At 45.4% G+C, this 72,089-nt stretch overlaps 1 protein-coding gene and 2 pseudogenes across 1 annotated transcript; 1 reads left to right on the plus strand and 2 right to left on the minus strand.

Moving 5' to 3' along the window:
• Positions 5,512–13,942, plus strand: Gm8221 (predicted gene 8221; annotated as a pseudogene).
• On the minus strand, positions 20,495–29,830 carry Apol11b (apolipoprotein L 11b). The gene is made up of 4 exons (NM_001143686.1): positions 29,746–29,830; positions 27,091–27,171; positions 24,479–24,602; positions 20,495–22,261 (listed from the first exon to the last, which is right to left on the minus strand). Exons 2-4 carry the CDS (start codon positions 27,125–27,127, stop codon positions 21,409–21,411), a joined length of 1,014 nt encoding a protein of 337 aa, NP_001137158.1. The 5' UTR covers positions 27,128–27,171; positions 29,746–29,830; the 3' UTR covers positions 20,495–21,408.
• Apol10c-ps (apolipoprotein L 10C, pseudogene) lies at positions 42,592–43,380 on the minus strand (annotated as a pseudogene).

The following is a 72,089-nucleotide window of genomic DNA, read 5'->3' on the forward strand; positions in this document are numbered from 1 at the left end:
TAAATCTCTCAGGCAACCTGGTCCGGGTAAATTGCCTGCTGTAACCTCCCTCTTGCCCTGTCCCTGTGAAAACACAGATGGTTTTTTTTCACCTCTGCCCATGGGAGGCTGAAGAACGTAGCTTTCAGGAGCCAGGCAGAGCACACCTGCTCCTCTGGAAGAATCAGACTTATGAGACCAGAGGTCCCAGGTTTCTTCACAGGCAGGAGAGGGGTGTTCTAGAGTGACTGGCAGGGCACCACACTTTCGGAGGGTATGGTTAAGTTCAGCTGCATGGCATCATCTGAGAAGGTGAAGGTGGCTTTCACTTTATTCAAAAGGTCTTGACTCACAACCAGTTCTCTACTTTCAACCCCCTTTAGCTACCTGCAGTCAATGTAATCTCTTTATGCCTTTATGTTTTTCTAAATTTACAACTATTTTTTACTCTCTGGGTCCAACTGGGTGACAATGGGATCTTGCAGAAGCTATTTTCAATCTTTCTAAAAAGGACCCAGCAAAATTCTTTAAACTCTCCTTGATCAGTCAGTGTCGGACAAAAGGGAAAATCCATTCTGTCCAGGCTGCATGGCCCAGGGAGGTTTTTCTATATTTTTGGAGAGTAGGAAGTTTTGAGTTTTCCAATTATGCAGATCACTTGTTGGGAAGGTCACACCAATTCTGAAAGAGGAAGAAGCAGAACTTCCTCTTTTGACCAAGGGAATTTTTCCCATTCCCAGGGGCTGCTTAGAGAAGGTGGTGGGGTGTGGGAGCAGAGGCAGTGTGTGGCTTGGGAAGTATTTCTCCTCCCTGTGTGCATGCTGCTCAGATGGCAGACCCCACCCCACACCCATGCATAAGAGTCACAACCCCTCCCAACCTCTTCCCAGGGACTGGGTCTGACTGAGCCCATGAGTGGGAGGCAAACAACAAAGCAAGCAAGCGCTCTGGAAGTGGGAAAGGCAAAGGTTCTGAGAATTTCTCTGGAGGACCTGGATGACCAAAAACATTCAAGTGCCTGACAAGGGGACACATGTCATGAGGTTGGGAGTGAGATGGGTCTCACACCAGAGAAAGCCATTTGTCAATACAGGGAAGCAAAACTGATAGAAACACAGAGAGAGAGATACACAGAGAGGCACACAGTAAAGACAAGGAAAGCTGACCACCACAGATTCATACACCTGAACAGAAAAGAGAAGTCTGGTGACCTCTCACCCAGATCCTGGACACTGGATCATTTACCATATCCAGCTTGTATGTCCTTAACAGAAGGTGCCTTGACCAGGCTTACCTCCAGAGGTGACAGACCAGATGACTTTCTAATTTGTTTCCTTGTAGTGTGGAGGTATCAGAGCCCCCTGAAGAATTAGGCAGGAGTTGATTAAAGGAACTGGAAGGTCTCAGGTTGCACCCCCTGGGAGTTCCTAGGATAATACACTCTTTTCTTCTCTGGGGACTTGTAGAAATGTTGTGGAATAGTCAGCAGATGAAACTACTTACACATGGTTTCCATTGCTGTAAAGAGACACCATGACCAAGACAACACGTATAAAGGACATTTACTCAGAGCTGGCTTCCTGGTTCTGAGGTTCAGATCATTACCATCATGGCGAGAAGCATGGCAGCATGCAGGCAGGCATTGCACTGGAAGAGCTAAGAGTTCTACATCTTGTTCTTAAGGCAAACAAGAGAAGACTGCCTTCTGGGCAGCTAGAGAAAGGTCTCAACACCCACCCCCACACTGGCATACATACTCCAACAAGGTCACCCTCCTAATAGTGCCACTCCCTGGGCCAAGCATATACAAACCATCACATTCTACTCTCTGGCCCAATAGGCTTCTTCAAACACATGAGTCTATGGGGCCCATTCCTAACCATCTCACAATAAAAAATATATTTAGTCTTACTTTGAAAGTCCCCGTAGTAATCGTCCAAAGCTCAAAGCTTCTTCTGAGATTCATCCAATCACCTAACTGTCAAAGCAGATCCATACCTCCAACATCACAGGAAATACATCACCATGTCAAACAGCATAGTGAGGAAAGCCTGGGCCAAATCAAGACAGAGAGCCAGCCGGGCAAACTCTGAGCTCTGAATCTCCATGCCCTGTGTCAAAGTTCTCTTTAGGTCTCCAGATGCTCTCACCCCTGTGGACTGCTGTGGGCAGAGCTGGCATTCAACAACAGATTTCTTTCCCCTGGGCTGATTCCACTCCCGCTTAGTAGCTTTCTTTGGCAGATTTCCCACAGCTCTGACATCTCTAAAAACTCAGGGTATGCAAGGTAACTCAAACATTACAACTTTTTGTTCCAATGTGTGAGATCCACACATGATCTTCTGGGCTCCTCCAAAGGGCTGGGCATCACTTCTCCAGCTCTGCCCTCTGTAGCACTCTAAGCTCTGGTTGATCCACTCCACTGCTGCTGCTGTTCTTGGTGATGATCCCACAGTACTGGCATCTTCAGTACACAGGGGTCTTCTGCTGCAACTAAGTTTCACCAAAAGCCTCTCCTAGGTTCTCTTCGTGCTGCCAGCCTTCCACTTCTTTGCATGACCTCTTCAGCCCTAGACCATCAACTGCGACTGAGGCTATACCTTCACCAATGGCCCCCCTGGCCTCTCACCATGCCAAGCCTCAGCTGCTCTTCATGACCCCTTCATGCCTTCAAAACCAGTACCACCTGGGTGATTCTTATACAATACCAAGTCCAGCTGCAGCCTGAGATCCAACCTTGGCTATCTCTGAAACACAGCTTCTTTGTGCTCTCAGAAAACACTACCCAGAAGATTTCACCTCAATGATGCTGGTCTGTTCTTAACCACCACTAATTTCTTAGCTCCAGCTAACCAGCATCAATAGTCCCAGTAGTCCCTTCTATTCTTGGCTCTAAAGCCAGAGCCACATGCTGAAGTTGCTGTTCTGCTACTTGCTGGAGCTGAAACACAAACTCTCCCACCCACCCCCCTTGTTCTATTACGACTTTCTGTTTTCCAGCTTTATCACAACCTAAGCCCGACTGTTCTGGAACTTGCTCTGTAGACTGACCTTGAACTCAAAAATCTGCTTACCTCTGTCTCCTGGGATTAAAGGCGTGTACCACCATGCTGAGAGCTAAGCTTTTCATGGACACTATTCCTCAAGATCCAGATCAAAATGTGTCCTCTGTTTCTGGAGTATAGTTCACTCCAGATTAAAAGTCCAATTGAATATTATAACTAAGCAAAAACAACATCTAACATGATATAACTATTCATTGTTCAATGGCAAAGACATAAACAATAAGCTTACCCGGGTGGGATCTTGCCCTGAAGTCACCACTGCCTTAGTCTGTTTATCTCCTCAAACACAGGACTTAGCTCCATTGCACTTCCTGGTTTGCTTTTATTACATACACCATACATGTTGCATTTTTTCCTTTCTAAGCTTGCTACACTCAATCAGAATGCACTGCATTAGCATAAACCAGAGGACGCAGTCTTTGTTGTTCTTTTCTGAGACTTCCTTTGTCAATGCAATTAGCCAAAATCTCTTTACCTTCGACTTAGTCAGATTCTTAAGATAAGGGCAAAAAGCAGCAACATACCACAAGGACAAGCTTCAGAGTTCAAATTGTCCTCAGCACCTATGGCTTCCATATTCCTACTGGGATGGCCCATTAAGTCCCACTTAAAGCATTCCATGGCATTCCACATCCAAAGACCCCAAATCCACATTCTTTCAAAAAAAAAAAAAAAACAAAGTCAGGCCCAGCACAGCAACACTCTACCTCTCGTTCTGAAAGACCCCCAAAGGGAGACCCTCACTCAAGTCTTGGGATAGTAGCAGACCCCCAAGAACTCAGGAGAGACCAAGCTTGATGCAAACCACACAAGGCTTTATTCGGGGAAAGCCAGAGCTCTGGGGAAAACTGGTGTCCCATGCAGGGATAGAGGAGTCGACCCCAAGGGGCAAGGGGTACCAGTTTTATAGGCCCTGGGAGGGGGAGGAGAAGGAGGGAGTAGGGGATTTCTGGATCTAAACAATATCTGTTCTCAAAACATGGGTATGAGAGGGGTACAAGGAAAGAGTTTGGTGCAGGTGCAGCAACTCCTAATTGGCCCTGGCTGTGGTTGCTGGGGAGATTTTCTGACTCTTCCCCAGCAACCAATATCACAAACACCTGGCAGTGGGCTGCAGCAGTGGACACACACCTGGGTTCAAGGAATGGTTAGAACATTAGCAGACACATGGGTTCTAGAAGCGGCTGGAGCATTGTGCACCTCTATTTTTCTAAATCACTGAAGCTAGTTCTGCTAACAGTGAAATCTATTTTGCCAATTTCAGGGCTTTGGTGACCTTTTACATCCTTTCAGGATCTTTCAGTACCAACTTCTTTCTTATTTAGGGTTTCCACTGCTGTAAAGAGACCCCATAACCAAGGCAACTCTTATAAAGGACAGCATTTAATTGGAACTGGTTTCCTGGTCTTGAGGCTCAGTCCATTATCATCATGGCAGGACCCATGGCAGCATCCAGGCAGCCATGGTGCTGGAGAAGAACAGAGTTCTACATCTTGTTCTGAAGGCAAAAAGGAGAAGACTGTTTTCCAGGGAGCCAGGAGAAGGGTCTCCAAGCCCACGCCCACAATGACACACTTCCTCTAGTAAGGTCACACCTCCTAAGAGTGTCACTTCATGGCCTAAGCATATTCAAACCACCACACATGGATTAGACACAATAGAAAATATTTATTGTGCCAGCCAGCAACTACAACAGTGTTCAGAATCCCAGCGTAGCCTTGTACTTTTCTCAGGCTGAACTATTAACCCCCCAAACCATATTCTGGGTTGACATAATTCAATTAACAAGAACAGTTAGCCAGAAACGGATCTATAGAAGACAAAGGGCAGGTTACATTTAGATAATTTCTCAGAACTACAGACTTTGAAGGATTAGTCTTTGTTTTTGTTTTTGTATGTGGTGCTGTGTATATACTGAGGTTTATGGCCTAATGGTACTTCCAACATGGAGTCAGCAGTGCTAAGATCTGAGGGCCTACCAAGGTCTAGAAGCCTATTATACTGAGAGACTGTGATACTTAGTGGTTCGAGGTTCAGAGCGGGGATTCCTGAATGGAAAACCCAAGAAAGCAGATGTTCAGATGCTGTTATGCCATCCCAGGCAGCATCAACTGCACTCAGGATATGGGGTGGTGCTGAGGCTGCAGGCAAAGAAGGAAGGACTGAACAGAACCCAGGAGATATAGGAAGTGATCTATGGAGGGTCCCCTAGTCTGTAGAGGCAGGTCTTTTCCCTCCAGACTACAGAGGCCCCCATTTGAAATGGGCACAGCCAAGGAGAACCTAGAACATCTGGTCAAAGGTCACTCTTTTGAGTAGGTCAGCAGGGAGCATGGGATGAAGATGTAGTAGCATCCAGCAAGCCACAAGTTTCCTGTGTTGTTTTGGTGGTGAGTTCCTTGGAAATGGGGCTTTCTCTTTCCTTTTCTGCTTTGGGTATATAAGCAGGAGAAGGCGTGCCTTGTTATGCCTATTCTTATGCCTTGTATGCACAGATGGTCACTAGATCCACACTGCTGAGCACTGCCTGTTGAAGATTCCTGGTAAGTTGGGGAATGCCTAAGCTCTCCCACCTGCATACCCCCTTAGGCACTCTGAAGGAAGGTTATGGACCAGCTTTGTTGATAAATTCTGCAAGGCTGGCATCTGCCTCAGGACACCGGCACAGAAGCAATAAAGCTGGCCTCGCAGCCAGGCTGGGGTGAGGCTCTTCCACCCTTTCCATCGGCCCTAAGCACAAGACAGCATGAGAGATTCCTCAGAGGAAACTATAAAGTCTATGGGGGCTCAACCAGGATGGCTGAGACTTGGCCAGGTAACCTCCGGGAAATGGCTACTGTTACTCTCTCTATTGAGAGATGGAGAAAACAAGGAGAATGGAGAACAAGGACTAAGCCTCTCTGTTCTTGGAGCCTGGACACCCAAAGCTGGCCCTGGGGTGCTGTGACAGAAGCAGAATGGGCACAAGGGCTGTTTCTGAGACACAAGGACCCCAAGGTTTTCTCACCCAACCTGACTCTGAACCCCTACTCTGAGTCAGACCTTGTGAGGGAACTGAGGCTCCGAAGAGAGTGACTTGACTAGGATATTGGGATAGAAACTGACAGGTGGTGACAGCCACCTACCCTCTGGGCTTCACCTGCCCTCTGCTCAACTGTAGAGGATAAGCAGGAAGAACAGGGCCTTCCTGTGTGAACTAGGACACACACCCATAAGCCTGTGTTCTATAGTCAGACATCGCTGCAGGAAGCCGAGTGCCCCCTCTGCAACCCCTGTATCACTCTTTCAGACTTTTGAAGTGCTCTCTGCTGTCACTAGACTCCGTTAGCTTGATTTCTGCAGCCTGATTGCAAAGTCAATTCCTTCTTCCCCTTGGCATTAACACTTAGCTGGCCCCCTGCTCCTGTTTTCCCTGTTTCCTCTGGCTCTGCCTGCTGGATACGTGGAGTTAGCTGTGGTTCCACCTGGACACATAAAACACTGCCTGGTGTAAGAAAGGGAACCTCTGGAAAGGAGCTGCCAGGGCATCAGGCTCTAGCAGGAGCTCTGGGAGAAGAGACAGTCATGTGACCAAGGCGGTGTGGGGATGCTTGGGAATCCAAGCTAGAATAACAATCAAGGGGACAGAGGATCATTGCAGACAATGTGACAGAGCCTAACAGAGAAGCTTCACTCTAAGGCCCGGAGAGGAGGTCACTGAGAATACAGTTAAAGTAAAATTGTAAGATAGATCGATGCTATACATAGAAATTAGAGTACATTAAGCTGGGGACAGAGGGGAGAGTGTTAGAGAGAATAAGGACAAAATTCCCCCATCTTCATATACCATTTTCCCCCAGAGGCTGGGAGTCCTGGCCAGAGCTCAAAGCCAGTGTCATAGTAGTCATGTGATTCTCAATGGCAGAGATAAGGAAAAACCTTTGTTCATGAGTTTCTCTTGCATCCATTGCCACAGTGATAGGAGGTAGGGACCAGAGAGGCATGGGGACAGATGGAGATGGAGTGGCGGGGAGACAATAAGTGGTCTGAGATCTAACTGGGTCAAGCTGATTGCCCTCCAAAACTCTAGAAGCTTCTGTAGCCCTCAATCCCAAAGGCATTACGACTCCCACAGTAGGCCAGCAATTGACAGCATCTGGAATTTAATTCTTTAATTTATCGTGTTTCCTAGCCCTATGCTACAAGAGAAACACAACAGAGTCTGGAGGCCCCGTAAGAGCACAGGTCAGGAACAGGCTAGTTAGAGGCCATCTTAGTTTCCTAGCCTTGGTAATGGACTGCCACAGGGATCACAGGTAGCGTCCCCAGGAGAGTGGAACATTCAGGTAGAGAGAGAATGGGGAAGGCAGCAGGTGATGTAGGTATTCGGACTATGATGGGACCTTTCTAGGCCCATCCATGCTTGATTTAGGAACCTAAACTGCCAAGATCCCAGCAGCCAATCAACAGTCACCTGAGATAGTAACCTGGAGTTGATTGGCTGGTCCCAGAGGAAGCTAAATCAGGGACATTGACAGGCTTGTGAAGGCAGCAGTGGCAGACAGAAATCAGGGAAGGAGGAGGGTGAGAGACCCACGAGACATAGGGGGACCAAGAGAGGATGACTGCGGAGTCTCTCAACAAACTGCTAGAGGTACAGTCTGCAACAGGCTTCAGGGGTTGGTGTGGAAAGGTTGAGAGAGATTGGCTTTGGTTCCCAAAGAGGGGCTTGGATGGTTAAGGGGACAAGCAGTCAGTAGTGGCAGTGTGGCATGGCAGCTGGGGTACCCGAGGCAAGAGGGACCACAGCTAACAGACAGCTTGGAAGAGAGGCTCAGGGAAAGGAGTGCGGGAACTGATGGACCAATCAGGAAAGTGTAGAAGAGGGAGGTTGTCAGGTGTCTTTGACCCAAGTGAGGGTTTACCCTTGTCTCTGTGTGTCTCAGTGTGAGACAGTTTCCACCTGCAGCTGGCTAGCTGAATATTTTTCTCCATCTCCCTTTCTGTGTGAACAATCTGTTCTTTCTCCACAGCTGTGTTCTCAGCTGAAGCCTTCTCCAGTGTCCCCAACAGGATTGCAAACCTCCACCTTGCTGTTGAGAGAGCAGAAAGGCTCGGGGTCACAAGACTGTCATTAAATAGCAGTGACAGAGCCCAGTGAAACAGAAGAAGGGTCAAGTTCTTTTGGTCACTGGAAGCCACTGTTGAAAGAAATGTGTGTCCCACATCCCTGATCACCTAGCTGTCCCCATTCTGTCTCACAGGTACCTTTTCCTCCTGTAGCCTGGTCACCTGGTGAGCTGGAAGGTACACCTATTAAGTCCTCTGCCTGACACCTAGACCTGGCAGCTGTCATAAGCACCCCAGGTAAGTGGTCTTGTGCCCCACTCCTGCACATGACCTACGACTGTAAGGGTGCTAACAGGATGGGTCAGGAGCTCACACACACCCTCACTTAATTTCAATATTATGTGTGCTCTGTCTCCAAATAGAGTCACCAGGGTTAGGGCTTTTAACAATTAGTTTAAGAGTATATTCAGCCCCTGCCACTAATGACACCATTAGACTATTCCATGTGGTAGGTGCTCAGACACACACTCGGACTCACTCCAACTCTTGTGCACAGCCCTCTAACCATATGTGTTTCCTTCCCATCTAGAGAGAAAGCGCTTCATTCCCACTGTGGCTCAGCACCTCCTGGACAGGAAGAGCCTAGAGGTCCTGCAGCTCCTGCTGACTGAAGAGGAAACCTGGAAACAGTTTGTGGCAGAAGTTGATTTGTCCAGGTCATCTTCCTAGGGGACACTAGCACTACCAGAGCCCGTGCATGGTTGGCTTTTCACAGGCAGGGATACTCTCTCCAGGCAGACCAAGTAGTTAGGGTTAAGGTGTCCCTTCTCAGCAACCATTTCCTCCTTACTCCCAATCAGAGAACAGCCTCTGGTTGAAGAGAGCGGGCAGCAGCCACAGGGGACAAGATTGCTCCTGACATTGCTGCTCCTGTGTAGATGGATTGAATTATTTCTATCCCTGGCTAGCTTCCAAATGAATGAGACACAGACTATGATTGATTGATTGATTGATTGATTGTCAGGGGATTACCTCTAATCTCTATCTCTAATGGATAAACTGGCCCAACTGTGTTCCCCCAAATACTTGCTGTTTGGTTCTTTCTGGATTACTTCCACTCCAACAGTCTGTTCTGGGAGGCCCTGGTATTCCACGTCTAATGGAGATCTCCTGATCTCTGTCTTCTCCCTCCCCCTTTCTTCTCTCTCCCTCTCACTATCCTTCTCCTTGACTGTCTGCCCAGTAACTCCAACCTTCTATTCTCCCCAGGAATTGGCTGTCACCAGTTTTTTGTTGTGTTTTGTTTTATTTTTGTTTTTAATTATAAGTTTTACATTTGGGAGCAAAGTTTACATAACAAATGCTGGTGTGGGGGAATTCCCTTGTTTAGGAGCAGCTAGATCTCCAGCTACAGAATTTAGCATTTCAATACATAGCAGCAGAAGATGAACCCTCACCTCCATCATTCCTGTGTAAGAAAAATAAGATGATGTCTGTGGGGGGCTCAGCATAAAGCCAGTAGGCAGTAGGCGTCCAGTACACAGTAGGTGTTCAATGAAAGGTAGTTTTTAAAAAAACAAAAACAAAAAAAACTTTATTTAATGTGTGTGTGTGTGTCCGTGTGTGTGTGTGTGTGTGTGTGTGTGTGTGTGTGTGTGTGTGTGTTATGTATGGTTTGTCCATGTCAGTGAGTTTATTTTATAAGCAGTCTTCCTGTATCAGTCACTCTCTCCTATTACAGGGAAGAGGAAGCTGCCTTTCGAGAGTCTCTTGCAGAGATCTTTGCAGATCCTGATGGAGAAGATGAAGATGAGCTCCAAAATGACCTGCAGGACAAGAACGAGAGGTACTCAGCCAAAGACCCAATGAAGCCCTTTTCTCTCTAGATAGGAAGGGGAAAGGACAGGGTTAGAGGACCATGCATAAGTTTGAATGGATCAGGGACAAGCTGGTTAAGTGTGTGCCTGAGCACCTGCCACAGGACCTATTATAATGATGTCATTCATGTTAGGGACTGAGTTGTGTCCCTAAACACATTGGTAAAAGTCCTAACCCTGGTGACTGTGTTTGGAAATGGAATTTTAAGGACCCACAGTATTGAATGAAATTAAGTGAGGGTGTGTGAGCTCCCTAACCTGCAGTACAGTCAAATCCATAGTACATCAAGGCCCAAGAAGACTCGAGACCCCTACAGCTGTGAGCCACTAAATGTAGGGTCTGGGACCTGAACTCACTTGTTCTGCAAGAGAACCATGCATCTGAATAAAGAAACTCTCTCTCCAGCCCATTACAATAACAAGTGCCTTTACTTACCTGGAACTCATCACTGTGACCAGATTGGCTGACCAGAGAGCATGAGGACCCTCCTAACCTTGCATCCCCAAGCAGGGATGACAGGCCTAGGCCCAGAATCTGGCTTTCCAATGTGGCCTCTGGAAGACTGAACTCGGGTCCTCCTGATGTGTGACAAACACTGCAGCAACTTAGCCACATCCTCAGGTCCCTTCTAAGGCTTTAAGCAGAATCTTCTGTTGTCCTCAGGACACAGAGCCTCATGGGAAAGGTCACATGGAGTGTCACACACCAAGAAAGCGCCCATGGGAAAGAACACTTAATCTGATTGACGTTACCACAGGCAGGAAGGCACTGTTCAGGACAGCTGCTCTAAGACAAAAGACACAACAAGTCTGTCAGTTCCTTCAGCTGGAGACTCACAGCAGATGAGCTGAGTGACAGGCAGTAGAGAGCAGAGAGTAGGGGCATTGTGAAGCTGACCTCATGGGATTCCTCCTGAGGAAAGCCCAGGCCAAACCCACCAATGGCTGGACATGGGAACCTGATGGAGGTTAAGCATGAAAGGTCTCGCATGTTCTCCCAACCTGACTTAGGATTCTGCCAAGTCTCTGCAGGGCAAGCACAAGGTGCACAGGAAGAGCATAGAAAACCAAGGTCCATCCATACTGGGAACAGTTTACAAGACTTAAGGTTTTCTCAAGGAACAGAAATCTTGTCAAGCTGACTTCAGTGTCTAGAAGTTTGCTGAGCCTTCATCAAATACACCGTTCCCATGAGTGACTGGGGTCTCCCTCCCTCCTGGAAATTTGTGCCTTTGGTGTCTCCTTCCTCTGGGGTCAGAGGTGACAGTAAAATCCCCACCACACCTCACCTTTCTCAGGCTGAGAATTCCTTAGTGGAAGGGCTTAGCAACCTGTGTGTTTTGAATTCTCAACTCCCTGTTACTTAATCTTTTACAGAGGCACAGTGAGATGCCTTAGGGAAGGAGCCATGTGAATGGGGATGCCCCACATGTGAATGGGGATTCCCCACATGAGAATGGGGATTCCCTACATGTGAATGGGGATTCCCCACATGTGAATGTGGAATCCACTCATGTTTCTTTACCTTCACTCACAGCTGGAAGGGATATCTATGCGCTGTGTTTTGAGTGGACAGATCTTAGCTGTGAGTTATCCCAACAGCTCAGGAGTACACACCACTGCAGTGCAAAAAAGACCTCCAGCTTCAAAGAATGTCCTATATCAGGTTTCTCTCTTAGAGATGTGCAACTTGCAGAGTCTCACAGCACAAGGCTCCAGGCAAACAGGGGCACTCCTGGCCAGCAGGACATGGTATCCTCCAGCCCACCCTTCTATTGCTAGACATTTAATAAGGGAGCCTTCCCCTCAAGGTCAATGTCTCATTACCAAAACACTTCTCCCTAGGAACTCTAAACAAAGAAAGGTGAGGTTAGAGAAAAGAATTAACCCTTTAATTTAGGGAACATTAGTGTTCCATGAAGAGTTCACTCTGGTAAGGACAGCAATTTTTTTTACCTCACCTCACCTCTCATTGTTTAGCAATAGAAGGCTGTGCTGGAGAACGAAAGAGTCTAAACTGTCTGAGTTGCAGTTCTAGGGATCCAATTCCTTCCTCTGTCCTCAACCTGCACCATCTGGGCACATGGAACACAGACCCATGCAGGAGAAGCACTCATACATATAAAATAAAATAAAAACATTAAAGGGCACGTATAAATAGTTTTGAATTCATTGTGTCCTGAAGAACTAAAGATGGTGTGATTTATCAAGTGTGCTCATCCCAGAAAGAAAGCTTACACAGCTGTAATGTTCTCCTCTGCTTCACAGTGAATGCTCTGTGGTTCCTACAGGACAGATCTTACTTTATAAGCTGTCTTCCTTGCTCAGCTGTCCCTCCTCTTACAGGAAAGAGGAAGATGCCTTGAGTGAAGCCCTGACTGAGACCATAGCTGATACTGATGCAGAAGATGAAGAGGAGATCCAAAATGACCCGTGGCACAAGGAAAGGTTCTTGGATGCTTATCCTCGGGTGAAACTGGAGCTTGAGGGGAGCATCAGGAAGCTCCACGCCCTGGCAGACAAGGTTGACAAGGTGCACAGGGACTGCACCATCTCACGGGTGATGGTCAGCTCCAGCAGTGCTGTGTCTGGAGTCCTGACCATCCTTGGTCTGTCTCTGGCACCTGTGACAGCAGGAGTCAGTCTGGCATTGTCAGCCACTGGCTTGGGGCTGGGGGCAGCAGCCACTGTGACTAGTGTTTCCACAAGCATTGTGGAAAAGGTAAGTGTGGTGTCTGCTGAAGCTAAAGCCAGCAAGCTGGTGCCAACCAACAAAGACACAATGAAGGGCATAATAGAAGTTTTGGATCAGAGTGGCCCCAGACTTATTTCTGTATCTACAAATACCATCCAGAGCATACAAGGCATCCAGAAATGCATTAATGCCATTCAGCTGGCCAAAGCCAACCCTCGCCTAGCAAATGATGCCAAGCGTCTCATGACCACAGGAAAGACATCAACCCAAACCACTAAACAGGTAAAGGAAGCCTTTGGAGGTACCACTCTGGCAATGACCAAAGGAGTCCGAATCATGGGTGCAGCCACCACAGGTTTCTTCCTCCTGCTGGATGTGATCAGCCTTTTGGAAGACTCGAAGCATTTGCATGAAGGTGCTAAGTCACAGACTGCTGCAGAGCTTCAGCAGCAAGCTTGGAACCTGGAGCAGAAGTTACGGGAGCTCAAAGAGGTTCACGACAGCCTGACTAAGTGACCTCTTCCTCTTCCGTGCAGCTCAGATGACTGGGGAGGGAGTATGCTGGACAGAGCCATGAACACATGGGAGCCTCTGACTGTACCCCTTCACAGCAGTGCCTGCTAAAGGGAGAGGACACATTAAGATACAGGAAGCCAGAACAGAGATGGGACAATCTCATGACCTCTTACCAGACTCCAGCTCTTAGATCCATCAACTTCCCAATTAAGAGCCAAGCTCCCAAGCTGGGGAGCACATCCAAGTCCTGACTAAGCCACATGGCTGCTCCTAAGCTTTGCCCACTCTACTGCTCCCAGCTGAGGCTCACCAGGTCAACTGAGCTGTCAATCTTTCCATGGCTTTGTTATTGGTGGCACAGAGACCTTCTCCTCTTTTCTTCTTCTGCCTCATTGTGTGTTTATCCAAATATTTCTCAATCTTACAGTCAGACTTTGGTTGTGAAAATCATTTCCTGTTCTGGTTTTGGGTAGTCACATGGGTGCCATTGGTAAAATGCTCAAGACTAGAAAGAAAGGACACTGGTAATACTGCCTGTCCAGTCGTCACAAGCTCTTCTCCCTACATGCCACTGTTGACGCTAACAGAAGGAGAGGTGACAGGATATGAATGGTGAACCCTTCTCTCTGCTACCAGTCTCCTGGGAAAATCAAAAGCTTTAATGCCTATTGCAAGCTAAAATCTGCTGTAATTGGATGAGATCTGCCAAGATGAATAGGATGGGCTACACTTGCTCCACAATTTTTGAAGAATAAATTTGTAAAAACTGACCTAGACATGTTTTGTGTGCTCTTTGTAAATGATTGTATATTTTCTGGGTTATTAACTTTAGATAATTGATAATTCCCTCCCAACTTTTAAGATTTCCTCTTTTAAAGAGTGTTTTCTTTATTGTGGTTTGAGAGGAATGCCTGAGATTTCCACATGGGCCTCTTGCTCCTGCTTGTTTCGCTTCTCTTCTGACAGCTGAGGCTCCTCTGAGGCTGCAGTGCATTGTGTAGTGTCCCCTGCACCACAGCAACTCAGGTGGCCTTCTTCCCATGTTCTAACCAATGGAAAGTAAGAGATGACCTGTGCAGTTTCTAGGTCTTGCCCACTAGAGGACACTCTTGTGTTCCACAGTCTGTCTGTCCTCCCTTTGGGCTAGATTGTGTGGCTAAGGGCAAGCTCGATATGGAGTCAGCCTCTCCTGTGGTGTAGAGCAGGGACAAGATGGCCTCCTGGATGGACTGGGTAGAGAGTCACCTACCCCATGGTCTGTCTAGTGGAACTCATCTAAACCTATAAGAGTGCAGTAAGATTGCTTCAGGGACACCCGTCCCTAAGCAGCACAGGGGTCAAGGAAGATGGCCTGGACACAGTTAGCAACAGTGGGGGTATTTTGTTGGAGGGGAAGCAGGTGAGAGCAGGTGTGTGGAACTGAACACTGAGGAGTTTGTGTTTCTGTGGCTGAGACAAAGTTAATGTGGGTCAAAGAGAAGCCAGCAGCAAGAGTCTGAAGGGAGGGGCAGAGAAGGCTAGAGGATGGGGAAGGCCCTGGAAACACACAGGCTGCACTCTGCAGGAGACAGCAATGAGATGTCTGGGGAAACTGAGGCACTGCTAATGGGTAAAAGCCAGAGAGAGGGTTTTAAATATGGAGAAGACACAGTGGCTCCTCCCTCTCCTTCCCCATGGGTGCTGTGGGCTGCGACCATGGCCCTTCCTCTCCTGCAGCAACAGGACCAACTCACCCTTTGTCTATTACCAAGTGACTTCAGGATAGTGACAGAGCTGGTGATGCTGTTGAGGGTGGCACTGCTGGTGACAGGAGAGTGAGTGGAGCCCTTGCCAAGGGTCAGGCCATCTAAAGGACGAACAGAATTCAAGTGGATCCCTGTGGGGTACAGGGACAGTAGTGTGAAGGTAAGAAAGAATTTTTGGTTATATATGTATTGCTTTTAGTGTGCACCTAGTGGTCAAACTGCTCTCTACACGGTGGAAGCTTAACTTGTAATTCTTCCCTCGGGGCGCTAGGATCATATAGAAACAAAATGAACTACAATTTTCCTCTAACGTCTCAGGATAAAATCTAACTTCAGCATCTGGGTTCCTGTCTGCTTCAGGTGAACCCCTACCGCCCCCTCACCTCTCCGTCCTCCAGTGGAAAGGGTAGCAAGAGGGAGCACACATTGCAGAAGCTGCTGGAACCTTGTAAGCCCTGCTTCTGTAAGCACACCTAGCTCAGTGGACCTTTGCCCTGTTCCGCCCTCTGCAGGCGGCTGCGTAGGGAACAAATTCAGCATGGCTGTCAGCTTGGAAGAACAGTTCAAGTTGGGGCTGCACTTTGCAAAGCACTAAACAGGTCCAGGCCAGAGAGCATGAGATGATCCTGGGCCCTCCAGCTCTCCGTGTACGGCCTGATCCTTTGCTGGCCAGGTTTTACACAACAGCACATTGCAGGGGAGTGGGTGCAGACTGACTTTATCAGAAGCCAAACATATTGAGGTCAGCAGCGTCGACCAATTTGGGGTCAAGAGCCACATTTTTGGCTTGGAAGGACTGCTGAAAGGATGAAGAGGCAGAAATTGGCAGCTACTGTCTCACTGGTCTTAAGGATGTCAGGTGTGTGTCTAATACTGACAGCACAGGGTCCTGTCGTAAGGTTCCATGTGCCACTGAAATGGCAGGGAGCCTGGGCAGAAAGAGCAGGAAGGGACATCTAATGGCCATTCTTGATGGCTGCATCTCAAGATTTCTGCAGTCAAGCCAAGCTGGATCCCCACAGTGACACACTGAGCCTGTGTTGTGTCAGCTGACTGGCTCCCTGAGTACCAGATATATGACTTCCCTTCACTGTGAACCTGCACCCAGGATTTCAGGGAACTGAGTCCTCCATGGCCTCCTGTGCATTCACACTGTCTCCCTCAGTCAGGCACTCCCTTTGGTCTCTGACATCTTCAGACCACACTGGTACATGGTTGCAACCCATGCCTGTCTGGCCTGACAGGGCACAGGGGCATTCCTCAGCCATCATGCAAGGCCAGGACTGGCTAGGCTCAGGGGACTCTATAAATGTTTATGTAAGGGCCAGCTGCAGAGGGACAATGAGAGACAGACCCTTCTCCAGTCTGCTGTGGGACTCCCCTTGACTCATGCAAGAGCTTCCGGTCTGCAAACTGATCCCTATCCCTCTGTCCTCCCAAGGAGCCGGCAGTGCTCAGTGAGTTCTTGAGTGTCTGACACCCTGCTGGAGGCTCCTCACTGTGTCCCTGTCCATCAGTCCATGTTCCTGGGTGGCCTGCAATAGACTCTCAGTTGTCCTGAAGTCCAGAGCCATGGTCACCTTTTAGCCTCCTCTCATCTGAATAAAATGTTTCACTTCTTGTCCAATTGTCACCTGTTTCCTACACTACATTCTTTCTGAGATGTCCCCTGGGCGCCAGGTGCATCAGACACCAACTGCTGTGTAGTATGAATATTTTAGTAAATCTAGTGCGGGGTTCCTCCCCACTTTTGACCATTTATGTTCCCAGATGAAAGACACACACAAACTCTTTATTTTCATATGTCTTATGTAGCACAATAGCTGGGTAATTGACTACCCTCCTTGCTGTTAGAATGCACCTCCTACCCATAACTCCGAGTTTCTACTTACTAATTTCTATTTTCCATCTTGGCTGCTCTTAACTGCAACTAGGCCACGTCTGCTTAGCCCAAGCCTAGGGCACTCTCCTTGCTTCTCTATCCTGTACACACTTCTAAGTCATGGCACCTACTTCCTGCTCCTTCCTCATGGTCCCAAACCCTGGGAACCTAAAACTATTCTCTTCTCCCCAGCTATTGACTGCTGGCATCTTTTTCTGCCAATCAGCATTAACTGGGGGCGGGGTCCCTCAGTGTCTTATTGTAGACTCTCTCATGCAAACAGTTTTGAGGGACCCAAATTCATATTAAAATGCAAGCAGCATTAGGCCAAATCTACTATGGTGCTGAAGTTTCTCTTGTGCCTGGACCACTGAACTCCCTCCCTTCATGATAACTGTGCATTGAGGGTCTTTGGGTGGTAAACACCAGAAGTGGGGGTCTGACTGATTTGGACAAGAAGAACATCTATTGAAGCGAATCAGAACATTCAGAGGATGGAAAGGAACAACATCCACTCTGGTCCCAGACGTGAGGACTCAGATCCAACTTGAGGAACATATGGACGCTGCCCCAGGGATCTACCATCAGATGGCTTAGGTCCAATCACCTTGTCTACTCATCCCCCATCACAAAGTCTCAGGAGACACAACAGGGTAACTGAGGTGAGTGTGACTCTCCCTCTTGTCAGACATCATCAGCCTAGATTAGTCCGTGAGGGCAAAAGGAGGAAGATGATGGATGGGGCAGGGGGACAGAGTGGGAGAATGGAAAGCTCTGTGAGTACTTTCAGTAATGACAATACACAGGGACCAGCTTCAGGGAGGCATATGAACTTTACTTGGGGTGCTTATATCATTTTGGGGACAGGGATCAGACTATCCAGGATGGGAAAAGGTCATTGGCTGAAGGCTTCTGTTACTCAAATGCTTCATTACCTTGGGGAGGCATTTCAGGAATCCCAGGAGCAGGGTTCTTATCAGGAGAAAGGAAGTTGAACCTGTACTTCTAACCAAGCCTTCTTGGCCTTCTGCAGGTAGAGATGGGAGTTTTAAACTCCCCAGACAGGGTCAGAGAAAGGGAAGCCCTGCTACTGAAGGGAGCTCTCCATGTAGTGCCGGGCTCAGAAGTTTATCCAGTCAGTGGTAGACTTTGACCTTAATTAGCAGGGCAGTAGGTAAGTGGGTCGTGAACCATCTTGTCAGAGGATACAGAGAGCAGTGGGGAGCCCCCTGAAGGGAATCTCAGGTCAGGCAGAATGTGAATGTGCAATTACTCTACACAGTCACGTGCTTAGCTGTAGCAATTCATGACCTTCTCCTCAAACAGACTAAAAACTTCAGAACCTCCCATGGATTCTGAAAGCCCAAGACAAGATCAATGCCCACAGCATGTCCCAAGATGATGAAACAGCCACAAACTCTCCTCTCTGCCCGAATCTCAAGGTCATGTTAGAAAGCAGGGCTCCTAGTTTAGTATGATGTTCACTTCCATGTGTGTGTGTGTGTGTGTATGTGTGTGTGTGTGTGTGTGAAGCAGAGTACAGCAGAGGCCACAACCTGCAAATTGTTGCCTGGTTTTAATGTCAACATTGCAGTTGGTGTTCCTATCAGGCTGTGGGCAGTGGCATTTGAATGTTGAACAGCTTGCATCAAAGGCAGCAATCATTGGGGACCCAGCCACACCCACCTCCCTATGTCTATTGCAATGGACTAAATGGAACCTAGATGAAAATACTGAGCTATTTGATGTATAATGGCTTGACAGTGACCAGCCAACCTTCTCTCTGATGAATGAGGAATGCATGGTGTCCTTGTCTATTCTACAGAACTGCCTGGTGGGGTGACTCTCTTGAACCCTCCTCAGACTCCTGAATCTCAACCCCCTGCTATTTTGGAACAGTCTTCCTGAGGCTGGATCCCTAATCTATTTAAAGCACACTGGCTCTATCCTCAGTACTCAGCAGGGAGTCTACAAGGTGAGCCACACATAGGCTCTGTGTCAATCACTGGAATCACAGGGATGCTGTGTTCCCTCTGCAAAGGCATCTGGAATTCCTGACCCTCATATGCGTCAGGCTGAGGTGAGTTATCTGCATCTTGTCACAAATATGATAACCGGGAGTCACGTTCCATCCACTATACACTCTTCCTCTGTGGTCCTCGATGATGTCGGCACTTTTTCTTTAGAGCCTGGATCTGAGCAAAGGCATATAGTGTTATGCTTGGATTCAGGCTGTAGGCTAGACTGCAGTGGCTGAGGCAGTGGCTGCCTCTTCTACTCTCAGATGGCCACCCAGAGCTGTGGGCGTGGGGTAAACTCACTTCCCTGTGATTTGCAGCCTGTAATATTTGTCTCTTGAGTGACTTCAAAAGCCCTCTATCACATGGTTAGCTGGAAGATCCCTGTCCCTACTCTATGATGTTCCTAGAGGAAGATGGATGGACCCATGCTTTAGGGCCCCTTCTGCAGTGTCCAGCATGTTTGCGCATTGAGTATACTCTCCATGGTATGGACTGGATGGATGAAATAACCGGGTTGGCAAAATGCCGTGGCTGCTGATTCTCCTGAATTCCACTACCTGGCGTTGGTGTTCAGCCTCTGCTTCCTAAAGCACTACCCAGTTGCTTCCCATTGCATTAAGTCACTTTCTCATTGGCCGCAATTGTCTCTGGACCAAACGGCTTTTCAGCATCCCACCTCTAACGTGGTACTTCCCAGAGTGACATTTCTTGCCATATCACTGGCCAATGGAGTCATTCTTAGAAGATCTTCAGGATGTCCAGGTGGGGTGGGCTCTGTTTGTGTCCCTGGAGGTTGAGATCCTTAGTTCTCTCTTTCAGGTGACTCTGAAGCAAGGTCCTGCATCCCTGCCCTGCTTTATTTCAGGAGTGTATTAATGTTCCAATCCCATCTATGCTTTGTGCTGAGGGCCCCCTTCAAGTTTGCCTCTCAGCTTTGGTGGATATTTTAATGGTCTGTCTCTTCCTGTGGATTTTCTCGCTATCAGCCACAGGCCCACCGTGACAGGACCATGTAAATGTCTGCTGAGCCACAGGCCCACCATGATGGATTCCTTTGATCAGAGTGAGCAATGGGCTGGAACACTAATAGACCCATGAACAGTCAGGATGGCAGGGACTAGGACACCCCCATGTCTCTATCTCTAAATCTAGGGACAGAAGCCGAGCCCATCCCACTTGTACATTAAGAAGATCTGCTAGAAAACTGCTCAGCATGTTCTCTGACAACACAGGAAAGTCAGGCAAATGGTTGCCACCTCAGTGCTCAGGACTCTGCCAATACCAGAGGTCCAGAGGCTGTGAAGTGATTGCTTTTACTCCATTTTTCAAGACCAGTCAGTTGACATTTACTGAACACAAGCTAGAGAACATAAGAACACAAGAGGCCATTGGTCTCAGACACCACCTTGGCCAGCAAGTCTCCACAGACTGAGAAATACCTTAGAGCCATATGCCCAATCTCCTGTCACAAACGGGTTGAATTCATCTCCATTCCATACAGTGTTTGACACCTTATGTAATCTGCCTTGACTCTCACTCTGGCTCTCTCCCATTTTCTGCTCCGCAAGCTTCTTGACTTCTCATTGCTTGTCCTGTACAGCCCTCCCTGGCCACACCCACCATGTTACACTCCCATTCCCCACACTCTAGGACACTCTGATCCACACTTTTTATTTATTTATTTTTAATTCTCATAGGCATATTACTAGCTAAAAGCCAATCTGAAAGGCAGCTTACTATATGATTTCAAATGTATGGCACACTAAACACTTATCAACACACACAGATGTTGTTTAGCACAAGCAATGAACTCTATACTATAGTCAATAAAACATCACTACCATGGAACCAGCATCAGTTAAGAAGACCATCACACGTTTCTGGTCTACCTAGAAATTCCAGGCCAGCAAATGATAAAGCCAATAAAAAAGAACTTATAAAAAGTACTTTATGCTTTCCTAATTTGAAGCTGCTCCTGTACCCCCACTACCCCCCCCAAAAAAATCTATGAAAAAAGTACAGCAAAGCAAACCCACTAAAGCAATATCATTTCTCAGACAGCTAAGCATTAGCAAGTCCAGCACAAGACCTCGAGGAGACCCCACAGATGTTCAGATGCAGCAGGGTGTTGTTAGAGTGATGGGTGCTGACTTGTCTGCAGTCTCCACTCTGCCGGAAGTCGGATCCCCTTTAGACTCCAGGTTCCTCTTCTCCTGGGATCTCCGGCCTTCTACATTGACCTCACTCTGCTGAGCCAGAGAAATTCAGACTTCCAACAATCTTTTCCATGGACTTGACCTCAGGCTGTTTCCCTTTTTATAACATGTTGTTGCATGGGTGTGTGACGCTGTACAATCCTGGGCTACCATCTCCAGTCCCGGTGTCCCTCGGGTATGCTCCAGTCACCATTTCTTTAGGCTGCTCTGCCCTTAACCCAGGTTTCATGGAAGACACTTTACCTTCTCCCTTCCTACCAACCTTTGTGTGATCTTCAAGAAAATAAATATTTCTGACATTAATGTTAAAAAAAAAAGTTTCCCCACCCCTATAAGCATCATGTCCTCTGAACCCTAAGCTGCTTAGGGGAGGGCGTCACTGAGGCAGGTCTGACTGCAGAGCATTGTACTTCTGCTCAAATTTCTGAAGGTTCTCCTCCAGCTTGCGAGCCAGGTCCCGCAGTGCTCCACCTGACTCTGTTTCTCCCCCATCATGCAGATCCGTTGCTTGGTCACAAGGTCATACACATCCCATCCAAGGAACACACTTGTAAACACTCCTGCTCTAATCCTGGCCCCTCTGGTCATCTGGGAGACACCCTGCCCAGAGCTTCTTCCAGTGGATGTGAGGTTCCTGGCCTGTGCTCCCCTGCGAGAGATGGACCTGGCTCTCCTGATGGTTTGGATCTGACCCTTGAGGGTTTTAAAGGCTTTGACTAAATCTGCAACTGTATTATAAAACTTGCATGTGATCTTGGGCATGATACTTAAGATCTCTTCAAGAACATTCATGCTGGCTCCAATCAGGTTTCTGGCTTCAGATTCATATGACAGTGTCATTGAATCTTCCACAACGGTGGTCGTAAAACTACTCACAGATGATGTTGCTCCCAGAGCCACAGAGGATGCTGAGAGTGCCAGACTGGCCCCTGCTGTAACGGTTGACAGAACCAAACCAAGGAGGGCCAGGACTCCGGAGGCAGCACTAGCAGAAGTGGACACCACATTAGAGATGGTGCAGTCCTTGTGCACCTGGTCAAATTTGTCAGCCAGGTCTCGGAGCTTCCTAATGTGGTCCTCAAGTTTCTTCTTCAACTGAGGAAACTCTCGCAGAAACCGCTCTTTCTGCTGTTCCCTTTGAGGTCTGTCATTTTCATCTGTGGGATCCTGTGCTAAACGTTCCTTCAGAGCATCACGAAGTGCTTCTCCCTCCTCGCTGTGACAGAAGTCAGGTGCATATGGAAAACAGCATTTTTTTAAAAGATAAAAGCTTATTCAGTCTTTAACTTTATACTACACACCCATTAGGATATAATTTTACAGAGATCCAAAGTTTTCCATTCTACTATGAACATTTGGTACATCCTAGATGTCCACGATCCTTAGTCCTTAAGCATCAGTGTGTAATGTATAGTCAAGACACCACAGACAAAGGCACTTAATAAAATGACACCACTCAAGGTCAGTGCCATCACTACCTGTGGGAACACCATGAAAGCACATGGATGTGTGATCAGAGCAAATCCTCTTTACCCTAAGAATTATGTGGGCTGTGATGAATGCACCTTTCCCAAGAGTCTCCCCTCTCCCTTTAGATGCTGGGAAATCATCTGCATTCCCTGCAGCATCCAGCCTGTAGGAATGCCTGAGCTTGCCTGGGGGAGCCCTGCAGCAGGATATACAGACTGAGCATGCTAGAGTGGATCCCTCCATCTGAAAGGCTCCACATCCCTGTATGGCCTCAGGAGACAGTACACAGTGACAGCACACTTGCTTTAAAGCTTTTCACAGACCAACTGCCCCTGTTGCACACAGGGTCAGCATTAGTGTTAGATTTGGGTCCCAACTGCAAGTTACTCAATATTCTTAATTACTTCAACCAGGAAAATGAAGGGGCCGAGATACACTCTTCCCAAGAATTGCCTATAAAGGTGCTCAAACTTAGAGCTGTGGGTGTGATGAGGAATTTGGTGTCATTTCTGACCTCCAGGAGAACTGGAAGCCTAAGTCATGTTGGACCTTAGGAAGATTCCCATAAGGCCCATGTTCCTGGATTGATCTGTTCTTGATGTCCCTTTAAGAAATAGGCTTTCATTTGCTGTCACTACAAGTTGGCCCTAAGTCACCAACCCCTTGTGTGTGCAGAGTGGCTCCATCTCTCTCCCCTGGGACAACAGTCCTGAGAAGTGTCCTCCTGGCTGTTGGAAGCTGTTTCAGGATGAATATTTTTCTTAGGGTGGGCTTTCTGGTGTGCAGAAATCATTTGAATGATCACACACTCAATGCAGGATATTTCATCCTGAGGACAAGAACTCTGAAGCCGGAACCTCTCTCAGATCTGGCTGGTGCCTGTCTCCATTGGCTCACTTTTACCACCTGTGCTGTGTGATGACGATCAAAACTCCTAAGAACTCTGCAGTCTTTACAGACAGTGTATGGAGGACATACTCATGAAAAGCCCTACACACACATGAGGCGTCAGAACAGAGCAGGGGAAATGCCCCTTCTCCCTGTATTGTTTCTTCCGCTGGGTCCCTGATCCTTCTCTCTATGCCTTGAACTCTCCCTCTCCTTCCAGCCCAGCTGGTCTAGCCTTCCACCTACACCTCCATTCCAGGGTCACTCACAGTCTCTCCTGACCCCTAGCTGTGACCCTGGTCCTGGTCTCTCTGGGCTTTGGGAAGGATGCTGGCACTTGGTTTTCCATCCCTGTTATGTTGCTTATCCCAGACTGTCACACATCCTATTTGACTGAACTCTCATTCCTTTGAAACAACTCAGGACTCTGGATATGAGAACAGTCAGGGTCCAACCCAGCTCTGAGCCTCTCCACCGTCGGCTCCCTACCTCCTCAGCCCACAGAAGGATCCTGATGTTGTTACAGCTCCTCAGATGGGAAGAAAGGACTGAGACAAAACTTGGAAGATGGCTAGTTCAGTGTATATTTTTCTCACATGTCTCAAAATATATCCTTGATTCCTCAGTCCTACAGGAGACCTTTGGACCTTGTCTCCTCTCATTTTCAAAATTTCCTTGCAAAGCTGACGTTCAGGAGCCCCCATTGTGTGCTGGCCCAATGCTGAGCACCCCACTATGTACTGGCCTCATGCTAAGAACCCCACATGCATGATCTTATCTTCTCACTCTACTGGTTCATGGTGGTGGGAATCAGGAAGTGGTAACAAACTTTTACAAGTCTCATAAAGAGTAGATGGCAGAAATCGCCCTGGCATATTGAGCAACATCTTCAAACCACCAAAAGTGATTTCCAGCAGGAATAACATGTTGTAAACACTCCTCTTGGATAGCTGAGAATGAGGGTCCACAATGCCAACCCTTGGGACTGCCTAGAGTGGGTATGCCTGACTAGGAAATAACCCTCATTCTCCTGGCCTGGGGGGCAGGGCAGCACTGAGTGCACCCTGCAGGTCACCTTGACAACTCTACTGCTTCCACAAATCCATTCCAGGCTCCATCTTCAGTTATAAGGCTCCTCAGATCTGTTATTAAATCTTCCGTGGCGTTATCAATGACTTTTTCAAAAGTACGACATTCCACTATTTATCAGAAAAATAATGAGGTCAGATGACAGTACGGGGTCCCATGAAACTCTATTGTCTGGCCATCTCTCCACTCACCTTCATTAGACCTGCTGATCTGGAAGCATACAGGTTAGAGTCCTTCCCTGCACCCATTTCCCTGCTCACAGAGTCCTCTGAGGGATGCCCAGCTTTCTGGACTTCTGTGATATCTCCCTTCCCCTAGCTACATTGTCCCACCATTTCTCTGTCTGCCTCTCCCTTCCTCCCAGTGCCAACTTCTGGGAGACTTGCACTGACCCCTGAGTTCCATTGTCCAACCCAAGGCCACCCAGCAGAATCCGCTGCACCAAGAACCGTGAGGTTACATCCAGCTTTCAATAACTGCTACAGCAGAAAATTCCAGGGACAACCAGGTGGCTTAAAGCCAGAGCAAGAACACAATCAACAAAGCCAGGGCCATATGACACCTTCAGAGCACAGCTGTCCTACTACAGCAAGCTCTGGAGACCCTAGCACAAGCAAAAAGAGAAAAATGATCTCAAATCCAGTTTTATAAAGATGATAGAGACCTTTATAAGAGGAAATGATAAATCTCTTAAAGTAATATAGGAAAATACAACCAAACACGTACAGGTCTTTAAAGAGGAAACAAACAAACCTCCTAACGAAATACAGGAATATGCACTTAGAAGGTAAAGGAAATAAATAAAACTGTTCAAGACCTGAAAATCGAAACAGAAGGAATATAGAAAACACAAACAGAAGGAATCCTAAAGATGGAAAGTCCAAGGAGATGACAGGAGCAACAGACACAGGGATCAGCATTTGAATGCAAGAGATGGAGGGAGAACCTCAGGCATAGAAGATATGATAAAAGAAATTGATACATTGGTTTAAAATAAAAACTAAATCTAAAAGATCCCTCACACAAAATATTCCAGGAAATCCAGGGTTGCAGGTTCCATTATGACCCCCAAATGCATAAGTAAAGGGTCTTAGGCTCAGCAAGCATATTTGGAAACAGGAACTTTACAGAGAAGTTAAGTAGAGAAGACCAAACGATGCCATAAATATAAGGCACTACTCAGTGGGACTGGGGTCCTCATGGCAATGAGATTCCAGATGTCTGTCTTCTGTCATCTATCTGCCATTTCATTGTCTGTCACATATACACACCTGTCTCTGTGTGTCTGCCTCCCCTTGCTTCCATTGTTTACTGCGACCCTGCTCCACACATGCAGAGCGGACATCATGGGCAGAGGAGTGACCCTGCTCCCTCCACACACCAGGAAGTGGTGCTCACTGGCATCAACTTTCTCTATGTTCATCACAGACATCGGTGTCCATTGCTGAGAAATAACAGGCAACTTGATGATGTCCAGAGGTCTGCTACATCAACCCTTTGGGATCTGCTGACTGTATTCAACTGCATTTCTAGTTCAAAGTTTCAAAGTCTTCCACATTCCACACATAGATGTGTATTCCACCACTCCTTTCCCTATTCTCTTTTTATATAAAAGCAGCTGTAGTGGTTTGAATATGCTTGGCCCAAGGAGTGGTGGTATTAGGGGGTGTGGCTTTGCTGGAGGAAGTCTGTCAATGAGGCTGTGGACTTTGAGACCCTCCTTCTAGCTTCCTGGAAGGCAGTCTGCTCCTAGGCTTCCTTTGGATGAAGATGTAGAACTCTCAGCTCCTCCTGTGCCGTGCATGTCTAGACACTGCCATGCTACAGCCTTGATGATAATGGACTGAACCTTGAACCTCTAAGTCAGCCCCAATTAAATGTCCTTATAAGAGTTGCCTTGGACATGGTGCCTCTTCACAGCAGTAAAACCCTAAAACAGCAGCAAATGTCTACCGTGTGTGTGTGTGTGTGTGTGTGTGTGTGTGTGTGTGTGTGTGTGCAGATAGAGAAAAATGTCAGGTTTTCACAGAGCTCTACAAGGATAAATGTCCATAGTGGTAGGGAAGAGAGAGAAGCAGGTAATGGAAACTGAGGGATCACACCTCAGCGGCAATGAAGAAGTATAGAAGGTACTGGAAGGGGCAAGACTGTCAACTCTTTCTTTATTTAGCTTTATTTTATGATTGAGACGAGGTCTCATTATGTAGCCCTGGTTGGCCTGGAAATCACTATGTAGACCAGGATCACCTTAAACTCTCAACAGTACACCTACTGCAGCCTAGCAAGTGCTACCAAGTTTGCACACCATACACAGCAGGGCCATATACTCTAAAATCCCACACCAGGGACGTCCTCCAGGGAGCCTCAATGTCCTGTGAGTTCTATGATGTCCCCAAATAGCAACACCAACTGGAGTCCAAGTGTTCAAGTGCATGAGCCCCTGTGGGCATCTTACACTCAAGGTACACACAATGACCACCCATGGGTGGGTCACTAAGATGAAAAGGACCTGGTTAGGACAAGGAAAAGTTGCAGCATCTCCTCTTCCCTTGGAGCCCTGGTAAAATGGAAACACACAGAGAAATAGAAATCGAATACCTTTCCTAATGTCCTCTGAGATCTCATTCCAATCCATTGGATTTTGACAAGGTTTTTCTTACTGCTCTCCAGGTGTGCAGGCTGGAGCGGGGAAAACAAAACAAGCAAATAAACAAAGCCATAATGCATTGCCATGGATCCATGCAGAGAAGTGAGCTGTAAAGTAAAGGTGACAGTCAGATGTTCCTCCAGGGGTCCCTGCACTTCTACTTAGAGGTGGCAGTCATCTAGCTCTCCCCTCTCCCGTCATCCTGGCCAAGTCAGAGCCCTCCTGTCCTGCTAGTATCCATGGGGGATGCCACCTGCTAGAGACATGGCTATGAAGGAAAAAACTATATACAATCTACCCACAGGAGAGATGGTAAGAGATATTCTGCCAGTTACTAATTGGGAATACACACAATTTATGAAAATAGTAAACAATTTCTGTGTGTCTGTGACACACAGAGCTTCTCATACACACCTTATTAAGGACCAGCATCATTTATGAGATGAGAACTCCCATGAGCCTCACTGTAATGTAGAGGATTTGACTGTAAATTTTGCAAATTTGACAGTTTTGCTACACCAGGGACTTGACCCAAAGTGTTATGAATGTTACTCCATATTTTAGATACGATTTTCTACTCTATCGAGCCTACATCAGCATCTCCTGTTCTCCCCATATGAGTGCCAGGGACATCTTGCCCAAGGCACCTCACCTGCATCAGAGCCGGTGCCCTGTGACAGGGGTTAATTGATGAGTGACACAGTGCTCTCCCAGAGCCCACACACTCTCTGTGTTTCTTCAGGATCCTGCATCCCCTCAGAGCTGGAGTCCTGTCAGACCCTGTCCCTGTGTCTGCTCTGGAACCACTCTGTCCTCTGTCCCCTTCTCTAAATGTTCAACCTTAGGCAGTTTTTTTAAAAGATTTATTCATTCATTTAAGGGATGTAAGTATACTGTCAGGCAACAGAGGGACATTTATCAGCTCTCAGCTGCAAGGACAGTGGAAGCACATGGTAACAGCTAGAGGTGTCGGGGTTCTTACACTCTGAACACTGGCTACTCTCAGTCGTCATGAAGCATAACACACACTATTTGTTCAATGACCTTAAAGTGTATGCCATTTGCCCCTGTTCACCTCACCTACTGGGCTAGGCAAGTCTGGACTTTCACTGGAGTACCTTCCCAGCCTCCCAACCAGTGACTTGTTCTCTCTGGTTGTTGGCATTTAGTCTAGGCTCCGCCCAACAGTTACTTGGCAACAGCCAAGGTATGCCTGACTCACTATAAAAAGGACTGCTTGCCCCCACCTCTCTCTCTTCCTCTCTTGCCCTTGCTCCAGCTCTTTACCCCCTCTCTCCTCATTCCCCTCTCCACACCCTCTCCATGTGCTCATGGCTGGCTTCTATTCCTCTACTCCTCTGCTTGCTTTCTCTCTCTACATTTCACTCAAATCTCTTCCCTATGTCCTGAATAAACTATTCTATACTATACCTTCATCCTGTGGCTGGTCCTTCAGGGGGAAGAGATGCCACAATATGGGCCCACAGAGGCATCCCCTTCCCCCACACCTGACTGCACATCCATGAAACACACCTCTTCTTCACTTTCTTTTATAAAACACAACACTGCTCCTTCATTCTGCCTTCACACTTGTGGCATCTGAGGGACTCCTTGGTGTCTCTACCATTGCGCAGTCTTCCAGGACACCACAGTTGGAGAGCAGTCTCTTGGGGCTCTCAGCAGTGCAGGCAACCCTAGCTCCATCCATCAGGGAACAAAACAGAGGTCTAGCGAAGGGTGACAAACCCTATGTAACATATCACTCAGAGCAGAGAGGTAAAGGAAAAAAGAGCCCTGTCTCTAGATGGAAGACTAACGCTGGGGATTTCACACTTCTTTCTCCCTTTGCTGCACGAGAGCCCACTCTACAGCAGTCTGCTCTCATGTTAGGTAAGCACTGTGCGATGGTCCTGGGGACTGTGCAGAGCACATTCTCTGTCCATTACCTGCTTCCCTTCCACACCTGAGCACACAAGACAGCCTTGGCTTTATCCTCTGTCCTCCATACGGGAGAAAGAGGCTAATGAGAACCAAGGAATATCGCCTCTCACCTACCTGTTCAGCCTCCTTGATGCACTTTAGAATAGTCACTGTCTGTTGTGCCTCAGTTTTTCCTCAGTGCTCACACTGCAGAGCCAAGCAAAGTTGTGCTGAAACCGAGTAGTTTGTCTGTACATCTTACTCAAAGCCTCATTCTCTTTGGTCAGGAAGAGCACCCCAAGGCCAGCATGGTTGATGGCTCTGTGTTCAAGCTTCCTCCATTTCCTTTTTCTGTTTTGGAGCTATCTAAAATGTCTGAGCACAGACAAAGAGTTGTCTTCCTGCCTGAGACCTCTAATCATGTCTTAGGCAGCCCTACAAGGAGGGTCAGGCCCAGGCAGTGTAGAGATCCCATCTGAGGGATTCCATGTCCTCTTCTATGCAGAGGGTAGAGGAGGGGAGAGGAGCAGGCAGAGCTCATTTGACTGGAAGTCCAGCCCTCCATCTGCTGAGCCTGTGACCATTGTTCATCTTCCCTGAGCTCGCCCATCCTTGTAGCCATAACCCTTCTCCTCCAGAGCCATTGAGAGGATGAACATGTGGGGAAAGCATGGATCCCAACTCACCAAGGAATCTTCCTGCAGCCACGTTTGGATGTGTCCCAGCTGTCCTTAGCTGTGTGGTTCCAGTCACCAGCTGCACATCTGAGACACACCAGACACAAGCTCTGGGCCTGATATACCCAGTGCATGAAAGTGAAAGTAAAAATTCTGGTTTGTGTCTCCTTATGATAAAACCACCCACCAGTCATGATGCCTGCCAGGTACCACCCTGCTCATCAGCTCTGGACAGGAGCTGATGTGTCAAGAGCTTCTCTGGTCTGGATAGATAGAAACAGAGCCAAGAATGAAGGTCAATTATGAAGCTTGAGCTAAGCTTCAATTTCCAAGAAACACATTCATTACTGAGATGGCAACAGATACTTCGTCTTAAAAAGAGGGACCTCCTTTTACATGGGTAATTGGATAGAGAATAAACTTGGGACTTTCTACACTCATGAGCCAGTCTCAGTCTCCTCCAATCAATCTCAAGATCACAGCTTTGTCACAGTGGCTCATAGGCTTAGTGGCACATACCTCTAATGCCAGAATCCAGAGGCAGCAGGAAGCAACAGAGGATCTCTGAGTTCTAGGCCAGCCTGGTCTATGTATCAAGTTCCGGCCAACAAGAACTACATAGTGAGACCCTGTTACAAAGACAACAAAACAAAACAAAACAAGAAAACAAAAACTAAGCCTTCTTAAACCTCTTCTCCTTGTGACCCATTTTAAAACGTGAGCAATGCAAATAATAATAATAAATACAAAACTTAAAGGATGTCTTTTTATCTCATGTGTACGGATGTTTTGCTTGAGTATATTATGTACTATGTTATGCGTGGAGACTGAGGAGACCAGAAACTGGTGTTGGATCCTCTGGAACTGGAATTACAGAAGCTTGTGAGCTGCCATGTAAGAGCTGGGAATCAAAACCAGGTCCTCCAGAAGAGGAGCCTGTGCTCTTAACCTATGAGCCATTTCTCCAGCCCTATGTGAGAAATTTTTATGAGTTCCTAGAAAGACAGACATATAAAAGTAGGTGTATGAATCCAATACTAATAAAAATGATACAGTTATTTAAAAACCATTCTTGAGTGTATTTCTATCTTGGTTTTTTTTTTTTTTTTTGTCTCTGTCACTGTAATAAAACACTGAGCAAGGTAGTCTGGGGAGGAAAGGGTTTATTTGGATTGCACAAGGGAAGTCAAGGCAGGAACTCAAGCAGGAACCCAGAGGCAGGAACCAAAGCAGAGACCATGGAAGAATGGTGCTTACTGGCTTGTTCACCATGTATTCAGCCTCGTATTCAGCCCAGGACCATCTATCTCTCTAGGGGTGGCACCACCCACAGCAGACTGGGCTATCCCACATCAATCATCAAGAAAATGTCCCATAGACATACCTACAGGCCAGTCTGATGGAGGCAATTCCTCAGTTGAGGTGTCCTCTTCCTAGAGATGTCTAGGATCATGTCAGATGGATAAAACCTACCATACAACGTGTAATCTTACCATTGATAAAAGACAAAAGCAAATCTGCATACTACTGAGATCATTTGCTTGCTGGTTTTTATATTAAGGATTAAATGCCAGAATATTTTATACTGTCGGTCCCTGGGCATCTTCAATACTCTTGAATTGATCTATATCTTGATTTTACTCCATCAGCATTGACATTGCCATTTTGCATAAAAATAATTGATACAAACTGGCAGACTTATTTAGAGCCATTTCAGGAAATTTTAGCAGTTCTGTTCTACTCTCAAGATAAAATTCATTTAATGCTTTTCAAAATTTAATTTTATCAGTGTTTGTGGTTAAGACATGAGCCATAGTGTGTGTGTGGGTGTGTGTGTAGGTCAGAGGATAACTTCCAGGACTTGGTTCTGTTCTTCCTCCATGGGGAACCCAGGAATAGAGTTCAAACAATCAGCCTTGGTGGCAGATGTCTTTATCCACAGATCCATCATTAATTCCAGAAACAATAGTTGTCTGATCTGAAAAATTCGAAGGATGCCCTTTCACTCCCTCAGCTGAAGCTGTTGAGGGCCAGAGGTACTTTCCATTCATCTGAAACATTTATCAGCTTTTTCTGATGAACTGGCAAAGCTTTGGAAAATATGAAAACAAAAATTCATCCAAGAAATGACCAGCAGGAAGTGAAACTATGGCAGATTCATCTGTTATCCTCCAACCACCACACACACTGCCTTAAAGACAAGGGACGTAGCCCTGTGGTAGCACCAAATTAAAGAATCTTGCTTTCAAGCTGGGGATGATGGCACATGCCTTTAATCACAGCACTCAGGAGGCAGGGGCAGGGGCAGGGGCAGGGGCAGGGGCAGGGGCAGGGGCAGGGGCAGGGGCAGAGGCAGAGAGAGACAGATATTTATGAGTTTAGAATCAGCCTGGTCTACAAAGTAAGTCCAGGACAGTCAGGGATTTTTCCAAAGAGAAACCATGTCTCTACAAATGAAAGAAAGAAAGAAAGAAAGAAAGAAAGAAGGAAGGAAAGAAAGAAAGAAAGAAAGAAAGAAAGAAAGAAAGAAAGGAAGGAAGGAAGGAAGGAAGGAAGGAAGGAAGGAAGGAAGGAAGGAAGGAAGGAAAAGAAGGGACAGAAAGGCAAGGGAAGGGGAGGGGAGGGGAGGGGAGGGGAGGGGAGGGGAGGGGAGGGGAGGAAAAGATAGGAAAAAAAGAATCTTGCCCACAGCTCAATTAAACAAAGAGGAAGCCCCACTTGAATGATATACTTCTCACTCTGTGTATCTTCCCCTTCTCTCATGTCTGTGTATGCATAAGAAAGGTCTTTGCTCCTTATGTATTCCATAGGGCATGCACAGTATCAGACAGGAATGAGAAATCAGTGTTTACAGAAAATTCTAGGAGTTTTACAAGGTGTCTTAGCTAATGTTTTCTTGCTGTGAGAAGACACCACAAAGAAGGCAACTTCTAAAAGCATTTACTTGGGGACTTGCTTACAGTTTCAGAAGTTTTGTCTGTTACCATCATGGCAGGGAGCATGGCATCCGGCAAACATGGTGCTGGAGAAGTAACTGAGAGCTCATTTCTGATCCAAACATTTCAGGAAGTCAGAATGAGAGAGAGAGAGAGAGGGGGGGAGAGAGAGAGAGAGAGAGAGAGAGAGAGAGAGAGAGAGAGAGAGAGAGAGAGAGAGAGATTAGGACTGGCATAACTTTTAAAAACCTCTAAACCCTCCCTTAGTGACATCTCTTGTTCGATTCTTCAATAAGGCCACACCTCCTAATCCTTCCAAAGAGTTTCACTAACTGGGGACCAGACATTCAAACCTGAGCCTATGTGCGCTATTTTCCTTCAAACCCCCACACAAAGGAAAACAATGATTTTCCTCTCTCACCGGTGACTCAGAAGAGGACACAGAACTCCAAACCTGTCAGCAGACTCTAGCCACGTGATGCTTCCAACATTAATAGTGGATATTTATTTTCAAGCTTGTTATCAACCTGTTGTCTGCTTTCAGCAAACAGTTAACAACCAAGGAGACCTTTTGTGCTTACAATGAAACAGGAGACCAAAGAGAAGGTAGCTCAGCAATGCAATCCTTTTTTAAGGAGTGACACAAAGCAAGGTCTGCTAGCAAACACACTGCCACAGCCAGTCCAATTTCTTATTTCTCAAATATGGTTTTTTAGAAGTCAAGAATTTTTATTTTATGTGTATTTTTTTGTCAGGACTTCTGTCTGTGTGACTCGTGCACGCAGTGCTGTGGAAGCCAGAGGTGGTGTTGGAGTCTCTGGATCTAATTATAGAAGATCTAATTGTCACTGCTCACCCACACCTTTCTCAAGCAGATCTTCAGGATGCCCAGGTGGGATGGGCTCTATTGTACATGGAGGCTGAGACCCTTATTTTTCAATTTCAGCTGAACCTGCAGCAGGACACTGAGGCCACACCCCGAGTCTGTGCAGGAGTGCATTAATGTTGCCGTTCGTGCTATGCCCTGACAGTACATCTCCATCATGGACAACCCCACAGTATTCATGGACATAGTCATGGTTCTGTGTCTCACGGTGGTGTCCTGTAACTGCAGAAATAAGGTTATGGGATAACAGAGGTAAGAACTGAGAACAAGAAAGAATATAGATGAAAAAATCTTTAAACAATCAATTGAGGTCACAAGTGTCTACTGTCTGAATGTGGATCTTGGCTTGAGTCTCGACTGGTCCCTGAGCTGTGGTAAGAAAGGTATTACCTCTCAGTGCATCCATTCCTGCAGACAATTTGTTTCAGCCTTGCTTAAAGTTGCTTCTGCCTGGAGCAAAGCAGAACTACTCTACAGCCATCGGGACACCCGAGCTTATGGGCAGGAGACTTTGGCCAGAAGTTGGAATTTGACCCCAAGTGCTGTAAGAGACAAGAATGGACCAGAGGACTCTGTTGTAGAGGATGCTGGGGTCGTCTGAAAGGAAGCAGTGCTTGCTGATCCCAGATGCAAAACATAAGCTTGAGGCAAAAGAAACCATGGAGGCAGATATCCAGGTGCCAGACATGTTGGACACAACAGCACTACTGTCTGCACAAGATGCAAGATGAGGAGGAGCAGTAGAAATGGAAGAGGGAGAAGCTTCCTGCTGGACATTGTGAGTGAGCAGATCTGGGACACTTAGGGGGTGATCTATGGAGTGTCCCTCAATCTATGATAAAGGTCTTTCTTCCTCCATCCACAGAGAACTCCAAAGTGTAGTGAACTAAGAAAGATTTAGGATGGGGAGCTAGGATTGTTCCTTCATGCGGGTCACCCAGGAGGGTGGGATGTGGTGGTTCCCTAGAGGTGGCCATTCTGTTGTGTCAGTCTGACAGTCTGACATTGCTCCAGAAGGTGGGACTTTAACTTTCAGTAGCTGAGTATAACGGTCAGGCAGCTGCTTCTAACTGGGATCCTGATGTACAGTTGGTGAGCAGATGCACACAGGAGGGATGGCTGTGTTCCTTTTCAGCTCAGCCACGGGAAGATTTCTTTGTACATTAGGGACCTCTTAAACCCCCCTACCTGTTCATCTTCCCTACAATTCTCGAAGACGAAGGTGATCAAGGTCAGACATCAGCCCAGGATACAGTCCAGACTTGCAACCATGTTGTGCTCAGGGTGTTCCTCTCTCCCTCGCTGCAAGAGACTCTGACCAGCTTGAACATAGTAAGCCTGGCTCTGTCAGTCCTTGCCTGTCTCCCCAATGCCTGCTTCTTGCTAAAACCATTAAATTGCATTTCTGAAGAGAGTCCCCAAAGTCTATTCCCTTAGAGAGCTAATTCCTCCTCTTGAGGCTGACAGCCAAGGTTCAGCTATCAAAGTATTGAAGTCCAGCAATCAAAACCCTCCCTTGGCTCACCTAATTAACATGCCCAATTAAAATTAACCACCTCATGCTAAAATAGGGTTTCCTCTACAACTTTATAAACCACCATTTGCCCATGTCTGTCTCCTCAATGCCCAAAAGCAGTCTTTTTTCCCAACTTAGGACAAACTCTCCTTCCCCCTCTCCCTTGATCCTTTCCCATTCTCCCTCATCCTCTATGTCCTTCTTTTATCTCTTATCCCTGCCCTCCATCCCCGTAAGACAAATAAATCTCCGTTGTGCAGAGAATTGGTCTTGGGCTCCTGAACCAATACTTTTCTTTTCAATAACCACAAGGAAGGATAAAGTCCTCTCACATGACATCACCAAACTTCCCAGGGCTCTGCTCAAGTGCCAGAATGACTGAGTCCTAGGCAGCAGGCTCAGAGAGGAAGGTGACTGTTGTGGTTCAACACTCTCTAGACCCTGCTGGTCATGTGCCCTGGGTACCCGGAGGTTGGCCCTGGATAGTTTAGCTGGGACAAAAAATGACTTGTGATTGCAAGATGCCCAGGAGCTGTGAGACTCTGACTCTGAGCATGAGTCTGTGTGAGCTCATGGAGAACCTGAGTCTTGTCGAGGATTCTGTGAAGCAGGCTGGGTAGGCAGGTGGCAGGCTTGCTTCCTCTGGCGTTTACTCTTCTCTGCCCAGCCTATGAGGGGTTGAGAAGGAAGACAGGTTGGCCTATGGTTGGTTGGGTAGGGGAATCTGTGTGGGTCACAGAAAGACACGTTGAACAATCACATACTCAGCACTATGAGCCCTTTATACAGTAAATCAAAGGCCACACCTCAGGTGTGGATAGAGGAGATGATCTCTGTCTCGGTCACAGCAGAAGTCCTAGAAACTTTTAATATTACTATCTTTTTTTTTTTTTTTTTTTTGGTTTTTCGAGACAGGGTTTCTCTAGAACTCACTTTGTAGACCAGGCTGGCCTCGAACTCAGAAACCCGACTGCCTCTGCCTCCCAAGTGAGGGGATTAAAGGTGTGCACCACCACACCTGACCACTAATATTACTATCTTTTAAAGGCATAATTTTTCCTTGAATGGAGCTATGTCCCCATATTAGTGTCCCCATATCCAAACAGTGTCTCCAGATCCAGACAGCAGCAGGCTGAGTGAGCCAATCCTGGTTGGTTTGGGCACCACATGGAATTGAGTGCTATTTTCTGTGAGGGAAGAGTCTCAGCACAGTCCTAGAGCTCTGCAAGCTGCCTGTGGAGGCCTCAGGAGAGGATGGGAAGGAGGGAGCGAGGGCTTGCAGAAAGCAGAGGGCCCTCTGTAAACAGTGGATGGGTTTGATCTTTTCCCTGGGAAGTGATTAAAGATTCTCAGGCTCATACTGTCCTATGTCCTTGTCTCCCTACCCCAAGGAAGACACCTTGCAGCCACTGGGAGCAAGACTTGCTGAGAGCCTCTACCCTGCTTCACTTGGAGAATTTTTGGACAGCTGGGGCAGGGATGCCCTGAGCCTGGGCTTCCAGCTGACCATCAGAAGAGAAGGGCAGGGGCCTCCCACACTTCCTCCTGGCACACATGCAGCACACAACCTAAGAGGCTCTTTGTAGCAGATTAGTGGGAGGCTTAAGGGAAGTGTGAAGGAGACCTGGCCTTTCCTTTCTCATTTCTTTTCATTTCTTTTGTGGTACTTGGCATCAGTCCCAGGATCTATGCACTGAACAAGTGCTTTATCACTGGGCTATCCCAGCAGCCCAGAGTGACACAGAAACAGGAAACTCAAAGTAAAAGTGGTACACCGAAGTATAGGATCACACCAAATCCTAGTCTTGCTGTTTGACAGCCTCTGGGGCTCCTGTAGTCTCTGTTCTCATGAGATGAATGAAGACCAGCAACTGAAATTGGATTTGCTTGGGAATTGCCAGGACAGCTGTGAGTAAGGGAGGGAAAGGAGGCTGTGTGTGTCCTGGCAGTAATACCTTGCCACTGTTTGGCCTCGTTCCTTCATCCTCACATGACAGAAGCAACAGGTATCTGTATACTCAGTGTTCTGTCCAAAGGCAAAGCGACCATGATCATACCATCCAGTGAGCGGGTGCTGATTATTCTCAGTGATGAAGAAGGCTGACCATGGAGATCCAAGTCTAAACCAAGGGCACTAGAAAGATTCTGCCTTGGAATCAGGCCTTTGGATGGGGAGCCTGAAGGAGTGCTTAGATGTGTGCAGTGGTTCCATTGCATCTGGGAAAATCCTGTCTAAAGACAAACCACAGGTAAAGCTCTGCTCAGCAAAGAAGTAACAGCCTCACCTACACAAGACGACTCTATACATATTGAAACTTATAGAAACTGAACTAATAATACATGACTTACCAATATAGACATTTATGGAGCACACAGTAGGAAGCTGGGAAGGCTCAGAGCATGTCCCATGCACCAGCCCATGTCTGTCAGGACCTTCTCCATGCACTATAATAAGGTGTCATTTCAGTGCTAGACAGAACAGTTGTGAGACTCAGGGTTTCTTCTCTTCACAGAGGCATGCCCCTAACATGGCAGGTAGACCCATGCTCCATACTCCTTCAGATGATGTCATCTATCATCATGGCTACACACAGTTCCTACCCCAGAGGGCAGAACCTTGCTTCTCATCTCTCCTGAGCAGATTCAATCCCTTCTCATGACCATGTCTCCACCTTATCAAGTTTTTTTTTTTTTTTGATATAACCAGGCAAAAACCCTCTTTACTGGTTATGGTGATGAAAGAGTGAGGTTCAGCCCAGAACCAACTCCTTCAGCAGCAGCTATCAGGCCTAAACTGAGTTCCTCCCACCCTGTAAAGCTCCTCCCACTTGAGGTCCTTATATGCCACTTCCTTTCTGATGGCTTGCCCTGTTCCTCCCAGCCCTGGATGTCAAGCTTTCCTATGCTACTTCTCTCTACTGCCCTTGTCCCCAGTACCTTCATCTCTTTTGTCAGGAGGAGGCATGGCATGATCTGCAAAGCAGTCCACTGCTGGTAATTAGGAATAGCTGTGCAGTTTCTTTCTCTAGTGCCCAGGGAGGTCCCACAGTACCACACATCTCCAGCAGGGAGACAGCAGAGTGTTTTCCTAGAGAAAGTATGGTGTCCTGAGCAGAGTGATTTGTACAAAAGTTGGAAAAGAATGGTCAAGCCAACCATAAGGAAGTAGACAGACAAACCACAGTCTTTAAGTACCATAGAAGTACTCTGGTGCCCTGAAACAGAACAATGGTAATAATATCCAAGTAACAAGCTAATCTATAAGTAGCAGGCATGGCTGCTGAGGAAGGGACAGTGTGACATGTTTCCACCATGGGCACAGAGCCAACAGGGTGAGGGCTGACTATTGCAAGGCATAAGACTTGGTTGTATAATTGTGTATATATTTTACTTCATGTTCCTTTTTCATGAAATGTTCTTCCTGCCGAGGTTAAGGATTCCATGATAATTAGAAACAGCACAGGTCTGGGAACATATGTTTAATGTTCCTCAGAAAAATGGTAAATGATGAAATTATCAGGACTGCCCCTAAGGCTGTAGGAAAGAACTCTGAAAACATGAGTTCAAGAATATTTCACAATTCTTCAAAGTATAAGGATGCAATGGGACTTCAAGGGGCTTCTCAGACCTGGGGGGGGGGGGGAGATGGGGACAGAGCCAGCTACACTAGTGAGTCAGTAGACGGAAAGGAATAGAAACAAAACAAAACAATACAAAACAACAACAACAAAACAGGGTTCATGTTACAAAAGTAGTACCAGAGAATTGTGATCTCAGGACTTAATTCCACCAAGCTAAACCTATTGTTTGTGCTTACAAAGGCAGGCATATTTCTGAGTTCAAGGCTAACTTGGGACAGAGGGACTTTAGACTCAGGTTTGGTGATTCCAGCCTTTGAATTCCTAAAGAAGTAGCTTATGCAAATCTGTGTGTGAGAGAGAGCTACTCAGAGTGAACTGCTTGGAGAGCTAACAAACTCTTTTAGCATTTTTTTTGGCAAGTTTTCTGGCTTTGGTTGGAAACCAAATATCCATTGAGACACCTGTCTCAAGCAGAGGACTGAAGTGTCTGCTTGTATTCGATCATTGACTTTGAGTCCTTCTTCCACTGCCCCCAAACACCCATTCCTGAGGAACCCATCTCCAAGCCAAGAGGGGTCCTTGGCAATAAGAAACCATGGAGATCCATAGGGCAGACACTGAGAAACATGGCTTCCTGAAATTACTTAGTTCTGACTCAAGCATGTGTGTTTGTGTCCCCATTGATTTTTTTTCTTTCTCCAGATATACAAGAAAGCACCTGCCATTTTTTGCCATCATCCCCTAAAAGCAGAGCAGGGACCAGGAGATGCCCAGATGATACAAGTCTACCACTTGCTGCTCAGCCTTCTTTCCATTATACTGGATTAGCTTTTGCCTACTGAAGACTCAGTTTCTACACAGAGCCTGACATAGAATCTGTCCTCAGAACAGGTTGTATGACAACCTCCCAAGCCCAGAAAAGTTTCTTTGTGACTTTGTATTTGGCCTATCTCCTCATTCTGCTGTAGTAATTGCATCTCAGAGGCAGCATTACTTACCAGGCCCCTAAGATAGGCAGTCTTAGGCCAATGTCCATCTATTTGTTTCCTCCATTTCCAGTGGAATGGGCACCCACATCAAACACCTTCCTTTTGGGATCCCATATCAGGTCCCAAGCAATCTGCTATCTAACTTGAGCCATGACGGCTTAGTGACCTCACTTAAGGGAAACTTCTCTCATGCTTCAGAAGTTCAGCCAGACGCAACACAGCTTGGAGTCCAGTTCTTCTGTCACAGTGTGTGTACATTAAAAGGGTCCAACAACCTTCTAGAGCTGTGGTGAGACTGAACAAGTGGGGAAGCAGCACAATCCCTAACTTACCAAGGAGTCTTGCTCTGGCTAAATTTGTGCAGCACCCAGGTCTTCTTAGGGGTATGGGCTCAACACAGACTTCGTGTGATATCCTTAGGGTGACTTACTACATTCTTCTGTGCATACCCTATGTGTGTGTGGGTTCTGCAGAGTGTTTAAGAAAGCAAATTCTGCCACCTCGCGCTCAGGGCCCTCCCAGAGATCACTCTCCAAACCTTCTGAACTCTGACCAGCCCCATCTCTCCTCAGGAGCACCTACTTCTCCTCACCCCTCAGCACAGTCCTGGGCTCTGGAGTGGTTGATGCTGAGATTGGTCTTCTGAAGTTAGAGAAAATGGAAATTAGAATCTGCCTTTACTTGGAACTATCCTGCATTGCTTCCTCTCAGAAGTTCCCAGCATTTTCTATAGCACAGTCCTCTACCTCATGTCTCACCCTTATGGCACTTTGTTTGAGGGGCCAAAGTCCTTGCTCTACCAGAGGCCTACAGCTGGATGGCTATGCGACATCTCTGCTCTGTCCTAGGAGAAGAGACTCATAGGCGCTGGGCACCAAGGGCCAACGTAACCCTTCCTTCTGGTGCTTATTTTGTTTTACACGAATATTACTGGGTTTGATTACCCTGTCCTCACAGCTTGAGCGAGGGAGAGCAAGAAACCACTCAGGAACCAAACACTACAGTGTGCAACACATTTATTTCACCATTTGATTGGAGTTTTACAATCATTCCCTAAAACACAAATCTCTCCCCATTTTTCAAATCAGTGTGTGACTCTGACGTATAATGTGGGGCTGTACTGTGATGCTGCAGATGGGGAGACTGGATGAGGAAGAGGCATGCGCTTTCATTCCACAACTCAGAGACTGAGCCAAGAACAAGCCAAGACGGAGCCTAAGATAGGAGACACTAGCCACCACACTTCCTCAAAGACTTGTGGCTATATTTTACATTAATTTTTTTTTTACTCTTGATTTTATCTCCTTTCAACATCATGATTTCAGCTTCGCAGAGAAAAGCACATGCAGGACCATGTAAATGTCTGCTGAGCCACAGGCCCACCATGACAGATTGCCTTGATCAGAGTGAGGAATGGGCTGGAACATTCATAGACCCGTGAACAGTCAGGGCGGCAGGGACCGGGACACACCCACGCCTCTATCTCTAAATCCAGGGTCAGAAGCCAAGTCCATCACACTTGTACATTAAGAAGATCGGCTAAAACACTATTCAACATGTTCTGTGACAACACAAGAAAGCAGGCGTATGGTTGCCACCTCAGTGCTTAGGACTCTGCCAATACTGGTGGTCCAGAGGCTGCAAGTGACTGCTTTTACTCCACTTTTCAAGAACAGCCAGTTAACATTTACTGAACACAGCCTATAAAACATAAGAAGACAGGAACCCATCAATCTGAGACATTACCCTGGCCAGCAAGCCACACAGATTGAGAAGACCTGAGAGCCACATACCCAGTCTCCTGTCCCAAAAGTGTTGACTTCATCTCCATTCCATACAGTGTTTGACACCTTCTGTAATCTGCCTCGACTCTCACTCTGGCTCTCTCCCATTTCCTGCTCCCCAGGCTTCCTGACACTCTAGGTCACTCTGACCCCGCCTTCTTTTGATTTTTTGTTTGTTTGTTTGTTTCTCACATGCATATTGCTAGGTCAAAGTCTATCTGAAAGGTAGCATACTATATGATTTCAAATGTATGGCACACGAAGCACTTGTCAACACCCACAGATGTTGTTTAGCACAAGTAGTGAACTCTATACTGTAGTCAATAATACATCAACAATGTGGTACAGACACAGAAATTCCAACACTTAGGAAGACCATAGCAAATTTCTGGTCTACCTAGAAATTCCATGACAGATACATCATAAAGCCATAATCTATACACACACACAAAATCTATAAAAAGTACTTTCTGCTTTCCTAATTTGAATCTGCTCCCGTACCCTCACCCCCCAAAAAAAAATCTATAAAAAAAGTACAGCAAAGCAAACCCACTAAAGCAATATCATTTCTCAGACAGCTAAGCATTAGCAAGTCCAGCACAAGACCTCGAGGAGACCCCACAGATGTTCAGATGCAGCAGGGTGTTGTTAGAGTGATGGGTGCTGACTTGTCTGCAGTCTCCACTCTGCCGGAAGTCGGATCCCCTTTTAGACTCCAGGTTCCTCTTCTCCTGGGATCTCCGGCCTTCTACATTGACCTCACTCTGCTCAGCTAGAGAAATTCAAACTCCACAACAATATTTTCCCTGGACTTGACCTCAGGCTGTTTCCCTTGTTATAGCATGTTGCAGCACGGGTGTGTGTCCCTGTGCAGGTCTGGACTGCCAGTTCCACTCCCCGTGTTCCTGCATTTTGATCCAGTCACCATTTCTTTAGGCTGCTCTGCCCTTAACCCAGGTTTCCTGTAAGACACTTAACCTTCTCCCTTCCTACCAACTTTTTTGTGATCTTTTAGAAACTAAATATTTCTGACATTAATGCTAAGAAAAAAAATTGTCCCCACCCCTGTAAGGATCATCTCCTCTGAACTCTAAGCTGCTTAGGGGAGGGTGTCACTGAGGCAGGTCTGACTGCAGAGCCTTGCACTTCTGCTCAAATTTCTAAAGGTTCTCCTCCAGCTTGTGAGCCAGGTCCCACAGTGCTCCACCTGACTCTGTTTTTGCCCCATCCTTCAAAACCTCTAATTGTTGCACAAGGTCCCGAAGATCCTGTTCAAGGAACGGAACTGTAAGCCCTATTTTTCTAATCCTGGCTCTACTGATCATCTGGGGGACACCCTGTCCAGAGCTTCTTCCAGTGGATGCAGGGTTCCTGGCCTGTGCTCCAAGGTCAGAGTTGGATATGGCTGCCCTGATGGCTCGGATCTGACCCGTGAGGGTTTTGAAGGCTTCAACTAAATCCTTAACTGTATAAAGCTTGACTGTGATCATAGGAGTGATATTTATAATCTCGTAAAGTATATTTATGCTGGCTCCAACCAGGCGTCTGGCTTCAGATTCATATGACTGTCTGAAACTTTCTCCCACAATGGTGGTAGTAATATTAATCATATCTGATGCCATTCCCAGACCCTCAGAGGTTGCTGAGAGTGCTCGACTGGGCATTCCATAGATCTGTGACAGAACAAAATCAAGGAGCTCGAGGACTCCTGAAGCAACACTAAGAGTGAGGGACACCACATTGGAGATGGTGCAGCACTTGTGCACCAGGTCAAGTTTGTCAGCCAGCTCTCGGAGCTTCCTGATATGGACCTCAAGTTTCTTCTTCAACTGAGGAACCTCTTGCAAAATCTGCTCTTTCTGTGGCTTCCTTTCAGGTCTGTCATTTTCACCAGAGGGCTTCTGTGCTGAACTCTCCTTCAGAGCATCACGCAGTGCAGCTTTCTCCTCACTGTGACAGAAGTCAAGTGCATGAGGAAAACAGCATTTTTTAAAGATAAAAGCTTATTCAGTCTTTAACTTTATACTACAAACCCAACAGGAAATAATTTTGCAGATATCCAAAGTTTTCCTTTCTACTATGAACATTTGGTACATCCTAGATGCCCACCATCCTTACTCCATAGGCGTCAGTGTATAAGGTAGAAACAAGACACCATAGTGAAGTGCACTTGATGAAATGCCACCACTCAAGATCGGTGACATCACTTCCCAAGGGAACCATGTGGTGAGCACAGGGATGTGGAATCAGAGCAAGCATTCATTACCTCAGAGAACTGTGTGTTGTGATGGATGCATCTTTCTCAAGAGTCTCCCCCTCTCCCTTTGAATACTGAGAAGTCCTCTGCATTCCCTGCAGCATCCAGCGGCAGGAATGCCTGAGCTTGCCTGGGGAGCCCTGCAGTGGGATATACACACTGAGCATGCTAGAGTGGATTCCTCCATCTGAAAGTCTCCCAGACCAGAGCATTCAAAAGTTCCACATCTGGCCTCATGGGACAGTGCACAGTGACAGAACACTTGCTTAAAAGTTTTGCACAGATATTCTGCATCTGCTGCACACAGTGTCAACATTAAGGTTAGATTTAGGCCCTGTACTCGCTGGTTTTGTGTCAACTTGACACAGGCTGGAGTTATCACAGAGAAAGGAGCTTCAGTTGAGGAAATGCCTCCATGAGATCCAACTGTAAGGCATTTTCTCAATTAGTGATCAAGGGGGAAAGGCCCCTTGTGGGTGGGACCATCTCTGGGCTGGTAGTCTTGGGTTCTATAAGAGAGCAGGCTGAGCAAGCCAGGAGAAGCAAGCTAGTAAGGAACATCCCTCCATGGCCTCTGCATCAGCTTCTGCTTCCTGACCTGCTTGAGTTCCAGTCCTGACTTCCTTGGTGATGAACAGCAGTATGGAAGTGTAAGCTGAATAAACCCTTTCCTCCCCAACTTGCTTCTTGGTCATGATGTTTGTGCAGGAATAGAAACCCTGACTAAGACAAACTACAATCCAGAATTAGGAGGCTCACCAGTGATCCTAATCTGGAGGCTGGGAGACACAAGTTTCTGACCTGGATCTTGGTATGGAGATCTTGAGGCATAGTGGCTATGAATTCCAGAAGATTATGACAGGGAGATCTCTGAGTTCAAGATCATCTGGGATTAAAGCGTGGTGACACACAATTTTAATCTGGGCTACACCTTCTGCTGGAGACCTACATAAGGATATTGGAAGGAGGAAGACTCCCTCTCTCTCCTTTGCCTGCTTGCCATGTGGGACTGAGCAACTGCTAGATGGACTTCCATTCACAGCTGCTGCTGACCATTGTTGGGAGTTGGACTGCAGACTGTAAGTCATCAACAAATTCCTTTACTATATAGAGACTACCCATAAGTACTGTGACTCTAGAAGACCCTGACTAATACACCTGGCAACGCCCATGGTAGGCCTGACACACTATAAAAGTGGCTTCTTGCCCCCTCCTCTCTCTCTTCCTCTCCTGCACTTGCTCTAGCTCCTTACCTTCTCTCTCCTCATTCCCCTCTCTCCTCTTTCTCCATGTGCTCAGGGTTGGCCTCTACTCCTCTACTCCTCTCCTTGCTCTCTCTCTCTCTCTCTCTCTCTCTCTCTCTCTCTCTCTCTCTGTGCCTTTCTCTCAACTCTGCTTCCTATGGTCCTGAATAAACTATTCTACACTATACCTTCTTCCTGTGGCTGGTCCCTCAGCGGGAAGGGATGCCTCAGCATGGGCCCACAGAGAAGCCCCCATTCCCCACACCTGTCTGCACATCCACCAAACACACCCCTTCTTCTCTTTCCTTTTATAAAACACAACACTGGTCCTCCATTCTCTCTTCACACTTGTATCCTCTGAGGGACTCAATGGTGGACTTCCAGGGGTGAGTCTACCCCTTGAAGCATGCCTTCCAGGACACCAGAAGAGGACATCAGCCTCTTGGGGCTCTCAGCAGGGCAAGCAACTCCAGCTCCATCCATCAGGGGACAAAACAGAGGACTAGCAAAGGCTGACAATCCCCATGTCACAGAGCTCAGAGCAGAGAAGTAAAGGAAACAAGAGCCCTGCCTCTGGATGGAAGACTAACCCTGGGGATTTCACACTTCTTTCTCCCTTTTGCTGCACGAGAGCCTTCTCCACTGCAGTCTGCCCTCGTGTAGATGAGACGTGTGTGATGGGCCTGGGGTCTCTGCAGAGCACATTCTCCATCCATCCCGGCTTCCCCTCCACACCTGCTCACACAGGACAGCCTTGGCTTCATCCTCTGTCCTCCACAGGGGAGGCAGAGGCCAGGTGAGAACCAAGGAATGTCGCCTCTCACCTATCTGTTCAGCCTCCTTGAGGCACCTTAGAATAGTCACTGTCTGTTGTGCCTCAGTTTTTCCTCAGTGCTCACACTGCATAGACAAGCAAAGCTGTGCTGAAACTGAGTAGTTTGTCTGTACATCTTACTCAAAGCCTCATTCTCTTTGGTCAGGGAGAGCACCCCAAGGCCAGCATGGTTGATGGCTCTGTGTTCAAGCCTCATTCACTTCCTTTTTCTGTTTTGGAGCTATCTAAAATGTCTGAGCACAGACAAAGAGTTGTCTTCCTGCTTGAGACCTCTAATCATGTCTTAGGCAGCCCTACAAGGAGGGTCAGGCCCAGGCAGTGTGGAGATCCCATCTGAGGGATTCCATGTCCTCTTCTATGCACAGGGTAGAGGGGAGAGAAGCAGGCAGAGCTCATTTGACTGAAAGTCCAGCCCTCCATCTGCTGAGCCTGTGACCATTGTTCATCTTCCCTGAGCTCACCCATCCTTGTAGCCATAACCCTTCTTCTCCAGAGCCATTGAGAGGATGAATATGTGGGGAAAGCATGGATCCCAACTCACCAAGGAATCTTCCTGCAGCCACATTTGGATGTGTCCCAGCTGTCCTTAGCTGTGTGGTTCCAGTCATCAGCTGCACATCTGAGACACAACCAGACACAAGCTCTTGGCCTGATATACCCAATGCATGAAAGTGAAAGAAAAATTTCTGGTTTGTGTCTCCTCATAATAAAACAATCCACTGGGTATGATGCCTGCCAGGTACCACCCTGCTGATCTACCATGGAAAGGAACTGATGTGGCAACACCTTCTCTGGCCTGGATAGATAGAAACAGAGCCAAGAATGAAGGTCAATGATAAAGCTTGAGCTAAGCTTCAATTCCACGAAAAAGGAACATTCATTACTGAGATGGCAACAGAGGCTTGGTCTCTAAATGAGGGACCCTGTTTCAGGTGGATTTGTGGATAGGGAATTAACGTGGGACTTTATACATTTGTGGGCCAGTCCTACCTAGTGTCTCTCTCTCTGTCTCTCTGTCTCTGTCTCTGTCTCTCTCTCTCTCTCTCTCCATATATATACATACGTGTACATGTGTGTGTGTGTGTGTGTGTGTGTGTGTGTCTGAAATGTGAACTGTTTGGATCATAAATGAGCTTTCAATTACTTCTCCAGCACCATACCTACCTGCTGCCATGCTTGCTGACATGATAACAATGGACAAACCTACTGAAAGGTAAACAAGCCCCCAGCTAAATGCTTTTAGAAGTTGCCTTCTTCATGGTGTCTTCTCACAGCAAGAAAATATTAGCTAAGACACATTGTAAACCTCCTAAAATTTTCTGTACACAATGATCCCTCAATCCTGTCTGATATTGTGCATGTACTATTGAATACATAAAGAGCAGAGGCCTTTCTTAGGGACACACAGACATCAGACAAGGGACAACAGACAGGGGCAGCTGTAAGATACAGAGAGAGAAGTAGATAGTTTAAATGGGACTTCCTCTTGGTTTAGTTGACTCTGAAGGCAAGATTTGGTTTGTTTGTTTGCTTGCTTGCTTGCTTGCTTGCTTGCTTGTTTGTTTGTTTTCAGAGTCAGGGTTTCTGTGTGTAATGAGTCCTGGCTGTCCTGGACTTACTTTGTAGGTCAGGCTGGCTTTAAACTCACAAGTCTATCTGCCTCTGCCTCCCAAATGCTTGGATTAAAGGTGTGTGCCACCATGACCAGCTTGAGGGCAAGATTCCTTAATGTGGTGCTACCACTGGGCTTCACACTGAGACCTTGTCTTAGAGCGAAGGCAGGGGTTGAGGGGGGAGGGATGCGTAGTAACAGATGAAGTTGCTCAAGTGATTCTCCATACTGGTTATTTCTTGGCTGGATTTTTGGTTCTGTATATTCTGTGGCTTTGCCAATTTATCATCGAAGGTTAAGAAAGTGCTGATTGGTGAGAAAAAGAGAAACTGGGTTGGACAATTGAACTGATTGTGAATAAAAGACTGGGGTTGGCTTGTGAGAGTTGAACTGTCTGGTGATTTTCGGAAAGCTGTCAGCTTGTACTCATGATTTGTCTTCAAGTCAGTGTCACCTCAGAACCTCTCTCCAAGCTGAGGCTGGTCCTTGGCAACCAACAGGCTATTATGTCTTCTCTAGAGATAAAATTAATCAGACCAAAGGTCCACTGATCAGGTTTAAGGACATTCTTAGTGTGTCTTTCTGATGTACCAATTGGGAGGAGTGGGAGGGGAGAAGTTTGGTTATCTCTGTTATGGAAGAGCTGGCATTGCCCCCTCCACCCAGAATTGGAGCCAATCAGAGGTCAGAAAAGGACAGGCTGTTTGTTCCTTTCCCCGTTACTGTCTGGAAATTGAAGCCCAGTGTGATGGCTATTCTTGACTACATCTGGAATTAACTCAAACCTGAAATGGAGAGCACACCTTCTTATGCCCCAATTCCACAAGAAACCCAGGAGAGCTCAAGAACTGCATAGTCCACTGCAGTCTTGCATAAGGGTCTTCATTACAAGTCAGACTCAGATTGAAAACCTTCCCACAGTGTAGGACGGGAGTGCAACCTCAAGCTTCAGTGTCTGGGCACTTATACGCAGCATAGTTAGAAAATCTTTAAATGCTTAGGGTGAAGGGTAGGGAAGGTGGATGAAGTAAGTCATAATTCAGACACAATACCATTTGGTAGAGTGGAATCACCAGGCCGAGGGGGGATTCTTCTGACCTAAGGACTCTCTTTTATGGTGCTATCAGGAACTGGTTTTATGGCCGGCCATAACTGTCTGTGATCTCTGATTACCTTTCTTCTATGATTTAAAAAGGGGACCCTAATCTCCTCATTCCAAGGACAGGCACCAGGAAAGAGGCCAGGCTGGTTATCAGGGAGAGTGCTATGCCACACCCACTCCAGTGGAGTCTAAATGACAAGTCCAAAAGCTTGGCTGCAATCCTGAGGCAAAAAGTTTCACAGAAACTGGTCTCCTGGAGGCCTTGGCATCCCTTAGTATGGATGTAGTCCAGATTTGTCCTTGCAATAGGTGGAGGGTGTTGTGTGCTTTCTTTCAGTATTTTACTGCATAAGAGCTAGAAATCTTGGGGCTAGTTCTACAAAAGTAAACTTAGAATTCTCCTTACAGTCAGGTATGGAAGACTACATTACATATTAGAAGAAAGTTGGTGAGTTCCTCTGACAAATGGAGGTTCCCTATGGATACTTAAAATAACAGTCAAACCACTCCCATATGCAGGAATTTACAATGGTCTAGAAAGGAGGAGGGTTGTGGTTTAAGGAGGAACTAGAGCATTGCATTATTCAGGAAAAGGTCAGCAAGAGCAGAACCCCCTGGTGCAAGTTTTTCACAAGGCTCAGAGGAATGGCATAGTTAGGCTTGCTAAAGAACCCTTGTGACTAGGGTGTGAAATCCTCACCTGGCTCCTAGAATAATTGACTTTAGATAGGGCTGCTTTAATTTCAGTTGTAATCACTGCCTGGTTCTTGCTAGTCTTTATGTATGCATTTCTCTGTTTTGTGTCATTATACATCAGATGACATCAATGTATCTTGGCTAATGTATCACATAACTTCCCGGTGTTCTCCTGTAATAGAAGTCTGATGCTCACTTTGAGAAATTACATTCAGATCCAACACTCTCATGTGTTCATGTCTGTTTGTCACTCCTTGCCCACCTAAGTATCAGGACCCTGATTTCTCCCCTGGGTTGAGGGACCGACTAAGGCCAGCCCACAGCAGTGCTAGTTTTGGCACCACTGGAGCTGGAGTGTTTTGTCATTTATCTCACTCAAGCTGGCACCTGTGGCTCCTTGAGTCCCCTCAGTGTGGCCAGGAAGCAGGGAAGATTCCCTTCGTTTGATGCAGGGAGGAGCAGGGGTTGGGGAAAGCACAGAGGCAAGCAGATTGCATGCCCCACCATGATTGCTGTGGGAGAGAGCCTAGGGTGGGGGAGAAGGGACTTTTGCAGGAGAGTGCAGAAGCCAGCCACCTGTGCACTTCATTCCCCCCACCCTTTTTATTGGTAACTTCAGAGGCCAATCATGGACTCTACCAATATGGATCTTCTGTGCTGGCAGGTTGATATTGGAATCTCATCACTGTTAGTTCTCCAATCTCTGCTCTATATACTGTAAAATCTTATTAATTATGCATGGCCAAAAAGTGAGCAACAGTAAGAGAATAATCAGGGACCACAAAAGTGTGAAAATAAGGGTGGTTAGCCATGGAGAAGTATCAAACAGTGAATTATACCAACTTTTGGAGTTTTCCTCTTCTCTTTGGTGTCCATCTGTTCTTTTCTAACTTTAGCTAGTGACTCTCTGATAACTTCAGAATGGTTGACATAAAAACAGCATTCTTCATGCAGCACATCACACAATCCTCCCTGTTGCAGGAACACCAAGTCTAACCCTCATCTGTTTTGCAGAACTACCTCAGCTGTGGAGTCTACATTGTGCTCTAAGTAGGAGATGGATTTTTGTAGGTATTAGATGTCTTGATCTATGTCTGCTTTCAGGCTGTTATAGTTCTTCTCCTGCAATATTAGGGCAGCTATTCCAGTGCCTGCCCCAGCTAGCACAGCTTCCAGAATTACAGCCAAAGTTAGAATAATAGGGGCCCTCTTCTGCCTGATGAGGTCCCCCCAACATGCCCTTTTCAGTACTACACCTTCTGAATAATATGTTATTCATGGTCTAGACTGGACTAGAATAGAGAATGCTTTTGTAGTAGGGGAATTAAGGACCTCTCTGTGAGCATGTGGAGTCAAACCTGTTGAACCAGCCCACCATGCATCCTTCATTTCCTTCCCTTTACAGGATATGGCTGGCATACTCTGCCCTCTACCCCAACTCTCTAGCACAGGGACTGAGCTGCCCTTCCCCCACAGGCTCTTCCTTATATAGTCCAGCCATTTTGGTTACCCACTCCTTTTGTACATTGGGCCTCCTGGCTGCTGCAGCTGGTTCTCCTCTCTCCTCTCTGTTAACTCTTCCCTCAGCCTACACTGCCTACTCCATCAGGGTGATGTCCACTCTTGGCCTCTCCCAGATGTCCCACCTCTGGCTATGATCTCCCTTTTACCTTCAGTAAATGGTTTCCTCCACTGTCCTGAGAAGCAGTTATGACCTTTCCTTTTTTATTTCTATTATTTTTTCATTTACCCCCTCCTCAGTGCTCACTGAAGGAGGAAATTTTCTCACTTTGGCATGTGGGACCTCCCCCCTTTTCCTTCATCCTCCATGGCTCAGAAGATACTGAACCCCAGTAGTTCCAAATGCCTGATCCTCCAGCCTGGGCTAGCCTCCTCCATCTATCCTGTGTTAGCATGTACTCCACTCACAGCAGATCTCCTGCAGACTCCTGGGTTCTCTCCCAGTCCTGTTCTCTGTCTTGTGAATTCTAGCTTCTCTCAGTTCTAGCCTTTGTCCTCAGCTTGGGGGTACCAAAGGCTCTAATGTGTTCCCTCCTTGCACAAACACCTGGGATCTCCTTCCAGGACAATTACAGGACTCATCTGTTACCTGTCTAGCAAGCCATTTTGTGACATTACTAATGTTATAAGGAAAATTTCTCATGCCCCAAGTTGAGTTCTATTCTGTTATGCTCTGTGCTTTGGTGATCTTGGAAACCAATCACAATACAGGTCATTTAGAACTGCTCTGTATAGTTAGCCACAATAAGCTTGGACCCAAACCAATTTTCCAGCAGCATTTTCTACACCTATGTATGAGCTTTTATAGTTTTGCCCCTGGGATGAACCCCAGCATAAGAGAGACACCTGCACCAATATAAGAAGCTATTTGGAATAAAACTTCCATTGTGAGTAGAAGTTGAGTAACGTTTTAAGTTTCCATGACCTTCCTGGGAACTGACATCCTATTTGGCAGAAAGAGACATGTATGTGGGTAATGGACATCCTGGTTGGCAAGTTAAGACATGAATGTTAAGCAAGGCAAGTCTTCTGCCACTGTTGAATAACCTAACCAATGGGGGCAGAATAAATGTGCAACAAAGTAGTGTTCCTAAGGAAATCTCCTATCCCTAAATCCTGATTGGTGGAATGGCTTGGCACAGATGTTTGTGGATTTCATGCTTAAGAGGTCTGTTGGATTCTGACTTAATATCACAATCAGTTCCTGAGTCTGCTTATGGCCCTGATCAATTAGTCCTGGGACTACTGCTCAATAAATTACCACAGACTGACTGAAATTGGTGTTTGTTTGTGTTGTGAGGCAATCACAACACATCTACTCTCCTTTCCCTTGTATTCCATGGTCCTTCCTCATCTGCTACCCAGTGTCCTTGAGAGAATCGTCTAACAGTATATAGGAGGTGGAAGTGCTGCAAAGAAACTGCCAAGAAGACCACTCCATGGTGTGGTTAAGATTTTTATTGTAGATATGAGAGAAAAAGAAACAGCCAGAGGTATCTGGAAAAGTCCAGAGCAAGGAAAGAAATAAATAGGATGAGCATGGCCATCAGACTGGATTGGCCATGCCTAGGGTAGCAGGAGAGAAAGTAGAGATCCCAATACAGCAGGAGACAGATAGTGGAAGATAGTGAGAAGAGGGTAAGAGAGTCAGAGTAAGTGTGTGAGAGCAGGCAAATGGAGAGCAAGAGGCAGAGAGAGAAAGAACAAGAGGGAGTGAGAAGGGGAGAGAGAGGAGCAGTTATGAGGAGGAGTAGTAGCTGGGGAGAGGGAAGCCTTGAACTGGAGGAGTTTGAAAGAGGAGAGAAGGTGAGAAGGGCTGGGATGCTAGTGCGGACTTCAAAATGTGTGACAGGTACATATGAGTAGGGTGCTGGGGTGGGGGAAAGACAATGAATGAGTCAGATACAGAAACAACTCCATTAGGACAGGACCCCAGCTCCACAGGAGGCAGGAAAAGCCTGTCTCCTGAGGGTGTCAGATAGGTTTGACCACAGGTGAAATCATCCTGCACACAGAACACTCAGGTGTGTGCTGGAGAGGTGGCTCATGGGTAAGAGCACTCACGGGCTGTGCTTCAGAGGACCTGGCTTTGATTCCCAGCAACCACATGGTAGCACACAACTGCCCATAACTACAGTTCCAGGAGACCTGACACCCTCTTCTAGTCTCCACTAATACTGTATGGACATGCTGCACATGTAGGCAAGCAGACACACACACCACACATCACACACACACACAGAAAGAAGGGGGAAAGGTGAGGAGGAAGGGGGACAGGGAAGGAGAGAGAAAGAGAGAGAGAGAGAGAGAGAGAGAGAGAGAGAGAGAGAGAGAGAGAGAGAGAAGCAAATAAAACAGACAAGATGCTAGGCCACTCAAGGATGAAGAATCTACATGTATGCCCAGTACACTAAAATGGATTTTCCAGCTGCACATAGAGTTGCACTCTGTCATCAGCTGCTAGGACAATGAGGTAGGAGGACATCTTAGATCAATACCTGTCTGAACTTTATAGACAGGTTTTGTCTCAAAACAAAGCAAGGCTAGACTTTGGTGGCATGCGCCATTACTCCAAACAGGAGACAGAAGATCTCTGTGAGTTCAAATCTATATAGCAAAAAATTCAAATCTGTGAGCCTGATCTATATAGCAAATTCTAGTCCAGCCAGGGCTATTTAGTGAGACTGTGTCTTTAAAAAAAATTAAACAAACAAAAATAGAGAAACTAGTTAGATAATGGACCAACCAATGGTAAAGTACTTGCTGTATACACATGAGGACTTGAATTTGGATCTCAGCAATTAGGTAACAAGCCAAGTGTAGCTGTGGCTGTGGCCTCTTGTAGCTTTGCTTTTTTTCAAAACCTACTTTTAATATGGGTTCTTAAATGCTTTAACCTCCCTTCTAGCCCTCCACCCACCAGAGGTAGTGCAAAAGGAAGGTTATTAGGATACAGGGGAAGTGGACCTGCTTAGATATTGTTCTTTGGAGCAAATCAAATCTGTGTGGTCAGGAAATCAGCAGTTCAGTTCACAGGAATCAGCAGTTGCAGCTCAATCCACTTGCAAATCCTTCACGAACATACCAGCAGTCCAGTTCAGTAGTGTCAGGAAAGCAAACACAAACCAGCAGAGGTGGCACGACCTAGCAGAAACAGCCAGGCCTCCTCAGGAGTTACCCAGGACCAGCAGCGACACCAGGAGAAGTTCTCTGTCATGCCTCTCTCAATGAAGCAAAGATCAGTAAAGATAAAGACCAGAGTCCAAGAAGCATTGCAAAGACAGCTGTGTAAGCCCATCACTGTCCATTGAATCCTGTTTATGCTCCGCCCAAACATCACATGTCCTCTCCTGGGTCTCGCCTCACCAAGTGAGTCTGTCTTAGCAAAACTCCACATGAGTCTATCAGCTGACATCACTCTGTCAATCAGCCTGAATCCATGGAAGCAACAAGAAGCTGCCAGCACACCACCAGAAGTTTCTTATGGAGTCAGGACAAACAATAACCAAGGAACAATGGTAAGGCGTACCAATACCATCCAGCATCATCTAGTCTCTGTTGGGCCCTTCTTAACATCATGCATCCTTTCACATTTTTGCTTAAGCAAAACATCCTATCACCTACTTCTTCTTTCACATACCTGTTTTTGCAAAACATCCATCCACCTGTGTGTGCTACAGAAAAACATCCTTTGACATATCCAACTTTGCAAAGAAGCCAGAAGTCTCCACTTTAGCCTTTCTCCTTCATCCTGGAATCCCTGTCTGAGACCAGAAGTCCGGCTTTCTTATCTCCTGTGCCCAGCAGTTATTGGCTGTTCAGTTTTTTATTAAACAATCAAAGAAAATCGAGGAACATTCTTTATATCATATTGATACAGGAGGTGGTTCACTGCTGAAGCCTCACTGGGCATTTGGGTTCCCAGGAAAGTCAGTGAGGGTGGTTTTGGCAATTGGGGCCAAAATTGGATGAGTTTTGGAAATGTAATTCTCTCTTTCTATTCAGGGGCCAAAAGCTGATGGCTTTGGCAATTAACTCCTGCTGATAACAGCAGAGGATTTAAGAAAAGAAATTTAGTTACTCACTGACTCAGGCTTCTTGTTGACCAGATATAAGGCTCAAAGTTCATTAACTTTTCTTGAGCCAGAGAGGATAGATAAGAAAAGAAGGAAGGCAGGTACACACAGAATTCAAAGACCACCCCCACAGTGCCACTTCCTCCAACAAGGCCACATATCCTAATAGTGCCATTCCCTGTGCCCAAGCATTCAAACACATGAGTCTATGTGGCCATAACTATTCAAATTGCCACACTTGGCAAAATGGAAAGTAGCAATCTGGGAAGACTAATTCTGTTGATATAGGGTTCCCAAGCAGTGAGAGGAGCATGAAAAAGGATGGAGTGACCAATCAGAGATGCCCTCTACACATCCCTGCCATCGCCATGCCAATGACACATCTCTGCCAGATCACCTGTTTCATCAGCCCAGCTGAGTAGTTTGGGATGATAGGTGCTCCTTCACCAGCCTCCTCCTCCACCCTCCTGAGCCAGAACATCTATTAGGGACATGGTCTTCTCCTTTTTTTTTTCCCTGAGGTTGTCATGTTGGGAGAGGAAGAGAGAATGCAAAGGATCCATGGACAACAAGATGACCCAGGGAGGCAGGAAGCCTGATGGCTCAGCCACTTGGCACAGAGGGAGGGGTTGTACAGTGAGCAGGATAAGGGAGACATTCATGGGAGGCTGAATGCACCTGATCTCATCTCGGCTGACAGCAAGGATGCCTAGCACATCTCTAATGGTCACAGCACTGAGATGCAGTTGTAAAGCCCCATGCATCACTGACATTGCTCTATGAGACTCAGCTGTAGAGAGGCAAAACAAGCACCTAGACACATCATTCTTTTCCAAGATGTCTTCTTGTTTACTTCTCAATTCCCAGGAGAGCCTTAAGGATGGTCCTTTTCAAGGTGCCCCTGCCCAACTTGCATACAGAACAGAATGGCCTTTCAAACTGTCTCTGATGAACTGCTGGGTTGTTGTTCTCTGATGGGTTTCGTTACCCTTAGGATAAAGATTTCACACTGCCCACAGGTGCCTGTTGTATCCAGCAGTGCTCAGAGGTGTAGCCATGCAGAGGAGCTGACTCTGGGTGGGACTATTAGGAGGAGTAGCAGAAAATAGAGCAAAGAGAATGGGTGTGTTCTCCATTTCACTATTCACACAGGAGATGAGGCCATCAAGGCTTTCTGAGAAGTCTTCTGAGAGCATCCTTAGATGATCCTTTCTGGGAAAAGAGGGATGGCCAGCATGGATCTGCCTCAGGGAGAGCATAAATCTAACATTCTGATGGATTTGTGTTTATTCCTATAGATGATGTTTTCCAGCTTTAAACAGCCATGAAGTTGCCCCTCTCAAAATTGTGCAGTGATCTCCAGAGACACGGGTTTTATGAATTGTCATCTATGCTATGGTGAATGTTCTGTAAGAGAGCTATCTTTAAGTCACCCACACTCCTATATGCAGCTCCTTAAGTATGCTTCTCTAAGTAATCCGAATACTCATTTGGTTATACTAAGCTAGTCTCAGGTAGCATCATTTCTTTGGTCTGTCACCAGCCCCTTGCTTTATCTCATATGAACAGGCATTTGTTCACATCTCCCCAGGAAGACTCACAAAACAATTTGAAACTCTCAGAACACGGTCAGGTGAAGCAGTTCTAGAGTCATCATGCCAAGGGATGGATGATTGACACACACCCTGTGCTTCAAACATTTCAGAAAACCTTACCCCATTATTCAAGGCAAAAAACTAGAGAAACATGTGGACAGTTGGCAGCAGTGGCAATTGCTCATGGGAGACCCAGCCAGACCGATCTTCCTATGTCCACTATCAAGGCCTGGTGGGGAACTGGGCAATGATATTGAGGTATTTGAGGTATCATGACTCATCTTAGACCCCAGGGAAAATGCAGGGATGAAAATCACATTCTCAGAACTGTTGGCAGTTTGAATTTCTCTCCCTTTGCAGAGTAAGAGTGGTTTAGAATGGAAAAACAAAATAAAACAAACAAAACCAAACCAGGAATTTCTCCTGGATGTAACCCCAGCAATGTCATGGATAAGCTTGGTTTTGTCATTTTCAAGCAAAGCAGTATATCAGCAGTAGATGTGATTGCAAGCATATCAGGACAGCCTCTGAAGGGTGTACACTGAAAACTCCTTTTCTTTAATTTTTAAGATTTCTTTTTTATATTTTACATGAGTGGGTGTTTTCCCTGCATGTTTGTGTTTGCATTGCATGCATGTCTGGTTTCCCAGGAGGCCAGAAGAGGTTTCTGGATCCTCTGGAATGGAGCTAAGGATGTTTGTAAGCCAACATGTGAGTGCTGGGATTTGGACCCTGGTTCTTGACAAGAACAGCGGTGGTGAATGGCAGCTTCTTTAATCTGAGCCATCTCTCCAGCCCCCTTTTGCTATCTTTTTTTTTCACAGAGAATTTTGGATTTTGAAAAATATTAGACTTGCTCAACTCTATTGATAGCAGCTTTATTCATAATAGCCAGAAACTAGAAACAACCTACATGTCCCTCAACTGAAGAAAAATAAAGAAAGAAAATGTGGTGTTACAATGGAGTGTTACTCAACTGTTAAAAGCAATGGCATCATGAAATTTGCAGGCAAATGGATGGGAAAAGAAAGATGCTCCTGAGCAAAGCAATGCAGAACCAGAAAGGCAAACACGATATGTATTCATTTATAAGTGGATATTAGGGCTGGAGATATGGCTCAGAGGTTAAGAGCACTGTCTATTCTACCAGAGGTCCTGAGTTCAATTCCCAGCAACCACATGGTGGCTCATAACCATCTATAATGAGATCTGGTGCCCTCTTCTGGCCTGCAGGCATACATGCAGGTAGAACATTGTATACATAATATATAAATAAAACCTTCTTTTTTAAAAGTGGATATTAGCTGTTACGTAAAGAATAATCACACTACAATACACAGACATAGAGAGGCTAAGGCAATAGAAGGATTCTAGGGGAAACATGGATCTCTGTGGGAAGAGGAATTAGGATAGTATTGTGGGTGAACTGAAAGGCAACTGAGAATGGGAACAGGAGGGACAAGGTGGGGAGAGAGGGGCAAAGGGAGAGAGTATACTGGGAGAGACTGGAATGTGTTGGTGGGGTGATATGGAAACTGTGGAATCTATGAGGATGACATTAGGGAGGACTCCTAGTAATGGAGAGTATAGAGCCTGAACCAGCCATCTTTTGCAACCATGTAAGGCTTCCAGTGGTGGGACTGGGACACAAACCTAGCCACAAAGTCTTCAACCCACAACCTGCCCTGCCCTGCTGGCAAAATGTGCTGGGGCAATGGGGCAGGGCTTGTGGTTGTGGCCAAGCAATGACTGGTCTACCTTGAAGCCCAAGACACCAGAGGGAGCCCATGCACTTCCTGGATGGCCAGGAACCTAGGTTACAACCAGAAGTGAATCAATGAACTGATTCCTATCAATATTCTGCTATACTCATAGATCAATGCCCAGCCCAGTCATTATCAGAGAAGTTTCCTCTGTCAGCTGATGGGAGCAGATGCAGAGATCCACATCCAAACATTAGGCAGAGCTTGAGGACGCCCACAGAAGAGGGTTAGGAAGGTTGGAGGAACCAGAGTTTTTAAGGACATCAGAACACAGCCCACATAATCAACTAAGCAGGGCTCATTGGGACTCACAGAGACTGAAAGGGCAAACCCTGCATACATGCTGTGGTTGTTTAGCTTGGAGGTCTTGTGTGGCCCCTAACAGTGGGACTAGGGGGAGTCTACGACTCTTGCCTGATGGTGGGACCCATTTCCTTCTATTAAGTTGCCTTGTCTAGCCTTGGTATGCGTGTGCCTAATCTTACTGCATCATATTATCCACATTCAGTTTATATCACTGGGAGGCCTGCTCTTTTCTGAAGTGAAACTGAGGAACAGTAGATAGAGGGGAAAGGGGAGGTGGGGAGGGCAGTGGAGAGAAGGGGATTAGGGGAAGGCTATGTTCCGATGTACTGTAAAAGAAAAAATTAGAGAGTTTTAAAGCTGTGGTAAAATACTCATGAAGTCTCCTCCTGTGACCACTGTGGTATGTGTAGCTCAGCAGCATTTCTGTTTCGTGAGCAACATCTCCACCATCTAGATAAGAACTCTTTCCATCTTGTGGGTGACCTTATGTGGCAATTACCCTTATGTGGTAATTCCTCTCTACAACCTTTGGAAACTCCACTTTTTGCTGTTTTGTGTAGTCCTCACTAGGGGGATATACAGGGTTTGTCTTTGTGCATCCAGCTTATTTAGTTTATGCTAATGTCCCCAGGCTTCCTAGGGTTGGGGGTAAGGTCAGAATTTCCTGTCTATTCAATGCTGAGACAGATCCAGGCCGTTCCTTTGACTGTTCTCAATGAAGTGGCTATGAATGTGGGAGAACAAACATCTGCCTGTGTCTGTTTTCACTTTTTTATGCATTTACTCAGGTGTGTTGGCTGGAGCACACAGGACGTTTGTATATCTGGGGTTATCCTCCACACTGTTGCAGAAGCCAGGTGTGGTGTATTTCAAGACTCTGCTGAGATATAACTGTGACACCTGCCAACTCTCTCATGTCTTCTATCTCAGGGAGGTATAGGTGGGTAGACCAGTTGTACCTTTAACACATACTGCAGATCTGCCTTGTGATGTGATTTTTATAACCCATCCCTAACCACCTGCCTCTTCTCCCCTCTCCCACTCAGGAATCTGCTGAACACAATGCTGCATTCTCTCTCTGGCTGAACTTTGTTGGCTACTTCTGCAATCATCAGCAGAAAGTCTTCAGTGTGATATCCAGTGTTTCTGAATCAATCACTCATCTCATTTTAAACTGCCATCTCAAAGCTACTATGTTCATAAAGCAAATGTGTGCAATGCATTTGATGATTATCCATGCAGCAAACTGAGGACAAAGTTGTCCTGTCCGTGCTTAAATTCAAAAATGTTACACTCATGGGTTAGATTCTGCCATCATTGCATGCAGCTCTACGATTGGTTAGGGGTCAAACACCAAGAAGTAATATCTATGCTTGGCTCTAAAACTTGGAACCTTCTTAAAACTTAACACAATTTTTATCTAGGGCATGGTTTTTTCCCCCAATGAGCAAAGACATGTGACCAGATGTTGATTATCTGGGAGCAGTAGCTGTCCTTCACACCCAGAAAGTCACCCAGGGCTGTCTGCATGGCATGCTTAACTGTGACACCTGCCAACTCTCTCATGTCTGCTAACTCAAGGGGTATAAGTGGGAAGACCAGTTGTACCTTTAACATATGCTGCACATCTGCCTTGTGATGTGATTTTATAACCCATCCCTAACCACCTGCCTCTTTTCCCCTCTCCCATTCAGGAATCTCTTCCCTGTGCTTTGCAGTCCTGTGATGTTTGTCTATCCTGGCCATGTAGACAATTTCAGAATCCACCAAGTCCCGTGCTCATTTGGAAGATCCCCAGCCCCTAGAAAAAGGGATGAGCAGACAGTTGAGTGCAGTTCTGGGGCCAGGCCTCCTTTTCAATGTGTGAACTGTGACAAAATGACCATGATGGTCACCCTTTGGCTACTGACCCCTCCACTAGGAGATGCCAGAATGCACACAACCCCTTCTAAAGCTCCTTCTGCTACTGTTTTCCACTGTATCAGGGTCACATTTCCTTGGGCTTAAATGACCTATAGATCATCCCCAACTCTTAAGTGACAACCACCTGAGTGGTCTTTCTTGTCATGCCACTGGTCTAGCTGAGATGTCCTAGAGCAGATCTTCAGGATGTCCAGGTGTAGCTGTCTAGCAGCTTTGGTTGAACTGGGTACCTGAAAGGGAGGCTGGAAGTGAAAAAGAAGGGGAGGGTGAAAGGAGGATCAAGCCAAGACAAAAGTTCATGGTCAAGGCTCAAAGTTTAACTTTCAGCTCTGCATTTATATAGGGAAAACCCACAGACCCATCCTTTGTTTCAGCTGGATTGAGTTGCAAAGCAAGCACAGCAGGCAGTCAACTCCTCAAAGCTCAGATAGGAAGTTGCAAATGCAGGGAGGCCAGGCACTGACTCCAGCTAGGTTGTAAAACCATCAGGGATTTGTTTAGCCTACTCAAGGCTGGGGGAAGAGCATGATTCCCCCCCCCCTTTTTTGTTTATTAAAGATGATCTGGACACAGGTACAAGATTTATTTGTTTCCCATGAATCCATCTAGAGAATAGAATGGTTAGGCAGCCGTGCCTATCTTAGGCCCATGTCTATATTGCTCCTTCTTACCCTTCATAGAGAACAAACACAGCGTTTTGGTGTTTGTCTCTGTCTTAGGTCAATAGGAGCTCAAGAACTCAGTTACCCATCTCAGGCCATCAGCCTTCAAAAGCACACTCTTTCCCATTCAGACCAAAGCCCCAAAGGACATATGAATATGCACTCAGTGCATTTCTTCATAGCAGTGAATAACTGCCATGGTGAATAGCTGAGTTTGCTGAAAGCGGTCCTGTGTGAAGGCAACCAATCTGTTTTCAAAAGTTAAAAGCAACAAGATTAAAGTTGTCTACAGGAATGTCCCAGGTACCAAGAGGTGGTGGTGCACACCTTTAGTCCCAGCACTTGGGAGGCAGAGGCAGGCGAATTTCTGAGTTCAAGGCCAGCCTGGTCTACAGAGTGAGTTCCAGGACAGCCAGGGATATACAGAGAAACCCTGTCTCAAAAAAAAAAAATGTCCCAGGTATTCAGTTCAGCTGCTAATTGGCAAAGATCAAACACAAAGTCTGGCCACAAGGTGTATGGGGGGTGGCTTTGAGAATTGATAGAAAACACTTACTCTCCATGAAGAGTAGAGACTACACTCCAGATTAACTCAGCTGGCTAATAGGGATTTTTGATCTGTCTTCATCACTGGTATTTCCAAGATTGGATTGATTTCTAGAACAGTCCATGATTGAGTCAGAATAACTGACCACCTTAAAGGAGAGAAAAGAGTCATTATAACTTCTCCTTTTGATTAATTTTTCTAAGTCAGTTTCCACAGTCTCCATGAACTCTGTCCCACAAGGTCTAAAAGCTTGAATCAAGGCAGCTTGTCCAATCTGGGACATAGGCAAGCAAAGTTTGGTCAAGAACATATGTCCAATACAGCTTTCCTATCACCATTGTCAGGGCACTCAGCAAGCTCACAGGTCAGCATCATTCTTTGTCCCAGCATCAGTATGTCTCACCAATCACTCTGGCAGCTAGCATGCTCCTGCAGCATCCTGCAGAAAAAGAAACACAATTATGCCCTTGTCCACATATTAAATACCTGATCAGGATCATGCCATATACCAGTAAGTGGATCCTTCCATTTCACCTAGACATAAGTATGCCTAGTTGTAGGATACCATAGACACTCAGCAGAGAGTTCCTTGGCATCCAAATTTAAAATTTTTAAAATAAAAGGCATAATTTAAATAATGTGTATAGGGGTATACTTTCCCCTTTTTTATTTTTTATGAAGATATTGTTTTAAAGTTCCATGGTCCTGTACCACAATACCTTGTCCTTTAGGATAATAAGGAATCTCAATAATATAAGTAATATTAAAATTATCTACAAAACATCTCAAATACTTGATTGTAATGGCCAGTTCCATTATCTGTTTTAATCTGATTTAGAACATCAAGCATAGAAAAATAATACAGGCAATGACTAATTACATTTTTAGTTGCTTCTCCTGTTAAAGCAGTTGCAACTAGAAAGCCTGAAAAGGTGTCAATAGTCACATGTACATATTTTATTTTTCCAAAATCAGAAATATGAGTAACATCCATTTGCAATAATTGATTAGGTATAAGTTCTCCAGGATTAACACCATCATGTGCTACAGATAGAAATTGAGGACAGTGAGGACAAGTCTTTATAATTTGGCCTGCACATTCTCTAAAAATACCAAATTATTGTCTCAAACTATTACTATTTTGATGATGTAAAGAATGAGATTGTATGGCCAATTGCTCCTGTGTAAAGCCTATAATCTGCCTGTAATACAAATCTTCTGTGGCATTGCCCTAAGGGGACTGTCCAAGCAATCCAATATGAGCTCTTAAATGTCTAAAGATAGTCCTTTAAAGAAACAGTACTTTCTCTTAACTTGAGTTGTATTTGCATAAATAATTGCAAAATTTGAGAATTAACAATATCAAAAAAAGGAACAATTTCAAGCAATTGCAAAGCATGAGCTATATATTGGCTATAAGGATACAAATTAAAAGCTTGACTTTTCAACATTTCAAAAATAGTGGCTACAGCACATAATTCACTAATCTGTGCTGAAGCAGGGGGAAACTCAAAAGAATAAGCATAGATATATTTCTCTCCCCTTAGATAATTTGTTTATAAATATAGTAATGAATTCTTTATCTGCTGAATGTGTAAATTTACAGGAAATACAAAAGCATGCATAGAGGCAAATTGTAACTTATCTTTGAATAATGGTTATCAGTTTTGCCTAAAATGTTTGCCATGCAATAGGCCGAATATCAGTAATCTGCAATAACCAATTTAATTGCTGTTTGAAATAAGGGATAAATGTTTCATCAGGTTCTTTTTTTTTTTTTTTTTTTTTTTTTTTTTTTTTTTTTTTTGGTTTTTCGAGACAGGGTTTCTCTGTATAGCCCTGGCTGTCCTGGAACTCACTTTGTAGACCAGGCTGGCCTCGAACTCAGAAATCTGCCTGCCTCTGCCTCCCGAGTGCTGGGATTAAAGGCGTATGCCACCACACCCAGCGTTTCATCAGGTTCTTAAGACATTCTTTCCAAAATACTTTCAAGATTCTATCCTACAATTCTGTATTAACACAGCAACAGCTTCATAATAGGGTATTCAAACTTTACTTGGAGATGAAGAAAGATGAATCCACATTAATGAACCCTTTTCCAAAGAATTGCTGTACGCACATGAGTAGCAATAATGCAAACAGCCAACAAGTGATTATAGTAGCTTCCTCTACTTTCTGCAAAGCTCTTTGTCTCTCACCAGTTAATTTGAATCCCCCTTGAGAACATCAAACAGAGGTTTAAGTCCTACTGTGGTGAGCTGAGGGTGAGGTCTTAGCCAATTAACTTCTCCTAAAAGCTTTTCAAAGTAAGTAAACTATCTTTTGTTATTTGAATTTTCTGTGTCACAGTTTGTTTAGGATATAACTGATATCCCAAATATTGAAAAGAATATTGTCTTTAAATCTTTTCTGGAACAACTACTCCCCCAAAATTTAAAGCTAGTTGTATAAGAGCAAAGGCTTGTAGTGAAAAGGCTTTCAGAGGAATCAGCTAATAGAATACCCTCCATGTAATGAATAATATACACTGAATGAATCAAAGTCCTAACTTCATGTATTGAAGCAGAGACAATTTTTTATATATATAATGTAAGGCTTTTAGCTATTCCTTGAAGCAAAACTTTCCAATGATATTGCTCATAGGTTATTCAAAATTACAAGCGCTCTAAAAACAAACCCTTTACAATGATCAGGATGCAAAGGAGCAGTATAAAAACAATCTTCCAAATCCTTAATAATTCTATATGCATTTCCTGAATGGCAGCTGGAGTAAGCAAGCAAAGTTGTAATGCTTTCATAAGTTCCTAGTTTCATTAGACTTTCATAAATTGTTAAGTTTGAAATATTTTGGATTATTGAAATAACCAATCCCTTGGTGGTGAGTGAGTCCGCTGTCTATTAATCCTTCAAAGTCCTTTTTCTTCAATTATATTTTAGGGTTAGCAGGTACAGTTATGGGGGGAAGCAGCCATAATTTTTATCCTTTTATAATAATGCTGCTTTGGCCTAAATGTAATCTCCAGGCCCCTAAAGGCAAGGGCACCAAAACTCCTGTAGGCAGAGTTTGCAAGACAAAAGGAGTGCCACCCAAGACAAGCCTCCAATGAGGCTGCTCTGAGCTTTGCATTAACTCAAATGTGAATATTTACAGTAATCTCCCACAAGGCAGCAGCCATAGTCAGACTCTGATTGTATGAGGCTCCAAAAATTCTACCAGCTGCTTTTTGCAGTTCCTTGGGACCCTGTTAGATAAATGCCCACTGAGATCTGCTTTAAAAGGGGAAGCAGGCCTGTATCCTGAGCCTGTGATCAAACTGCAAACTACAGCCAATGGAACACTGGCAGTTTAACTATAATTTTTAAGTTTCTTTTGCAATATTAAAGCATAACCATAACTTTGAAAAGCAAAACTCAATTTTTAACAGTGTAAACAATCCATTCTCTTTGAAAATCAATTCCAAGAGCACTACTTTCACGTTACAAAGTTTTTGGCTGCCAGCTCTTATATATGAATGCATGACAGGGTAACTTTTAGTACCTCATTAAAGAGACATGGCTTTAAATCCTATCCTTTATAAGTCTAGTTTCTAGGATAAGAATTACATAAAATATTATCCTAATTAAGACGTATCTTTAGAGACCTGTTTTCCTGGGTTGGTTCATGCCACGTGTTATTGTTTAAAATGACTCCAACCCTGAGTTACTAGTTTCAAACTAACTTTCTTGTTACCAATGTTACAATTTTCTAATCATACCCAATAACTTATGAGCCAATATTCTATGACCAAGACGTGCAGAACATAGTTATACCTTTAAAACCAGTCAGAAACAAAAAGTAAACGGCTACACACATCTTATATATTTAGACCAAACAAAAATTTTACCTTTTCTAGCTATAATTTCAAGAGAAAAAAAAAAAAGCATCTTCTCACTTGCTGAACCCAATAAACACGATTGCAAAGATTTTTAGGAAAAAACAACAATCAGCTTATTTACCATAGAACTTGAGAAGCTGCTGGCCCCTTTAAAAGCAACTTTTCTCTAGCTGTGCTTGACTCCCAGTACAGTGCAGGGCAACTTATCAGTTTCTGCTGTGCAAACTGAGACTGGCCTCTAAACAAGTTAAACCAAATCAAGGGATGGATAGCCAGCAGATAAATTTTAACCATTTTTTTCTTTTCAACATGAAACACAGAACAACAATCATTCAAACAACAAAACAAAAACAGACAGAAATTGACACATGGACAGATTGGTGCACCAAAGACAGACAATAGACAGAGAGGGAAGAGAATTTTATGGAACTAGAACTAAGGATATCTCCAGAAGGAGCCAGAGAAGAAGCAGGATGTCTCCTGATTTCCTCCTATCCCTAGGAGAGCTCTGAAATCCATTTTCCTCCTTTTTTGCTGACACATCCAGCACTGGAGACAACTGCTTTTCTAAAACTTATTCTCTCTCTCTTTCTCAAATCATTTGTATATTTACCATTCCTACTGTGCACAGAATTAATCTACTTGAACTAACAATTTTTCTTAACATCTGGGGTTTTTTGTTGTTTTGGGGTTTTGGTTTTTTTTTCTCTTTATTTTTAAACCCTCCTTCTCTCACCTGATGCAGCTCTTGGCTGCAGACAAATGCCTATATAGAATTCCCCTGTCCCAGTTGCACTATCACAATCATAGATGAGATCAGCATTTGGTTGACACTGTCTCAGCCTTGTCTGTATCCTCTGTTCAATGCACCTCCTACAACAACAGCCTCCAAAAAACAAAATCAATGGCTAGCACTAATGCTGTTTGTTGCTTACCAAAGTGCAGGATACTGTAACTTCTTCCATTTTTTGTGGAGCTCCACCAAGATAGCATTTCTCAGTTGACCCATCCCAACCCCAGTGTGCAGTCCCCTCATTCAAGGGCCACCTGTAATTGTCCGGTGACCCACCAATCTAAATAAGATAAGAGAGGTCATCCAGGCCCCAGATGAGTCTCCCTCCACGTTCCTGGAGAGATTTATGGAGGCTTTCCGCCACTTTACCCCCATGACCCAAGTGCCAAGGAACACAAAGCTACAGTGATTATGGCATTTATAGATCCATCTTATAAAGATATTAAGAGGAAATTACAGAAGTTAGAAGCATTGCAGAGTAAGTTGGTAAGAGAGTTAGTGCAGGTTTCTGAGAAAGTACAGAGGAGGAGAAAGAAAAAAGAAAGCTGAAGGAACAGGAAGCCAGGGAATTAAAAAGAGATATGAGACAGGAGAAAAACTTGCATAAGATACTGGCCACAGTAGTCAGGGAAACTAGAGAGCCTAGAAAGACATCACGGGGCAACTGCAGAGAGCCTTTGCTTGAAGATCAATGTGCTTACTGTAAAGAAAAAGGGCCCTGGCCAGACCTCTGTACACTTTCCCCACCAGAGGAGAGGCAGCCTCCAGGGAGGGCTCTGACCATGGGACCAGGTGAGAACGCCATTTTGTATCCTGGGTCCCAAAGACACCAGTCTGCACAGGAGAGCACACAGGCGGCAGAAGCAACATAGATTCTGGGACAGGGTCCCTTTTGGGCCTTCATCTTCAGCCAGGAGGCAGAGCTGAGCTCCAGACCTCGGCGTACTTGTCTGCAGAGAGTACTCTGACAACTGAGACTCAGAAGAGAGTTTGACTCCCAGGAGTGCTGATAGAGGCTAACACAGTCACAGGAGGAACATGCCCCAGCCACAGACAGCTATAACAACTAATGCCAGAGATTACCAGATGGCAAAAGGCACACGTAAGAATCTTACTAACCAAAACCAAGACCATTCAGCATCATCAGAACCCAGCACTCCCACCACAGCAAGTCCTGGATACCCCAACACACCTGAAAAGCAAGAGTCAGATTTAAAATCATATCTCATGATGCTGGTAGAGGATTTTAAGAAGGATACTAATAACTCACTTAAAGAAATACAGGAGAACACGGCTAAACAGGTAGAAAGCCTTAAAGAGGAAGCACAAAAATCTCTTAAAGAATTACAGGAAAACACTGCTAAACACATAGAAGTCCTTAAAGAAGAAACACAAAAATCCCTTAAAGAATTAGAGGAAAACACAACCAAACAGGTGATGGAATTTAACAAAACCATCCAAGATCTAAAAATGGAAGTAGAAATAATAAAGAAAACACAAAGGGAGACAACTCTGAAGATAGAAACCCTAGGAAAAACATCAGGAACCATAGATGAGAGCATCAGCAACAGAATACAAGAGATGGGAAAGAGAATCTCAAATGCAGAAGATTCCATAGAGAACATGGACACAACAATCGAAGAAAATGCAAAATGCAAAAAGATCCTGACTCAAAACATCCAGGAAATCCAGGACAAAATGAGAAGACCAAACCTAGAGATAATAGGAGTAGATGAGAATGAAGATTCTCAACTTAAAGGGCCAGTAAATATCTTCAACAAAATTATAGAAGAAAACACCCCTAACCTAAAGAAGGAGATGCACATGAACATAAAAGAAGCCTACAGAACTCCAAATAGACTGGACTAGAAAAGAAATTCCTCTGGACACATAATAATCAGGACAACAAATGTACTAAATAAAGATAGAATATTAAAAGCAGTAAGTGGAAAAGGTCAAGTAACACATAAAGGCAGACCTATTAAAATTGCACCAGACTTCTCACCAGAGACTATGAAAGCCAGACGATTCTGGACAGATGTTATACAAACCCTAAGAGATCACAAATGCCAGCTCAGGCTACTATACCCAACAAAACTCTCAATTACCATAGATGGAGAAATCAAAGTATTCCATGACAAAGCCAAATTCACACAGTATCTTTCAATGAATCTAGCCCTTCAAAGGATAATAAATACAAAACACCAACACAAGGACAGAAATTGCCCTAGAAAAAGCAAGAAAGTAATTCTTCAACAAACCTAAAAGAAGACACCCACAAGAACAGAATCCCAACTCTTACAACAAAAATAACAGGAAGCAACAATTACTTTTCCTTAATATCTCAATATCAATGGACTCAATTCCCCAATAAAAAGACATAGACTAACAGACTGGCTACACAAACAGGACCCAACATTTTGCTGCTTACAAGAAACCCACCTCAGGGGAAAAGACAGACACTATCTAAGAGTCAAAGGCTGGAAAACAATTTTCTAAGCAAATGATCCAAAGAAACAAGCTGGAGTAGCCATTCTAATATTTAATAAAATCGACTTCCATCCCAAAGTTATCAAAAAAGACAAGGAGGGGGCACTTCATACTCATCAAAGGAAAAATCTTGCGAGATGAACTCTCAATTCTGAATATCTACGCTCCAAATGCAAGGGCAGCCATATTCATTAAAGAAACTTTAGTAAAGCTCAAAGAACACATTGCACCTCACACAATAATAGTGGGAGACTTCAACACCCCACTCTCATCAATGGACAGAACCTGGAAACAGAAACTAAACAGAGACGCATTGAAACTAACAGAAGTTATGAAACAAATGGATTTAATAGATATCTACAGAACGTTTTATCATAAAACAAAAGAATATATATTCTTCTCAGCACCTCATGGTACCTTCTCCAAAATTGACCATATAATTGGTCACAAAACAGTCCTCAAAAGATACAAAAATATTGAAATTATCCCATGCATCCTATCAGATCACCATAGACTAAGGCTGATCTTCAATAACATAAATAATAGAAAGCCAACATTCAGGTGGAAGCTGAACAACACTCTACTCGATGATACCTTGGTCAAGTAAGAAAGAAAGAAAGAAATTAAACACCTTTAGAGTTTAATGAAAATGAAGCCACAACATACCCAAACTTATGGACACAATGAAAGCAGTCCTAAGAGGAAAACTCATAGTTCAGAGTACCTCCAAAAAGAAACTAGAGAGGGCATACACTAGCAGCTTGACAGCACACCTAAAAGCTCTAGAACAAAAGGAAGCAAATACACCAAGAGGCATAACAGCGGGAAATAACCAAACTCAGGACTAAAATCAACCAAGTGGGGAAAAAAAGAACTATTCAAAGAATCAGCCAAACCAGGATCTGGTTCTTTGAGGAAATCAACAAGATAGATAAACCCTTAGCCAGACTAACTAGAGGGTACAGGGATAGTATCCTAATTAACAAGATCAGAAATGAAAAGGGAGACATAATAACAGAACACAAGGAAATCCAAAACATCATCAGATCCTACTACAAAGGGCAATACTCAACAAAACTGGAAAAACAGAATGAAATGGACAAATTCCTAGACAGATAGCAGGAACCAAAATTAAATCAAGATCAGATTAATGATCTAAACAGTCCCATATCCCCTAAAGAAAAAGAAGTAGTCATTAATAATTTTCCACCCCAAAAAAGCCCAGGACCAGATGGGTTTAGTGCAGAGTTCTATCAACCCTTCAAAAAAGACCTAATTCCAATTCTCCTTAAACTATTCCACAAAATAGAAACAGAAGGTACTCTACAGAATTCATTCTATGAAGCCACAGTTACTCTGATACCTAAACCACACAAAGATCCAACGAAGAAAGATAACTTCAGACCAATTTCCATTATGAATATTGATGAAAAAATGATCAATAAAATTCTCGCTAACTGGATCCAAGAACACATAAAAACAATCATCCATCATGATCAAGTAGGCTTCATTCCAGGGATGCAGGGATGGTTAATATATGGAAATCCATCAACATAATCCACTATATAAACAAACTCAAAGACAAAAACCACATGATCATCTTCTTAGATGATGAGAGAGCATTTGACAAAATCCAACACCCATTCATGATAAAAGTCTTGGAAAGATCAGGAATCCAAGGCCCATATCTATCCCGAGCTTATCCCTGTCCCGCAGGAAATAAACACAGGACACGCCAGGTTCTTCCGTGGTTAACTTTTACTTCTTAAACATAGTGAGGTAGACAAAGAAGGCTCAGAAAGTGTGTGGCTTAAATACTTTTGGTGACGTGTCTAAACTAGGACTGGTAGCAACACCCATGATCCTCATGAACCCTGGGGATAGGTTAAAGCCCCCAGGGGTTGGGCAAAAGCCCGGGGAGATGGACTGGTGACTTTGGCGGGCTGTGCTCTCGCAGCTGCGCACAAAGAGGTTTAGCACCATCTAGTGGCGGCACACATATTGCAGCCCTTTACATCTCCCCCTCTATAATTTATTAAAATGAGGCTGGTCTAGGCCTCTGTAGTTACGTCCATCTGCTGTGGCCCCTGTTTTAGGTCGTTCCTCCAATGTCACAGCCTTACCCGTTATCGGGTAACCCTATCACCACCGGGCCCCATTGTCTTAGGTTGGTCTGTGTATGAGGAAAGTTGCCCGTCTTTGGATACCACAGTGCTGTGTGACTATAACTGCTAAATGGCCTAGGGTGAACTCTACAAAAGAGGCCAGCCAAAAATGAATTAGTGGGGAAATCATGATCACCTTATCACATGCAATGAGGAAACCTCAGCAATGTGCATGGGTTGATCAATGATCGTTGAGTTTCTCTCATCTCAATGCATTGTATCCACAATTTTGTGGGATGCAAAGACAGAGAACTCAGATGCCAACTAATTCTTGAGAATAGATAGCCAAATTTCAGGGGAGGTGCCTTGCTCTATGGCAGCAAGTGCTTGAGCAATTACCACCTTGTCACGTTTCTGTTGAGATCTGAGTTTGTATACCAGCCATAGAAGAAACACTAGTCCACAACACAGGGTTGTGCCAAACAGGCCCACTCCCACCCACTCTTTAAAATGTGAGAATGCAGAGGACATCCAGGAAGAAAGTTTTTTGATTCCATCGATCAATGATGGGTCCACGCGCATAGAATTAATCGTCATCACTGCTGCACGTAGCGCCTCAAGCTTTTCGTCAAATCTTTTAGACCAGTTTCCTATAAGAAACAAAGACAATTCTTTAGATAGATTAGCTGCATGTGTCCAATTTTCGTATTGGACACTAGTAATACATAAGGCTCCTGATTTCTTATCACAGCCAAGCTGAGCCAATTGGAGCAGAATTTCCAGCCTTTCTTCCACCAGGTCAATGGGCTGGTTCACTATCATTAGCCCACCTTTTAATTGGGCACTGAGCACTGAATGTTGATCGATCGCCTCTGCCACAGAGGAGGACAACTGCTGGACAGTTGTGCTTGACTGGACTGATGTTGCCATAGCAATTCCAGCAGCTGTAGTTGCCGCCGCACTGGCAGCCATTGCCACCACAACGGCTGCAGTGATACCAAAGTCTCACTTTTGCCTGTGTAAGGTTATGGTGGAAGGGATCTCCACGGGGACAGGAACCCATCGTCGAATCTTGGCAAGCATTGCACGGCTGGCCCACTTAAGGCTCCAGCATTGTGACATCTAGCAGGTTTCATTAGTACAGGACTCAAAGGAACCATTAGAAAGAATAAACAAGAAAGGGGTATACACACAAACTGGAGTAGGTAAATAATTAGTCTGCTTTATTAGTGTCTTATTAAATCCAGTGATTTCAGTAG

Source organism: Mus musculus, chromosome 15 (assembly GCF_000001635.26).
Source record: "Mus musculus strain C57BL/6J chromosome 15, GRCm38.p6 C57BL/6J".
NCBI lineage: Eukaryota > Metazoa > Chordata > Mammalia > Rodentia > Muridae > Mus > Mus musculus.

Coding starts and splice junctions, on each gene's coding strand:
- Apol11b (NM_001143686.1), bottom strand. CDS start 27,127: ATGGATTGGAATGAGATCTCAGAGGACATTAGGAAAG. Junction 24,603..27,090: donor CTCAGAGGACATTAGGAAAG/GTATTCGATTTC, acceptor TCTGATAAATAG/TGGAATGTCGTACTTTTGAA. Junction 22,262..24,478: donor GAAGCAGTAGAGTTGTCAAG/GTGACCTGCAGG, acceptor CTTCTGTCACAG/CGAGGAGGGAGAAGCACTTC.